General features: G+C 42.4%; 1 protein-coding gene across 1 annotated transcript; it reads left to right on the forward strand.

Moving 5' to 3' along the window:
* Positions 1-17681: 17681 nt before the first annotated feature.
* Positions 17682-56801, forward strand: palm3 (paralemmin 3). Its single transcript, XM_079265103.1, has 8 exons — positions 17682-17813; positions 43258-43310; positions 45827-45907; positions 50166-50296; positions 51743-51806; positions 52750-52780; positions 53163-53213; positions 55317-56801. Exons 2-8 carry the CDS (start codon positions 43266-43268, stop codon positions 56189-56191), a joined length of 1278 nt encoding a protein of 425 aa, XP_079121229.1. The 5' UTR covers positions 17682-17813; positions 43258-43265; the 3' UTR covers positions 56192-56801.
* Positions 56802-72089: the final 15288 nt, after the last annotated feature.

The raw sequence follows: 72089 nt of genomic DNA on the forward strand, positions 1-72089 counted from the left end.
GAATGAATGAATGTCACATTCACTGAAGATTATACATTCCTAATGAAATGAAATGAAAATGAAATGAAAATGAATGAAATGAAAAATACCAAAGGGAAATTCAATCATTTCCATTTAACAGCTTGATGTTTCAGATTTGTAACAAATTACTTCTGGGTTTGTTTTTTTTTCATCCATTTTAGTTATTTATTCGTTTGAATTTGACATTTATTTATGTACTTATTTTCATATAATTCATTCATTGTTTATCTTTATGTAATAATTGTGGTCATCTAATATTTAAATGTAGTTTATTTTTCTCTCGCTTTATTTCCTGTATTTATATTATTTTTGTTTAATTGTAAATAAAACAGCTGCTTCTGCTTGCTTCAACATATGGCCCACAATCACATTTTAGAGAAAAGGACTGTTTCATTTAGACACCAAAAGGGGTTTTCATGCTTTGCTTGGTCACTCGACATAAATCAGAACAGGGTTACATGGAAAACCTGCAGGATTGTGGTCCTCGAGGACCGGAGCTGGACAAACCCGATGTAAGTATTTTCCTCCTCATGTTCTACATGACTCCTCTGGGATCCTATCTGGCAACATGCCACCCAAATATTTCCACCTGTATGGACCAGGCTGCTGGACTAGTCTGCATTCAGAGAACTAACATACCGTAGAGGAAAGATAGATGGTTGCTCATGTCACTGCGATGTTGATCCAGAGAGAATTGTGTTATTAAGTAACCCATGTTTTAATTCCACTGACAGATGTTGTTATGAAAATGTTTTATTGAAATAAATCAAGTTTTTTTTTTTTAAGTTTACTTTGTTTGCATATAGTCGGGTGGGTGGGGAGTGGAACCCTTTTTAAAATAAAATTTTATTAGAAAAAACTTTCTCTTTTTTTTTTTTTTTTTTTTTTTTAACCATAATAGATCATTTTCATAGGTTTTTCTGATTTATTAAGAACTAAATCTAAAGCCAAACGTACCACTTTTCATATCCAGTTTGTGACGTTTTGCTCACTTTATGGCAGATGACAGAGCTGCACATCAGTTCTGTAAAAATGAAAGGCTGGAAAACTGTTGGAGTCTTCAGGAGGATAAATGGACTTTATGCTGTCCTGCAGGTTTTCCGTGTATATCCCTGCTCCAACACATCTGACTTCCATTAAATGGATCCAACACTAATAAAGTTTTGCATAATGACTAGTTTGAGTCAGGTGTGTTGGAGCAGGGTTACATGGAAAACCTGCAGGATTGTGGTCCTCGAGGACCGGAGCTGGACAAACCCGATGTAAGTATTTTCCTCCTAATGTTCTACATGACTCCTCTGGGATCCTATCCGGCAACATGTCATCCAAACATTTTCACCTGTACGGACCAGGCTGCTGGACTAGTCTGCACTCAGAGAACTAACATACCGCAGAGGAAAGATGGAGCAGCATGGATGGTTGTTTTAATGCAAGACTTGAAGTAAAGAATTGACTTTATCCTTTTACATAAGACTGCATTTTCACTGCAGACCGACTACACGGAAGCTCAGGTAGTATGCACAAGAGGAAGTACGTGTTCATAAAGCCCAGTCAGAAAACATGAACTCCATTTACTTTGCCAGATACTTCACAGAACCCACTTTAGAAAATGTCTTTTCCTTTCAATGCATCGGCACAGCTGTAGAACCAAGCTTCTCAGCTAACGCTGCAAAAAGTGAGTCAGTCCATTTCTGCAGAATGTAGAGCTGTTCCTTTGTCACACACTGAAAGTTAAGATTACCTCTTCTAATATCGCTTCCTATTATATGTGAAAGATAACCCTCAGTTTGCACAGTCCTGTGTGTGTGTGCGTGTGTGTGTGTGTGTGTGTGTGTGGAGAATGCTTTTAAAAGAAAATCTAAAGTGAAAGCTTTAGATAATGGCATCGCTTTTGGAAAGACAAATTTCTAAACCCATCACTGTTGCAAGCTGAAGACAAACAGGATCCGAACGTGTAAGGAAACAGAATTATAAAAGCCGCCCACCCTTCGTCTGCACTCAGACAAATCACTTACAGCTGGAGTGGGACCACAGACCACTCACAGCAAAGTGGCTTTTTTTCCCCCACCATGTATGATGGATAAAATCTCGTGGTGTCACAGATGACATGGTTTCCATGGTAACCTGCTGCATTCATACAGTGGGGATATCAAGCGAGGAGATGTACACACGCAGAAATTTACCCAGGCATTTAAAAAAAAAAGCACACAGACAATGCAGATGATCTGAGAGCCACTTCCAGTAAAAGTGTCCCCCGCTCTCTCGCTTCATGTGCCTGAATGATGACACACAACAACACACAGGCACACAAAAGCTCCATCAAAACAGCTTCATCTACGTAGCAGCACAGTTAGATGCTGAATGAAGTCGCCAGAAGTGTGCAGAAGTTGATAACAAATCAAAATCAGCTCAAATAGCTGAATTATTTATAAACCTCACAATAATAATTAGTTAATGAGTCAATCATTCTTCTAAAAGAAAGCTGGATATTTCACAGATTTTCATCTAAAAGCAGTACGTAGCGTCTACAAGGGCATGAAAACATCTGCAGTGTGTTCCACTGGACACATTAATATCTGTCTCTTCCTGCTTCCCACAGGACGTTTGCTTTATCTGCCCCATCGCTGGAAGTCACTCTGCAGCTGTGCCCTTTTTATTTTTCACCACTTATTTTCATTTGTTATCTGCAGCATCTCGTCCATGGCAGCTAATGACTTTCGATATGGCTGCATGGTGATGGAGAGATTCATGTCTGATAAAATAACTGAGGTTGTGACAAATATTAGAAAAACTTCAAAAGTTACAGAAGTTATCAAAGTCATGAGCAAAGAAACATAACAGGAGAGGTCATCCATTGTAGGACTCTGTAAATAGAGCAAGTGGGCTGGTGTAACCTTCAAACACTGACACATACACACACACAAGTGGAGCAGGCATGCACATCCACACACACACACACACACGTACGCTCCTTATGCTCTTTTTTCCACACAGTCCTCACAGCAGATACAACATGGATCCTGTCTGATGCAAATGCAGTAAAGATGTTAATGTAAAAAATGTCATTACAGATGAAGACATGATATATTTTACATAGTTGTCAAATGCAGCTCAAGTCCAACCCATGATTAGTGGTCTGCAGAACCATCTTCAGCAGCAGTAACATCATCTTTTTCTGAGTGACTCTTATCAGCTTCCTACATTAATTTGGAGGAATTTTGTGCACACAGTGCTGTGTATCACGGCAAAACTGCACCTCAGTCTCATCATCTCAATGGACATTGATTCAGAAATCTTGCAGATTGTTAAGATGCAACTTTGCAAATTTAAACTGTGGTGTCATGCTTTTAAAAAAAACATTTCAACTCTTTCAAACAAGCCATACCATACTTGTTTTTGAATGGCAGTATACAGCATACTGATGCAGGTGCAGTGCGAGATGCAGCTCTTCTGGTTTTCCTGCAGTTACTTTGAGTTTTGCACCGTCTGATTTTCAGGTGAACTTGCAGGGAGGAGGATTCCTGTGAAGATCGATGAGTGTTTTCCACTTGGGAATAATCTTTCTCTCTGTGTAAGTCTCAGAAGCTGTCACCATCGCCAGGTGACTGCGTCACATTATGGTCGATGAGTCTGATGATGCCTTCTGGTCGTGGCTGAATGTTTGGGAGAAATTATTTGTTTTATTCAATCTTTTATTCCCTCAATTATCAGGCTGCTGAATTCTGATGAAGTTTTTTTAACCAAGGGATGTTTTAACCTGGAATTTATACATTTTTCTTGTTTGTATTAGTATTTGAGTTGAGTTTTTTTGTAAGTTATTGTTCCTCAAGTTAAAGGAACATTGAGTAAGAATTACTTCCATCCAATGTTCTGATTGTGTATCACATTCAAGTAAATAATTCTAGTGTCCCACCTTTTTAACAGCTACTGCAACAACAGTAGCCGCCGTGTATCAAAAAGCCTTGACAAGCCTGAAGAAACCATGTCATCCCATGCGTTCGATCAGGTGAAGAGGTTTGAATGTTAGCATTCAGCCACAGTAAAGCCTGGCTATAACTGGTGGGAAGGCTTTAAACTGCATTTACTGTGACAAAAACTTAAATTTTTCTAAAGAAAAACACGTAAAAACATCCACTTCTGTACCAACGAGGCTGGTGTATAATGCAGGATCTACTGTTATGCTACATGCTAAACAGTTAGCTTCAGGCTAATTTAGGCAGGACAGTTCACTGACTTGTGCAGGAGAAAACTGCACCTTCAGCGTCCCTTTAGAAATCGATCTTCCTCTTGACCTGGGGCAGGCTTGCACCATGCCGATCCACCTTTTGGATGATCTGGTCACGCTTCTTTTCTTTCTCGGCATGGAGAAAACAGCCCCTGTGCTGCTGCTGCATACGCATGTTCCTGCACTTTAGTAAATGACAGTTGAACACATTTTCCAACTTGCCTGCTTGGAAGCCTCTCGCTGATCTTCTCCTTAGATGTTTCAATCACTGTGGGCTGATTTGCAGGGAAAACACCACCTTATTCCACCCTGGAACAATTTGTCCCTTAAAGAAACATTACATAACTTTCTGACCTCAAAACTTCACGTTCCGGACTTGTTCTATCACACAGTGACATCTATCATGTGCATTTCTGGAGTCGCTGCTACCCAGTAGCATCCCGAGGTTGACTAACCGACGCTATACAACTTTTACATCTGGAACAATGCGTGACGTCACAGCAGAGTTTCGCTTCACACTATAAAACACACTGGCTGTTTTGAACATGCAACATCGCTGATTCAGCAAAGAAATGCGACAAGATTAAAAGAGAGAAAGAGACAAGATCGTAAGATCGTCTTTTGTTGGCTGGAGATTGCTAACAGGTCATGTAGGATGCAAGATGAATGCTAAATTAGCCGTCGATAAGGGGCACGTGACGGGAAAATGGTGAAAGGGCTATATTGTGTCTTCGACGGCAGTTGTAGTTTCAAGTTGGCAGAGTGTCATGGCGCTTCCCTACCTGTCACAAGTACAAACAACAGGAACGTGTCAGACTATTAATAGAGGTCAAACACCACTTATATCACATAAAAATGCAGACATCCATTTTGGTTAGTAAACAGCAGAAAACTTTACACAATGTCCCGTCTTATGATCTGCGGATGTTGACGTAGACCTCCTTTCTTGTTCTGATGAATGATTTTGAATATGTGAGGTGGATGTGGATGAGCTGCCCTTTGGGTATCAATTCAATAAACTTTCTTGAATCTCAAACCTTGAATGATGGACTCCACATATGAACTGTTACCAGGTAGATGGAGAGGATCTTGGCCGAAGCCTAGAGAATGAGAATGAATGAATGAATGAGTCCAATGGGCATGGTTGGACGTCCAATCCTGCCCAATATCGAGCCCCACCCCATTCTCCAGGCTGCAGCCGGGAGTAATTGAGTAGATGAGCAGCAATGGTTGCCCCCATAGACCATATATGGAAGATGGACGGAGCCTTTGGTGGTTAAAAGTGAAGCCGATGCGGAAGTGCATAAAACTACAGTTCCCCCTTCATCCACTAGGGGCTGCAAAACCGAGCAAATCCCCATAGACTCCCATGTTAAAAAGACCAACTTCACGGCAGAAATAAACATGTTTACAGCCTGGTTCAAAAATCCATTTTTGCTTTATAGGTCATACTTACTTTCATGACAACTGTGGGGGGAGGGAATTTTTTTCTAACTCGCTCGTTTAATAGTAATTTAATCTCAAAGTTCGGCATATTTAGGGGCGTGTCCTTTTGATTGACAGATACCAGACAGATGTATATATCTTATATATAAATATATATTATATTTTACATATATATATATATATATATATATATATATATATATATATATATATATATATATATATATATATATATATATATATATATATATTGTATATCACATCTTTAATGTGCATTGTATATAGTATTTTGCTCATTTTGCTTGTTCTTTAGATTTTTTTTTAACTCGTAGTGGATTTTAGTTATGTTCTTATTTTTATTATTATTATTTACTACCTATTTGCACTATCTACTTTGTTTGCACCTTTCATTACTATTTGCACCCTCCTTGTTGTTTTTTGAGAGCCTATGTAACAGTGAATTTCTCCACTGTGAGATAAATAAAGTCTTATCTTATCTTATCTTACCAATCTCCCGCTTCAAGTAAGAAGAATGTAAAACAACCGTGGTTTTTTGCCGGTTAACAGCATGACTTAGCTTTAGCCTGCTTACCTCCGTTAGCTGGTTAGCTCCTGTTATCTCCGGCTTTGCTTGGTTAGCTCTTAGCTACAGAAAGCTCAGAGTTCGCTCGATTTCCATCATCCACTATGATGCTCACCCCCCCCCCCCCCCCCCCCCCCCCCCCCTCAGCTCCACCTCTTTGCCCATATTTGTATTTTCCGGGTGAGACGACGCACATGCCTCTCCCAAGATGGCGAGGGTAGGAACCTCCCACTGAGCTTCAATTCAGCTCTTCAGAAACCTACGGGTGACGTCATGGAGGTCTATTTCTACATACAGTCTATGGTTGCTCCTCCAAGAAGAAAATGTCGCCGTCTTGTTTACGTCTTTGGTCCTTGACATTGTGTGAGAATACATATTTTGTTTAATCACATTAATTGGACACGATGTGACTTTGAAAGAAACAGATATGACAAAGGACAAACATATATAAGGTTCGATGTGACCATATTATTGACGGAAAAAGAAGCCAGAAGGCAAAAAACAACAATAGTGACTGTCTTTCAAAAAACATTCAGAATCGAAGCCAGAGCAACATGGGTGTCCACAGCAAACCAGACCAGCCCACTCTCCACCGAGCACTCTAACCTCCATATACCACCCACTCCCACACCTAACCTGTGACGTTTGATTGTGTTGTCTGTGGCAGATTAACTCCAAACTAGTGTGATGCATTGAAAACATTGGTCAGTGAGCGGTGTTGTGTTGCAAAGGGCGGGCATCTAAGAAGACTGTCAGGATTTGGGTTTCTCCCTTTGCTTTGTTTTCAGGGTTCCTGTTTTATTTTGTAGTTTCCTGTTTAGTTCCCTCGGTTCTCGTTTAGCTTCATTGATTTCCTGTTATTGAATTCACCTGGTTTCATTTTGTTAATTACTTCACCTGTCATTGTGTTCTGTGTATTTATACCCCTCACTTTTTGTCTTGTGTTGCTGGTTCATTCGTTGGTTTTTGGCCTTCTCCTTCTTGGATTCAAAGGATATCTGATTTCTGCATACTGGCTTCCCGACTCCTGCATTTGGGTCCACCTCCCTCCAGCCACCGTGACATAATGAACCAGCCACCCAGGACCCAGCAGGAGAGGAGAAAAGGACACTCCAGGCGCCATAAGCAGAGACCACCAGAGACCATGACCTGTGACGAACTGGTGGGTATTTTGCTTGGGCTTGGACCAGCTCCTGAGCTGGTGGAGAGGGAGGTCCGGTCGCGGTTCTGGGGAACCAGACTGGCTATCAAGCCACCAGCTCTACGGTCCACGTCTCTGGCGCTGCAGGCTCCCACGCCAGCGCCCAGAACCCGTCCGGCGCTGCAGGCTCCCACGCCAGCGCCCAGAACCCGTCCGGCGCTGCAGGCTCCCACGCCAGCGCCCAGAACCCGTCCGGCGCTGCAGGCTCCCACGCCAGCGCCCAGAACCCGTCCGGCGCTGCAGGCTCCCACGCCAGCGCCCAGGTCCACGTCTCCGGCGCTGCAGGCTCCCACGCCAGCGCCCAGGTCCACGTCTCCGGCGCTGCAGGCTCCCACGCCAGCGCCCAGGTCCACGTCTCCGGCGCTGCAGGCTCCCACGCCAGCGCCCAGGTCCACGTCTCCGGCGCTGCAGGCTCCCACGCCAGCGCCCAGGTCCACGTCTCCGGCGCTGCAGGCTCCCACGCCAGCGCCCAGGTCCACGTCTCCGGCGCTGCAGGCTCCCACGCCAGCGCCCAGGTCCACGTCTCCGGCGCTGCAGGCTCCCACGCCAGCGCCCAGGTCCACGTCTCCGGCGCTGCAGGCTCCCACGCCAGCGCCCAGGTCCACGTCTCCGGCGCTGCAGGCTCCCACGCCAGCGCCCAGGTCCACGTCTCCGGCGCTGCAGGCTCCCACGCCAGCGCCCAGGTCCACGTCTCCGGCGCTGCAGGCTCCCACGCCAGCGCCCAGGTCCACGTCTCCGGCGCTGCAGGCTCCCACGCCAGCGCCCAGGTCCACGTCTCCGGCGCTGCAGGCTCCCACGCCAGCGCCCAGGTCCACGTCTCCGGCGCTGCAGGCTCCCACGCCAGCGCCCAGGTCCACGTCTCCGGCGCTGCAGGCTCCCACGCCAGCGCCCAGGTCCACGTCTCCGGCGCTGCAGGCTCCCACGCCAGCGCCCAGGTCCACGTCTCCGGCGCTGCAGGCTCCCACGCCAGCGCCCAGGTCCACGTCTCCGGCGCTGCAGGCTCCCACGCCAGCGCCCAGAGCTCGTCCACCTCCCTTGCTCCATGTTCCCGAGGGGGTCCCAGGACGGGACGCTCCTCCCTTGCTCCATGCTCCCGAGGGGGTCCCAGGACGGGACGCTCCTCCCTTGCTCCATGCTCCCGAGGGGGTCCCAGGACGGGACGCTCCTCCCTTGCTCCATGCTCCCGAGGGGGTCCCAGGACGGGACGCTCCTCCCTTGCTCCATGTTCCCGAGGGGGTCCCAGGACGGGACGCTCCTCCCTTGCTCCATGTTCCCGAGGGGGTCCCAGGACGGGACGCTCCTCCCTTGCTCCATGTTCCCGAGGGGGTCCCAGGACGGGACGCTCCTCCCTTGCTCCATGTTCCCGAGGGGGTCCCAGGACGGGACGCTCCTCCCTTGCTCCATGTTCCCGAGGGGGTCCCAGGACGGGACGCTCCTCCCTTGCTCCATGTTCCCGAGGGGGTCCCAGGACGGGACGCTCCTCCCTTGCTCCATGTTCCCGAGGGGGTCCCAGGACGGGACGCTCCTCCCTTGCTCCGAGTTCCCGAGGGGGTCCCAGGACGGGACGCTCCTCCTCTGTCCCGAGTTCCCGAGGGGGTCCCAGGACGGGACGCTCCTCCTCTGTCCCGAGTTCCCGAGGGGGTCCCAGGACGGGACGCTCCTCCTCTGTCCCGAGTTCCCGAGGGGGTCCCAGGACGGGACGCTCCTCCTCTGTCCCGAGTTCCCGAGGGGGTCCCAGGACGGGACGCTCCTCCTCTGTCCCGAGTTCCCGAGGGGGTCCCAGGACGGGACGCTCCTCCTCTGTCCCGAGTTCCCGAGGGGGTCCCAGGACGGGACGCTCCTCCTCTGTCCCGAGTTCCCGAGGGGGTCCCAGGACGGGACGCTCCTCCTCTGTCCCGAGTTCCCGAGGGGGTCCCAGGACGGGACGCTCCTCCTCTGTCCCGAGTTCCCGAGGGGGTCCCAGGTTGGGATTCTCCTCCACCGGCCCCAGCGCCAGCCCCTGTGTCCGAGGAGGAGGTCGCTCCTTCTCCCCCGCCTCCAGTGTCCAACGTGAGGGATCCAGAGCCGAGGCTGCCCCCGTCGTCTGGGCCTCCCGGCCGTCCTCCAGCGCCGAGGCTGCCCCCGTCGTCTGGGCCTCCCGGCCGTCCTCCAGCGCCGAGGCTGCCCCCGTCGTCTGGGCCTCCCGGCCGTCCTCCAGCGCCGAGGCTGCCCCCGTCGTCTGGGCCTCCCTGCCGTCCTCCAGAGCCGAGGCTGCCCCAGACTGTTTCCTGAGCGGGGCCGTTTGGACTCTTCCCCTGGACTTGTGCCCCTGGACTTTTTGGGCCGTCCGGTGGCCGGCCCTTGTGGGGAGGGTACTGTCAGGATTTGGGTTTCTCCCTTTGCTTTGTTTTCAGGGTATCTGTTTTATTTTGTAGTTTCCTGTTTAGTCCCCTCGGTTCTCGTTTAGCTTCATTGATTTCCTGTTATTGAATTCACCTGGTTTCATTTTGTTAATTACTTCACCTGTCATTGTGTTCCGTGTATTTATACCCCACTTTTTGTCTTGTGTTGCTGGTTCATTCGTTGGTTTTTGGCCTTCTCCTTCTTGGATTCAAAGGATATCTGATTTCTGCATACTGGCTTCCCGACTCCTGCATTTGGGTCCACCTCCCTCCAGCCACCGTGACAAAGACGCTCTGCTATGGCACCTTTCCCCCCCACAGGACCCTCACCAGGACCTTCCTGTTCCCTCCTTCCCATTTTATTTTTTTTTTTATCAATGTTTATGCTAAAATACATCTGAATGGTCCAGATCAGCAAGTTACCCAAACTTCTACTTTTATTGCAGTCAAGTGCATCTGCCAAGCAGCACCTGGCTGCCATTTGCCCTCCTGAGTCTAATAGAAACATTAAAACTACACTCTGATTCTGCATCTTGGACAAACAAATAGAAGTGTAATTACAGCAGAGGTGGTATTTATCTTCGTCTGGATGGCGGGGGCCCTGCACGGGGCCTCTAACCATTCTGATCTTCCAGTCGTTGCAGCCTTTAAGGTCTTGAGTGGGCTTGCTTCTGGTCTGAACGGATCCCCAAGATATTGTTTCCTCACAACAGTTAACAGAATATGAGAGAGATTGTGATCAGGTGTGTGTTGTTAAAATGAGTGCTTGTGTTTTCGCATGAAGTCCTTTTTGTACGAAAAGTGTTTCATTTCTTTGATTTGATTCATTTGAAGGCCTTATCAAGCTTTGATTTTTTTTTCTTAAGTTGCATTTATATGAATCATAAATCGAAACATTACCTGGGAAAGCATCATGTGGTTACGTACAAGTAAGGTGACTTATTCAGAGTGTCTTTGTGCCTTTTAGCGTTTTTATCTTTCTGTCTTTCATCTCACAGCTTCCATTGCCATCACAAATGTCAGCGTTGTTCTCATCTCCAGCAGCCAGCTGTTTTCAGGGACCAGTCGCTGCTGAACAGCAGCTCTGAATCAGCGAAATGCAATAAACCCCACTCATCTCTGTTTAGTTCCGATAAAACCATTTTATGGACATCTGTTCATACATGCTATACTTCAACTCAGCAACAACCCACTTAGCTTTTTTCCCCTCATTTCTTTATTAACTACTGTAACATTTTAAGCTATACCATTAAATCATGGCACTGAATGGATATAACATCTAACTCATTCTGACTCATATGGTTTTGTCGTTTAAAACCTACCACACTTAACACAGTGCTGTTTCCTTTCAAAGCCACTGATCCTGTTCCCTCCTCCTATGTGTACAGTATTTGCACAAACACGCAAACAGAGCTTTTTTTTACTGCACATTGCGCATGCACATACATGCAAACAAAGAATGGCGTTCAGAAGGTGCTGGTACTTGTACGCATGAATGCAAAGGAACAAAAGGCCACGCACAGGGTATTGTAAAGGAAAGGTTGCTATACTACCAAATACCTCCCTCTATACACACACACAATAGAGAAAGCATATTTTTAGGCGAACCATGTGTGCCTGTGTGTGCGCCTACAGTCTGACTGCTGGTGTGAAGACTCTCTCTTGTCTTGGGGAATCAGAAGTAGGACGAGTAAGACGTTGTGCTCATTTCAGATACTATCGCTGTGGATCACAGCCAAGGACATTTCTTGTTTCAAACTGCCATGCTGGGGACTTTCAGACATGAAGAATTAATCAGATTCTCAGCAAAATGGGGATTATAAAGCAGAGACTGCACAGGTCAGCTAAGCTGTCATTTGTGGGACTAAAATATTGACCATCTCTAAAGAAGTTGTTGCACTGGCTCCTCTGGGGTTCAGAACCTACATTTAGGCAAATTAGAGAGAGGAAAAAGGGAATGGTGGAAAAATTAGGCTGAAGTGTATTGTGTTATGGATTAAATATGAATGAAATGTGATAAAAGAAACATAAAACTAACTTGGCCTAGTTTTATTTTAACAGAGATATTGGGAAGCTGAAAGTGCCTTTGATCCACTCCTTGGTGTTGGTCTAGAGCAGCATCTGCAGCACACTTCTGCACTGTGTGTTTACTCTACTTTCCTTTATTTCTAAAGGAAAACAGAGTCAAATTCTGCAGATATATCATTTTTGTTCTTTGACTACTTTATTCGGGCCAAGAAATGCAGCATGGAAAGACATTTCTAGAACAAACACGCAGCATTTTGTTTAAAAGCACTAAGCTGGAGATGAGTGACCTTTAAACTCCCCAAAGACAGCTGCAGGTATTCTGGCAGCTGACGACATGGTGCGACACAGAAGGCCTTTCAAAAATGGAGAATCTATAAAACAGTCATTCATGTAAGCAGAAGAGCATCGATACTTGGACTTTAACAAATGAGATAGTTTTGAAAACTTAGAGATAAGTTTTGTCCGGACAGAGACTGTCCAGGACAGGACCATTAAATGCTGGCAAACGTTACAGCCAAACAACCTGATTCAGCTCCAGCAGACTTACAGTCGCCTGGAAGGAGTCAAGCCATGAAGACAACATGAAGCATATAAAGCTGCTGTGTGGATATATACAAACATGTATGTCTCCTGTCTCAGCAGGTCTCCCTGACCGGGAGTAGCAGTTCCTGTTGTCTGTTGTCTTTCTGTCCTCTTCCCCCCACACAGCAGAGGCAGATGGCTGCCTGTCCTGAGCCGGGTTCTGCCGGAGGTTTCCTTCCTGTTAAAAGTGAGTTTTTTCCGTCCCACTGTCGCCAGTGTGCTTGCTCAGGATGGGAGATTGAGTTGGACTCAACTCAATCTGTTGGTTTCCTTATATAGGATGTTATGAATTGGTTTTCATTATGTTTTCCCCTCTGTCTGTAAAGCGTCTTGAGATGGCATTGCCGTGATTTGACGCTATATAAATAAAGTTGAATTGAATTGAATTGAATTGAAACGCTGATGTTGCAGGTTGTCGTTTTCTTTTGTCCATCCAACCATCCATCCATCCATCCATCCCTCCAACCATCCATCCATCCGTCCATCCATCCATCCCTCCAACCATCCATCCATCCGTCCATCCATCCATCCCTCCGTCTGTCTGTCCATCCAACCATCCATCCGTCCATCCATCCCTCCAACGATCCATCCATCCGTCCATCCATCCATCCCTCCAACCATCCCTCCAACCATCCATCCATCCATCCCTCCAACCATCCATCCATCTGTCCATCCATCCATCCCTCCGTCTGTCTGTCCATCCATCCATCCATCCATCCATCCATCCATGCATCCATCCCTCAATCCATCCATCCATCCATCCATCCATCTGTCCATCCATCCATCCCTCCATCCGTCCATCTATCCATCCATCCATCCATCCCTCCAACCATCCATCCTTCCGTCCATCCATCCATCCCTCCAACCATCCATCCATCTGTCCATCCATCCATCCCTCCGTCTGTCTGTCCATCCATCCATCCATCCATCCATGCATCCATCCATCCATCCATCCATCCATCCATCTGTCCATCCATCCATCCCTCCATCCGTCCATCTGTCCATCCATCTATCCATCCATCCATCCATCCATCAATCCCTCCATCCGTCCATCTGTCTGTCCATCTATCTGTCTATTCGTCCATCCATCCATCCATCCATCCATCCATGCATCCATCCCTCAATCCATCCCTCCGTCTGTTTGTCAATCCATCCCTCCATCCGTCTGTCTGTCTGCCTGTCTGTCCACCCATCCATCTGTCATCCATCCATCCATCCCTCCGTTCATCTGTCTGTCCTCCTGTCTGTCCATCCATCCATCTGTCATCCATCCATCCATCCCTCCGTTCATCTGTCTGTCCATCCATCCGTCCATCCGTCCATCCATCCATCCCTCCATCCCTCCATCCATCCCTCCATCCGTCTGTCTGTCTGCCTATCCATCCATCTATCCATCCATCCATCCATTAGTCCGTCTGTCCATCCATCCATCCATTTTATGCCACTTATCTGTGGTCAAGTCGTGGGGGCAGCAGCCTAAGCAGGAAACCCAGACTTCCCTCTCCCCAGCCACATCTGGCTGCTCTTCAGGGGAGATCCTGAGGCGTTCCCAGGCTAGCCGAGAGATATAATCCCTCCAGTTTGTCCTGGGTTTTCCAAGGGGTGTTTATTGTATTTATTGTAAATTACTTTAGGTTAGGTTAGGTTAGGTTGTTAGGTTAGGTTAGGTGAGTGGTTGTTTGTCTCTCTGTGTTGGCCCTGTGATGGACTGGTAACCTGTCCAGGATGTACCTGCCTCTCGCCCAATGATTGCTGGGATAAGCTCCAGCTTCCTGCGACACTGAGTTGGACAAAGCTGTTAAGAAAATGGTTGGTTGGTTTCACTTCAAACAGACTGCCAGTGCAGACAGTCTGAGTAAAGATCACAGTCTACCTTTAACAAAGAATAAAATCCACTGAGAAGATGAAGGTTTTTCATATTAAAAGAAAAAAACAAAGGATTCAGGCATATTTGTTCCCACCTGAAACACTTAAACATGCTGAACTTGCAGGAGTGGTCAGCTTGCATTCACAGCATTCACAATGGAAACCCACCATGGCTGTGTTCTGTGGTGGGGAAAAAAAGAGAGAGAGAATAAAGTAGTTTTCCTGAATGCACATAGTTCACCATTCTGCAAGCAGATGGTCAAAGTTCAAAAACAGGAAACTAAAATAGTATGAAATGCTAAAGAACGTTGGCATTTCATCATCTGGGGTGATGAACAGATTGAACAGATTCGGATAAATCTTTTCATGTAAGAGGCGAGGCTGACAAATCAATGAACGGCTGTGATCTCCAGGCCCTGAGGCAGAGCTGCACTTAAAAAAAAACTGGTGTGAAAATAACTACGTAGGTCTTTGAACATTTCTGAAAACCACTTTAAATAAACACAATTCACTGAAGCATCCTCAAATGCAAATTATAGTTCTCGTATGTCAGAAAAGAAATCATGTGTAATGAAGCTCCATAAGACAGCTGTCCTCTCTGGACCCAGAGCTCATGAAAGATGGACTGAAGCAAAGCGAAGAACTATTCTGTGGTATGTTAACCCCTTCAGTTCCTTCAATTTTCACCTAAAATGGACTTTTATAAATAAAAGACTTGTCGTAGTCCAACTGTTTTACTGGACTACGTTCACTGGACCTTAGCTGGTTTTTGATGCAGTATCATCTGCAGATAAACTACATTTCTGACTGGTCTGAAACAAGTGTTGACTAAATCTGTGATCATGACTGTATATATGTATACTGCACATATAATATACATATAATATGTACAGTGGTGTAATTCAAAGTATATACAGGTATACTGAGTATACACACTTATTTTCTTTAGTTAGCATTGAGTAAACCCCCTTCTTAAGTCCCTGTGATGCTGCTTTTACAGTTACAAACGTCGCTGTAAATACGTCAACCAGCAGCTCAGCTAATGTTTCTGATGGTGCAGTTAGCCAGCAGCTCTGTTAACTTTAGCCTGAACACAGACATCATAAAGATGTCTAGCAGCCTGACGCCTTTTGAAAAAGGCCAAAAAATTAAGAGTATACCCACTTCTGGAGGGACCATCTACACTGTACACTGTGTTTCTCCCCATAATGCTGGGTTCCTCAGCAGCTGGCTATATACTCTACTAGCCAATGTTTGGACACATTTGTCCAATGTGGACTCATTTTTTTTACTGGTTAGAGGGGGAAGATATTTAGCTTTACAAAAACCCGGCTGGTCTAATAGCCCTTTTCCATTAGTGTATTAAAGTGTTTATTAAATTAAATGAAATTAAATCAAAGTTTGGTTAAAGATTAAACCATTTATTGTATTGCAATGAACCGAAAGAGACAAACTGCATCCTGCATGCATTACAAGAACATGCCTCTAAACCTTTCTTATATTTTGTCCATTTAATTGTTCTGTTTTCAGAAATAGTATTGTTTTAATTCTTTACAAATTACAGCTTTCGGTTTATATTAACTGCACACAGTTTAAAGTTTTATTTTATTCATTCATTAGACGGTAAGACAAGTTATTTATTGCAGAATTCAACAACATGGTGATTTAACGTGCTTTTCGGAAACATTAAAACAATTAAAAAAAATAAGAAGAATAATTTATAATTAAAACAACAAAGTAAGGAAAAGCAAATAACATCAGATAGATCATTGAAATCATGATCAATTCCAGCTTAAAGAAACATGCAGATTTACACTTAAAGTCAAAATAGCTTAATAAAAAAAAGTAGTGAACTGCAGGTGAGACCAGGAGGCTCTGCAACCTGGATGTTCCAGCTGATCTGAGGCTTTCTGGGAGTTTCTTCCAGACATGTGGAGCATAGAAGCTAATGGCCATGTCTGGTCCTGACTCTGGGAACAGATTAAAAGACCAGATCCAGATGACTTGAGGGGTCTGATAGGCTCATACTGAGACAGGAGGTCCCAGGAGAATTGGACTGACGTGGTTTCTTGGTTTTAGTGAGGACTCGAGCAGAGGGAATGAGCTGCTGTTGTCTAACCGCCTGGATCTACGTCTGGAGGTTTTCCAGATCCTGCTGTGACATCAGATCTTTACATACTTAATAATCTTCAGCTAACTTTGTTACTCCTTTGATGCCTTTTTCAAAATGTATTCATTTATTTATTCAATAAACTTTCAGTTTCCAGCTAGCGAGATGCTTCACATGGTTCCATCACAAACACACATTTAGATCATGTGCTTCATAAACTCCTCTAAAATTAGTCACCTGGTAAATATACAGTATTCTTCCTTTCCTTCCTCATAAACCACACAGACAGTAAATGTAGTGTGATGACACCATTTTATCAGTTTGACTGTGAAATTTAGTCACACTCAGCACACAGATCTCACTGTGTGCAGTTTCAGTTTCTGTTGCAGCTGAACTGTGTCATTATGAGCTCCCATGGAAATTGAGCCATGATAATGAAATAAAGGTGTTAAATTTAATTACTGTTGGTTATTATGACTGAAAACACAAAGTCCCGCATAATTTCAGGGAGCTGCTCAACAATCATATCACATTTCAAGTCAAAATGCAGAATGTGAAACAGAAAGTCTGAGCTGGAAGGCGTTTTTCCTTAAAACAAATGCAGAAGGATCAACAATGGGAGCAAATTCCTCTTTTCATACAAGCCTGTTTAAATGCCTTGATGAGAGACATCAGAGTTTCATTTCCTGTTTAATTATGATCATTTTATGAGGGCTTTGATGACATGAAGATGGTAACCAGTAGCTACAACAACAATGGCGTAAGTTAACGAAGCTTTCAGGAAAACTCAAAGTGACCCAGTGATCCTCCTGGAACCCACAACTTCCAGTATCCGGATGGAGAAGCGCGAGCGGCTGTTTGTTGTGTCAACAGGAGCATCTCAGCCTGCCGCTGTTGAGGAAAGCTGACTGCTTTGCGGCCATTCTGAGCGACAATAACAGGAAGCGCGAGGCGGCCGCTGATGCGGAGGGGTTGGCTTGCCGCAGGTAACCGCCGCGCGCCGCGCGCGCGCGCGCGCACACACCACAGCGACCCTGCTCCTCCTCGCGGACACGGCTTCACCTTTCCCTCCCGCTTCTGCGACTCTTCTGCCTCCAGCAAACTTTGCGGGACTGAAGCGAAGTTGGATACGTGCGGCGACGTGTCGTCCTGCTGCGTCCATGTGACGTTTCGTCGTCCTGTTGGAGCGGCAGAGCGCGAGGGCTTCTCAGGTGTTCAACGCACGTTCGTGTCCTATTTTACAGTTAATTGAGCCCGTAGAAGAAACGCTTATTTTGTTGCTTGTTTCTTTTTTTCTTTAAAAAAAAACCCCAAAGTTTTTAGTTGAGTTTTTTTATTGGACGTCACGTCAAGTGGGGAAGTCCTGACAGGTAAGCGCTGCTTTGCAACACATTGGGGGAACTTTTCTGTGTTTCTTTATTTTCCTCGCATGAAGTGAAAAGCAGGCTTGGTGTAGACCTTGTGAGCCGAGCCAGGCGGTGGAAACGAGCCAAGCCAGACCTGGACTGCCCCAGCAGCTGTTGACTTGTCTGACCTCAACTAAACAACGAACCAGTTGCACTTTTATTCAACACTTCCCAACACATCCTGGCTTTTTCTCAAGTCACTTTGCCTCCATGTGTCTGCTTTCTGTCAGACGGAATAATAAGGGAACCTTTCAGTCTGATATAAAGGTCGTCTGTTGTTGACATTTAGGAGTTATTAAGGAGGAAAACATAAAGTATTTGCAGCTGTTTTATGATCCAGTATTTTGGGATAGTGTTTCTCTTTTTGACATTTTTATGAGCTACGATCTTTGTCTCCCCCCCCCCCCCCCCCCACCCCCCAATGCAGATCAAGATTCAGGTTGCAGTTAGATTAGCCACACATTTTCTGACTCTTGAGCATGACTCACCCAGTTTCTGTAAAGCACACAGCTGTCTTTGCATGCAGCTGTGCAAACTGATTTTTTTTTTTTTTTTTGTGAGATCCCAACAGGAGCTCTTCGGGCTCTTCTTTCTGTCAAACAGAACTGAAAGGACGTGTGTGTGTGTGTGTGTGTCTCCGTGTATCTGCTTTAATTTAGCTTTCAGGGAAAATTTATCCTCTTCTAGGTTTGTTAGCCAGCATGCTTCTCAGCTTTCAAAGGAAGGCTGCACTTAAATGCACTTCAAGAGGTTCCAAAAGTCCTGATTTAGACTTTTATTGTCTGGAAAAGTTATGATTTTAACCTGAAGTTGTTGTCACCCTCTGCCCAAGCCTCCTGATCGCCACTAATCACCACCAGTCTGGATCTTTTTACAGGAAATCTCTCCCTTGGAGGCCTATTTGCTGCTCTCTAGCTGAAAAGTTCAGTCTTTTATACATAAATCAGATGATCTTGAAGCTAATCTCTGTACTCTGTAGTTTAGTTTGACTCTCAATCAGCTGGAGTTTTTTCCCCAAAATGTACAAAAAGACGCAGAGAGAGGGGTCGAGTGGGCGGTATAGCTGTTAGCAGCTGATAAAAGGCCAGGAGAAACTGTGTGGTCGTCAGCACCACCAATCAGTAAGAGCTTTATCTTTTCAGATCGTGTTGAAAGGAGCAGCAGAGAGTCCGACTCTGACAAGACAGAGAGATTAAAATACAGAAAGATAAAGGAGGGGAGACAAAGAGTAGCTGCAAGTGATGAAATCCACTTCTTCGCTGGGCAAACTTGGTGATGGATGAGTTTACAGCAGGAGGAAAATTCCTCACTGTCCTATCCCCTCCAGCATATTCCTCCACGTGTTTGTCCTCTGTTTAAGAGGAATAAGATTTGCACATATGTGTGCCGTGATGAGGCCTTGTAAGCAGAAAGCAGCTTATTTGACTCCTTGGCTTGTTTGAAACATGTTTATCCAGGCGTTTTCTCCATTTAAGTGGAAGCTGCAGAAGCTGGTCTGCTAAATGATGTCCTCCAGATAATTTGTTGTAATGTCAGAGTCCTTCTGGCTCTTTCTGTCTTTATATGATTGTTGGGGCTTTGTTTATGTGTGTGTGTGTGTGTGTGTGTGTGTGTGTGTGTGTGTGTGTGTGTGCAGGAAGCACAAATGCACCTTCCTTCAGGTTATTATTATTTTGACCAAACAGAAAATTGGACTCAGATTGCAGAGTTTGAGAAAAGATGGTTTGCCTGGATATGAAAACAAAGAAGAACTAAACAAACACACACAAAGGGGGGGGGGGGGCGGTGCAGCTCATAAATAGAAGAACCCCCCCCTGAAGCCCGTTGGGTCACGACATGGACATCCCAACACATCCTCTCACAAAGCAGAAGTGGAGCAGAGTGCAAGCAAAAACAAGCTATGTGCAGAAATCCGTCTTCCTGCAATTCCAAAAAAAGATCCCAAGTGGTATTCCCTTCCTTCGTGTGTTCCTTTGAACATGCTTCTGCATCCCGCCCTGCGTAGACGAAGACAGAAGTCCCACATCTGCTTCGTGGTGGAGCGTTAATACGTCTACGTTCTTGTGTCGGTTTTGGCACTTTGTGATTAAATCTGTTCGCACCTTCCGGCTCAAACTCATTTCCAACCAGTTAGCATTCGTCTTCTGTGTAGCATCATTTACGTTCGCTTTTCATAGTACTACGTTCAAATCCATCCATTTAGATTAAATGCACAGAATCCTTCTGTCTCACACGGATACACAGTTCGGTGTACGGCTGTGACGATATGCTTTTGTTTCCATTCGATTCTGATTTTTTGGGGCCGATTCAGTTTAAATTGCTATTCTCACAATTCTTTGATTTTGCTGTTTTTTTGTAGATTAAAAACAAAAAGAAATGTAAAAGAAACTTATTTTTGCTCGTCATTTTTCTTGATTTCTATTAGGAAAAAACAACACAGTAACCAGACCATCATTCTGCTGCTATAATGCCCAAGAAGACAAGTTAAAAGATCAATAAAAAGAATAAAAAGTTTTTAATTTTTTAAATTTTTTTATTTGAAAAAAAAAAAGGATTTTTTTTTTTTTTTGACAAAAAAAAAATCGATTTTAAAATTGTGAAGCAAAAAAAAAAAAAAAAAAAAAAATCCAGATTTTTCGATTGGATTTTCCCACCCCTAGTTCGATGAAGCTTTAATTACTCCTCAGGTTTTTTCATTTGACCAAGTTTGGATTGAAAACACCTTGTTGGACGCAGTAGAAGCTTTCATTTTGAGCTGAACTCAGAGGAATGAATTTCAGTAGCAAAGAAATAACTGGCTGTTATTTCCTGGTGGTGTAGCAGTGATGGAGGAAGTCATTCAGGTAGGCTCCAACAGGGCTGCACAGTGACTCCTAAATGCTAATCCTAAAGTAAAGTAGTCTAAACGGATGCATACTTGGTGGTTTGGGGATTAAGTAAAATAGAAATGAGAGATTGAATGGTGGCTGACAAACCTAGTGGTCAATGCCAAACTGTGCGTACATATATATTATAAATCATAAGAACTTGATGAGATAAAACATCTTTCGTTCGTATCGTCTGCAGTGACATAAAGGTGGAGCTTAACTGCCTCCCGTTTGGGATTTTCTAAGTAACGATGATGACAAGCCGTTGTCGTTTTATGGCAGCGGAGAGGTGTGAAATAGCTTCTCGGTGAGCTCGCCTGACCCACAACACGTTTCTGCATGATGTCACGCTGTCAGTCCAAACATACCTGAGATACCAGCCATGCCCCATCATTGATGTAAATGTCTTCCCTTTCTTCCTCCTCTGTATGCTTCGTCTCATTTAGGAATAGTGAGTCGTTTTCAGATGGTGCTCTTTAGATCCATCTGTGCGGTTTCCCTTTTATTTGCAGTCAGCTACTGAAGTCGGCTAACAGCTGGTAAGGACAAGATGGCAAGGAGAAAATATTTTAGTGCAGTCTGTGTGTGATCCACATGGTGCACATGCTCATTTTTCCAACATAACGATGCGGCTGCCGTGTATCATGGTTCTGAAGGGACGGATCTGCAGAGACACAACAAGAAAGACCTTCATCGATTTGTCTTTTTTGAAGATTGGAGCCTCCGCCCCTCCCCCAAACCTTTGGCTTTTATTCTATTCTATTCTGTTCTATTCTATTCTACAGTCATTCAGCATTATTTTTTTTCAAAGCGACTTGCATAAGAGAGTAAGAACAACACAAGCACAATATCAAACAGCAGAGGACGTCATCAGCTGGACTGCTGGAGTCCACTCTGCTTAATGTTTAGATTAGGGATGGGCATTTTCAGTTTTTTCAATATTCGAGTACTCTCATTACCTTATGAACAAGCACTCGATTACTCGCATGTAGCCTAGTTTTTAAGCGTAGGAATAAAAAAAAAGAACGACGTGGACCTCCCACATCGGGCACGGACCTCCCTGGCAGTTTGACTGTCGGAGAACATCACTATCGAATAGTGTTCGCTAGGGGTGGGAAAATCTAATCGAAAATCGGGATTTTATTTGCTTCACAATTTTAAAATTAATTTTTTGTTAAAGAATCTTTTTTTTGTAGACTGGAACCTACATGTTCAAAAAACTATCTAATTATGATTGTAGTTATTTTATTAGTTAATTTATTTAGAAAAAATTGAAAATCTTACTTACTCCACCTTTAAATGAGTGAAATTATTACAGCCAGTCGTCTTATTACAGCTGATCTGTAAGAAGCCCAGCTGCTGCTGATGGATCTGCAACCCACGCTGAAGGAAACAGGTTGTTAGGTTTTGCTGGATGAAATGGAAACACCTTTACGACAGTTTTTCTTACTTGTTGCATTGTTTAACGTTGTAGGCCTTTCAGTCGGAGCTTTCCCATCTACTGTTCTCAAGTACTTTTCTGCAATTATGTGTAAGTGCAGTCTGGACCATGTTTGTAAAACCCTTCTGATTTTCTTTCCTTTTAATCAATCGTGATAATGGTGTCTCAGTCTTTCAAAAAGCTACTTTTTCTTTGTTTGTTTCATAAATTATGATGATTTGACCCTCAGTTGACGGCATTACTGACCTCCTTCAGTCAGGAGAATATGTAAATGAAATGTCAGAAAAAGGGAATATATTGGCGTGAAGGAGGTTCCTCTGAACTCATCTGTTGACACTGGTTTGACTACTGTTGACTCTTGGAGTGAAAGTCCAGTTTAACTCTCACAAATGAAGCGGTTCATGTGAAAGTTAAAATTCAGCCAGATTTCCAAAGAACATGCAGTTAAATTTTAACAGCTTGACAGAAATAAGACACAAAGCTGTACGTGTGAATGTTATTCCTTTAAATAGATGAAGTGTAGAGGGTAAAACAGGTTTTAAACAAAACTTCTGTCAGCTGGCAGAATCTTAAGATTTTATTCATTTATAAAAACAAAACAGAGCTGCTTTCATTGCCACCTCCTGCAGATATCCCACCTCACCCTTTTAATGACAGTCTAGTGAAAACGTATGATCTTAAAGACACATTACAGAACTTTTGCCATTTTCGACGGCTAATTCAGCCTCCAGTTTACATCCTGCCCGACCTGTTAGCTCTCTCCAGCCAGCAGAAGACGATCTTACGATCTCTCGCTCTTAATCTTGTTGCGTTTCTTTGCTGAATCAGTGACGTTGCTTGTTCAAAACATCCAGTCTGTTTTTTCTAGCGTGAAGTGAAACTCTGCTGCGACGTCATGTAAAGGTTGTGTAGTGTCGGTTTTTCAGCCTCGGGATGCTTCTAGGCAGCAGCGGCTCTAGAAATACACATGATAGACGTCACTGTGTCATCGAACAAGTCCGCAACACAGAGTCTTAAGATCAGAAAGTCACATAAAGCGTCTTTAAGTTTCCAAAACAGTACTTCTGTCAAGTTGTGTTACGTTGGTTGCAAACCAGCAAATCCTCAGATCAGATGGACGTAAAGGCTGTTTGTTCAAACCAAAATCACAACTGTGACCTTTGACGTAAAGTATCAAACCGGCAAGTAGCGAAAAATCGATAATCTGGATTATATTATAAAATTTTCTTTCTAAATGTAGCATTATAAAAATTTTTTTGCCATTTTTATTGTTTTTATTGATCTTTTAACTTGTCTTTTTGAGCGTTATGTCAGCAGAATGATGGTCTGGCTACTGTATTGTTTTTTTCCTCTTTGAAATTAAGAAAAATGACGAGCAAAAAAAAAAAAAAAAAAAGTTTTATACATTTATTGTTTTTAAACTACAAAAATCAGCAATATCAAAGAATTGTGAGAATCGCAATTTAAATCGAATCGGGACAAAAGCATATCGTCACAGCCCTAGAAAATGTGACCCCTACAATGTCAGTCTCAAGTCTTCCCATTTACAAGATGCAGACTGCTCATTGGTTGCTATGGGGATGGCATGTGAAGACCGACATGCAAACAGCTATTTCAACACAGCTGTTACTTTCCAGGATGCCTATTTTCAAGCAGGATTTAATGAGCATGTTGTGTCTGCCTGCATGAGGATTCTGCTGCCGGGATCGCGTTGCTTTATTCTGTAGTCGTATCATCCTGATGGTCCGGCAGCTACAGAAGCTTCACAAATATCACAGCGAGTCCAGTTCTTCTTACATGGCCTCTTGTTTCTGATCAGATCTTCTGCCTCAGAGTGTTGGCCGCTGTGGGTTGAACGTGTCTGGTGTCTTTAATGAGTGGCTGGAATTCTGTTTGTTGTGGTGATAATTGAGAAGGAAGAAAGTTAATCATTAAATTGTTTGGCAACACATTTACAAGCTGCTTGGCCATCCATTGCTGGGAAAACAAAAACATTGCAGTTTTATATCCTTAAAGTTTGGTAGAAATGTAGCTGCTGGTTGTATTTGTAAAGAATTGGGGATCCTACATCTATGGGCCGTTGGAGTGTGTGTGTGTGTGTGTGTGTGTGTGTGTGTGTGTGTGTGTGTGTGTTACGTTGGGAATATGTGTGTCTTTGTGACTGAGCTATGAGGCCCAACAGGCCTACAGGCTTTTGACTCGATGACAATAGCGAAAATGAACCGAGACCGGATTACACCAGTCCTGCATTCCTTTCCAAACCTGTTTCACACATACACACACAGACACAAATATATATATACACACACACACACACACACACACACACACGGTAATCCAGCTCACACAGGCAGAATAATCACCTGAGCAAGCCAACACATGTCTTCCAGACTCATGCTGGAAGTGCAGGAGAAAGGTTTCCCAACAGGACAGTTAATGTGGACGGTCCGAAACGTCTGAAAGAGGCCAAACTGGAGATTATCACCTGACGGCGTTCACTGCCTTCCATTGTGTGCTAACAGGAAGAACAAGTCCAAAGATAATCTGCATGATATGTCCGCCAGATGGATGAATGCAACTGATCTGAAATCAGATTTCTTCTGCTCCTCGCTGCATTGTGGAAATGCCAACAGTGAAAACATGCCTATCATTAACATTTTTTAGTCTTCTTAATGTACAAGGTGGTGAGTGATCTTTAAACCGCAGATGAATGACCTGCAGCCCGCTGTCTTAGCGCAGATCCACGCTGACAGCTGAGCGGAAGAGACAGAGATGCTTCTGGAAAAGAAAATCTCATTTCAGGTTTTAAAGTGCTGCAAAAGAAAACGTTCCATTTCATGATAATTTGCAGCCGACTCTGCATTTAACTGTGAATTAAGGTCGTTTTTAAGCCTATTTTTCCCTGCAGCGAACTGCAAAACGTTTAAAAAAAAAACAAGAAAAAAGAAAATCCTTTTAAACTGGTTAATAAAATGAAGACTCGCTCGTCAAAGTACAGAAGCACGACGGCGTCGGTCAGAGTTACAGAGCACATGCATTTCTGACTTTGTTGTACGGCATTAAGCATATTAAACGGGTAAAGTATCAGATGTTCAGCAACTAATGTCAGAATAAGAAAATCCCTTTTTGCTTTTGAGGAGGAATTGCAGCTGTGAAGTTCGAAGTGTAGACGCATGATTGTTCTCACGGTTGCCGTCACACTTCAGCTCCTTTGAAAAGTTGGTAAGTCTGTTTAATAAAAGACTGATAAAACGGAGATGAGCTCGTGTTAAGGTGTGTCTGTGGGAACGGGGTGCATGCACATAGAGATTTTTACAGCGTGTTGCAGCCTCTGGGTCTTGTTCAGACTTGTCGGAGCTGAGGCGTCAACCTCTGATCCCCCCCTCCTCTTCTCATGGTTCCATAAAGTTTCTGTTCTCTCACTTTCTGGTTGCCTGCAGCTTTTTCCATCTACATTCTATCTGTGTGTTATTATCTGCTCATTCAATGTCTTCATTCTACCTTTTACATTGTCATTTTTAAAGCTTTTCTTCTTGCACGTCATGGTTCTTCATCCGTGAGGCAGATGAGGCGGGTTATAAAGACTGGTGTCTTGTACATAAACACCTCCAGAGACATAATAATTACTGTCTTGCGCCGGAGCTGTGCCATGAACTAATGCACTGTGAAAGACACTAATAACATTCTGTTAGTCGCTGTGAACTTTACATTGAGTTTGCTAGCAATGCAACGCAGTGTACGACATCGCTCCTGGGGAATGAAAACCAGCCTTTCTATGTTATCTTGGACAATTTTATGACCCTCAACTGTCTGCACAGTTTTCTTTTTTAGATAAAGCTGTAGATTAAATGAATTTTTGAACACCAAAACACTGAAAGAACAGTGATTAACTGTCTTGCAACGTAAGAGTGACAGTCGATAAGCATTGTCTCCCGTTCTGCACAAGGTCAAGTCTGCGCTGACATGTAAACACAAGATTAAGCAGGTAAGCAACAATTAGACGGTGCTTTCATGTTGGCGTGTTTAGCACTGTACAAGCAGTTTCCATGACATTTCAAAGGGTTCAACCCAGGACATAATGACTGAAATCTTTCATTATATTTATAAGGATATTTTACCAGAGGCGTTGAGGGTTTTTCCATCGAACTGCCTCAAACCAAGGTCAAACTTAGAACCACTACCTTTCATCTAGAATGGCAAAGCTCTGACTTGAGCACCAAAATAAAGCAAACACACAGAAGTGCTATGCTGGAACCAGTACTTTACTGGGACGGAGCAAAAACTGCTTACGTTGGAGGCTGGGGATGTGATTATGAAGTTCAAAATAAACATCAAGACTACCATGTTTTTAAAAAAAAAAAGTTTAAAAAAAAAAAGAAAGCCAGTGTTTTAATCTGCTTAATTCATGGTAGAACAATAAAAACTGAGTCTCGGCATGGATGTCAAGTCCAAGCAAAAGAACACGAGCTCCGTGTTCTTCTCATTTTACCACTATTTAATGTTTTATATCCCCAGGCGTGTCTGTGAATGCTGCCCGAAGCGCCGGATAGAGCTTCATTCACAATCACCGTTTACAGCTGCAGTTTTTAAACGGCGTGCTTGCAGCTGCGTTGTTGGGTGTTTTTAATAGTCAGCTGGCATTTATGTAGTCATGTCTGAAAGAAGGTAAAGTTTTTATTTATTTAGTTTTTTATGCAACCTTTATTTTGCCAACAACTTCTAATTTACGGTGGCAAGAGGGCCCAGCAGTTAAACTTGCAGGTAAAAGAAAACAATATAGACAAATAAAGACTTGCAACCAAAATTGATTATCAAGTTAAAACCACTTAAATAACTACTAAAATATATGGTGGGAAAGGAGAGGGGGAAGGTCAACAATAACAACAGATTGCTATAAAGTGTTTTAATTACAGTTTAAACGTGGCAAATGATGGGAGAACTGAAAGCTTGAAGGAATGATGCATGGAGTTCCAATCCTTTGCTGCAGCAAAGCGAAAGGAAATCTGACCTAAACCAGTAGGGACCTCCGGATCAGTCGCTGGACCTCAGTGGATAGTTAGGTTGGGAATGCTACAGAGGTATCAAGGTGTGTTTCCTTAAAAGTTAATATTTGTTTCACAGTTCATTTATTGAATTGAATTAAATTTTATTGTCCCACAAGGGGAAATTTGTCATGGGCACATTGTCCAAGTTCAGCTGCAGACTAACGTATAGGGGTGGAAAAATTGAATAAAAAAATTGAATATTGGGATTTTTTGCTTCATAATTTTAAGTTTCACTCTGTACACAGTCACAAAGTCGTCCTTCAGGTTTATTCACTCAAAGCTTGTAGTTTTCTTTCTGTGTGTCTGATTTATATTTAAATTTCTGTGGCTTCTGACAGTTGATAGCCTAGGCCCCCCGCACGGGGAATATGAATCTTAAGGTTGGCTTGTATATATGTGTGTGTGTGTTTATATGAACATGTGTTCTTCCTGTCTCTCTTCTGTCCTCTCCGGTCCAGTTCGGTCCAGCAGTGCAAACAAATACAAACAATAATGCAAAATAAATAGAGGAATAAAACAAGAATTCAGAAAGTCAAGGGGATCATTATATTTATAAAAGTAAAAGTACATTTTCTCAGCAGAACACAGCATCCAGACCATTATTCTGCTTGCTTAAATGCTAGACAAGAAAAACAAATAATTAAAAAAAAAAAAAAAAAAAAAATAGAAATAATTCATTATAAATTTTTTGTCATTTTTATTGATCTTTTTACTTGTCTTCTTGGGCATCATAGCAGCAGATTGATGGTCTGGTTACTGTGTTGTTTTTTCCTCATTGAAATCAAGTAATGTGCACATAACCGAGAAGAAAGCCACGCCCATCTTCACTGCTCAGGATAACGACTCCGAGCAGTTGACCAATCAGACACAGCATGCAGGACAGAGGGCGGAGCTTTCTCTGTTCGCTTGTTTCTGGCAGAGGCTGATCTGAGAGGATCAATACAAAATGAATGAAGGGATTTGTGATAAATGCTTAATTATTTCTTGCCCTTCTGTACTTGCATATTAAAATAAATTAGACTGAAATGTGCATCATAGAGACACTTTAATGATCTCTAACAATCTACTTGGTTTTATGGATTTGAGGATTAGTTAAAACACAACTGATTATATTTGCAAATAAAAGACTAAAAATAAAAACTCATCCTAAAATGTGGTATTATACATTAGTACAGTAGAAAATAGCATTACAGTTAAACAGTCGAGGCACTTTCATTCCACTTGAAGACCCTTCAATCCTTTGGAAACAGCTTTTTAAACCTTGAATATTCAACTGTTTACATATTCTTATTATACATATATTTGGTTTTTATATTATGAGATTAATTCAAACATTGAGTATAACATTTCCTATCAATGTTTATGATTATCCCAACGCAGCAACCTGACTTCCTCCCATTAGAATTAAACAGATAATCCTGCATATTTATTCATATTCACGATGACTCATTCCGGCTTCACAGCACATTACTCTTCATCTTCACCGTTAATTTGTATTTGGGGATGACCGTGTTAATCTGCAGCCTCTCTGCTGGTTTGACGAGTCGATGACAAGATTTTTTATTTTTTTTTCCATGCTGTCATTTGTTATCTGTTGCAAAGATTGATGGCAGCGAAACTGATTTTCTTACATCCAACATTTTCCAGATCTAATATTTCAGATGTGTTTGGCAGATGGTGGTTTGGACGTGATCAGAAGCTTCACCAAATGGAGCTACTTAGAGTGCAGCCTCATCGACTGCACAACCATGTCGAGTATTTAGACAAATTTTAGCCATCTGTGAGTCTGGCAGAAGACATAATGCAATGGCTCTAAAAACTATGGTTTATTATATTGCCAACTTGGTAACTAACAACAGTATATCCTGCTTATGTGCTTCCAGTTCAGGAACTGATGCTGAATTATAGTGTGTGAACGAAGATGCAGCATGACCTACTGTCCGTCATCAGAGCTTAATTTCAGTTTATGGCTCCATGTGGTCTTAATGCAGGCTGACAGACCACAAAACTGACTAATGAATGGGTGATCTGGCATCTCTTGGTTTGTTTGGGAGTACAGTGTTTCCAGGAGGTTCATATAACCATCATTGTGGACGTGATTCTCTTTTCCTCACATATTTTGTTGATATTATAATCACATGATTGATTGCGCGTACGTCTAATTTCAAATGCAGCTTACCAAATCAATTGAAGCCCAAAGGACTCGCCCACAAATCTTTATATCCCATTTTCACTTTACATTCTGATAGGAAGGACTTGTTTGCACATGCAAAGGTGGAACTTTTTGATTTTCCATCCAATAAAAACAGCCCAGTAATTGGTATTGAGCACTGCATAGGAGTATTGTCTGTACTCTGAAGCAAACCATTCATCTATCTGATGGTTGTTTGCCGCACTGGTAGATGCAGTCATGTGAAAAAGGATGCACACTCTGTTTTCACACACATTTTAAGGGTCTAATCATCAGGTCATAAAAAAAGAAGGTAAAAATAATCTGATCCTCAATACGTCTTGAATGAATGTGACCTCAAATAAACAACAACATATGACACAGAATGCTGAAGCAGTGCTGTAAATACTCATGACACTTTTAGTTTAAATAGTATGCAGCACAATCCTTATCCAGTCATTTTCTATGTTTTGCTTTCAGTCGTAAAGGAAATTTTCAAGTCCTAGCTATGTCCACAAAATATGAAAAAAGCCAGGAAATGAATAATAATCAACATACATGCATATAAGGGTATACATACATACACATATATAATTTGTATACAGACTATACATACATATAAGGATAAAAACAAAAAACTGCTTAAATTCTGTGGGTGGAGCAGGTCATTGACAACAGCCTGTCATGGTAGCAGCTCCTTTGTCTAGATATGATGCTGTGCAATGGATGCAGTGGACTGTACATGATTGACAGGAGCCTGCTCTGCGCCCATCACTCTGCCGCAGTTGTCAGGATGTCCAGCTCAACATACAGAATATAAAACCTGCCTTCCTCATCAGTTTCTGCATACATGATGCTGCTCCCTCAGCACATCACTGCTCACCACAACAGTCTGATGGAACTTCAGCAGCAGCAGCTTTTCCACATGTTGAGAGGCACCAACCTTCTGAAGGGGGATCAGTTCTGTTCTCTCCTGCTCAGAGTGTCAGGGTTGGAAATCCAGTCCAGTTTGTCATTCAGCTGAACTCCCAGGTGTTTGTCCCAGCGCTACACAGTCACTGCTGGTAGTCACTGACTGAGTCAGTCTAAGTCCACCACCATCTCTTCTGTATTGGCAATAATTGAGGTGCAGGTGGTTAGTTGTTCTTTGCATCAAAGTTGTGGATCAGTTTCTGGATCTCCCGGTACGGTATAGCCTGCAGTAGCAGTGTCATCAGCAAAATAAAAAAGCATCTTCCTTAAACCTCCATAGTCTTGTGGAGTTGGTTAAAAAATGTGGCATGAATAGTCCAGGGTTTTCAGAATCATCTGTGCTTGTTATGGAGGAATCGAGCATCAACCTAGAAGTGCAACAACTTGCAGTTCAGCCTTCATCCACTAGGGGCTCCAAAAGGGAATCAGTCCCCATTGTTTTCCATGTTAAAAAGTCCAACTTCACAGCAAAAGTAAACATGTTTACCAGGGCTGTGACAATATGCTTTTGTTTCGATTCAATTCCGATTTTTCTGGGTGGTGATTCGATTTAAATTGTGATTCTGACAATTCTTTAATATTGCTGATTTTTGTAGACTGAAAACAAAATAAATGTATAAAACTTACTTTTTTGCTTGTCATTTTTCTTGATTTCAATTAGAAAAACCAACACAGCAGCCAGACCATCATTCTGCTGCTATAATGCCCAAAAAGACAAGTAAAAAGATCAATAAAAACAATTAAAATGACAAAAAAATGTATAATGGATTATTTTTATTTGTTTGGGAAAAAAAAAAAAAAAAAAAAGATTCTTTAACAAAAAATCAATTTTAAAATTGTGAAGCAAAAAAAATCCCGATTTTCGATTAGATTTTCCCACCCCTAGCGAACACTATTAGATAGTGATGTTCTCCGACAGTCAAACTGCCAGGGAGTTCCGTGCCCGATGTGGGAGGTCCACGTCGTTCTTTTTAAAAAAATTTTTTTTTCGTACGCTTAAAAACTAGGCTACATGCGAGTAATCGAGTGCTTGTTCATAAGGTAATGAGAGTACTCGAATATTTATTCAAATATACATTTGTTATATGCATCTGTATTGTATTAATATTCAGTTTTAACCTTTGCCACATAGATGTTAGGGCCCAGACAACTTGATTCCTCTGAAGTGGCAACATTAAAAAATGACTGAGTGATTCTGTGAAGTAGCTTGTTGATTTTATTAATCCCTAACCAGCTTCAAAGTCAACTTTACTGTTAACACTCTGGCATAGGAGCCACACACACATCTCACATTGACCGTCCATGCTTTCTTAAGCACACACACACACTGTGGAATGCAGTGTTTTCATACCCCGGTTTGGACCAGATGAATAAATGATGCGTACACAGACTTTTCTTCCACAGAACAGGATTTATTAAGAAAAAATGTGCTGTGAGACGATGTTGGCCTTGCATGTTTTTCAGACTGTTCTGGCACACTTTTTGAACAATTAGAGCCAGATAGTGAATTGGAAAATGGAAAACTAATCTCTTATTAATATATGAATTGTTTTGAATTTCTGATAAGGGCCAATAGTTTATTTATGCGCCGCTTTAGGTTTTATATGGTTGTTTTAAGAAAATATCTAACAATGTGGGTTTACTTGGGGCTTCTTTTGGATTTCCATGCGAGGCTGTGCAGCTCATATACAGGATATGCATTAACTCATCCCAGCTCCTCCTGTCAGCTCAGAACTGTTGCGTCTTCTTTCTCTTTTCGGGTGTTTTTGTTGAGTCAAACAAAACAAACTCACTGTCCTGTGTTTCAGTTTCACACTTGGTAAAACTCTTTAGTTAGTTTTCACATCAGCCTTTTTGATTCGAATCGGTCCATTTGCTCGGAAAGTTCTCTTTGTTTGGGAAAACGTGAATGCACCAAACAAATTCTGATTTGGATCAAAGAAGCCGACTTGGTCCACATACAAGCGCAGGTCTCGGCCCGTTTCAAGTGGACCAAATACAGGAACCGGACTACAAAGAAAGTCACTTATTTGCCTCCATAGCGATGGTGTTAAGGGTCCTCTGCCTCGTCTGTTCATACTTCGTCCATTGTTGCAGTGTATTCTGCCGTATACTTGCATAAGACAAAAGAAAAGACCCAAAACAACAAGTTTCGTCTTCACGCAGGTCTTGTCCTCTCCTTTGCTTAATACTAGTGCAGCGCCACCTTTGGTGAGAATGGGGATATGTTATTCTAATGGTTTGGCTCCTTTGACCAAAGTGCAGCGTAAACGCAATCTCGGCCCACATGGATACACCGCCCTACAACTGATCAAGTCCTCAATCAGACTGAGTCTAACAGACTATCCTGATGTGAATGAACCCTTAGTTTACTTTTTTCATTATGATACCCTTTTAGTTGAAGCACAGACACAGTGTACTTTTATGCAAATGAACAAACATGAAAGTGTATGCATCTATGCATGGCTAAAAACAGGAGTGGATCGTGCATACGTGTATCACATCACACTGACTGAGATTTAGAAAAGAAAACAGGCCTTATAAATCTGGGAAATGAAGATGATGTTTGCACATTTCTACCTCTGTTCACTTAGTTTTACTCACGCAACTGCACACAGTTTTATGCATCTGGCCCCGGAACTGTCAGTCAGAGGAACTTGGCCATGTGCTGTTTCAGCAGAACCGTCCAAGCTCCACAAATTCCTCCCATACCACCCACACGTGTTCAGTACGCATGCAAGCACATGAACACATAACCTCCTGCTGTACGTGAGATTTATTTCTCACTGGATGCACAAGATATCCATCTCCAATGATACAATATCTGCTGCAGAGTCTGTAAAGCAACACAAGATCAATAGTTGATGAAAAAGCACTTTCCAACAATTCCCTCTGTCCATTCCTCAAGCTAGAGAGTGATTGCCTCTTTGATTGCCCTGCCTGCTTCTGAAGTTCAATCTAGGAATTTGTTTTATAGTTGGCTTTCTGGTTGTTTTGAGTCGGGCTCTTCCTGAGCAACGGACAGTGACGACAGCAGTGGATGCTCAGGTTCAGAGATCAGTGTCGACTTTGCTTCCTATCGCTAATCGTCTGGAGGACAATGTTTGTGCTCTTCCTGTTCCCAAATCTGCCGGCTGGAAGGATATTTTCAACTTGTAATGTCCTTGGAATGCTTTGTTTGATGGACCAGGAATGTAAACTTATTCAGAACTTCAGTCCCAGTATAGATAGCATGGCTTTGTTTTCAGTCCTCATCTCACATGTTGTTTGCAAATTAATATGCCATTTATAAACAGCATTACTAATAATTCTAAATCAAATAAAAATCCCTACATTGAAATGAAGATTTAACATCACTAACGCAGGTATTGTAAAGACTCGTACTCAGATGTGCATTATTCTTCTGATTCAACAAAACAACCTGCTTTCTGCCCTCTTCAGCCGCTGGATATTCAGTGATTCATCGGGGAGGTTTAGTCAATCATTCACCCGAGTCCAGTGATGCTTGGACAGAAAGGTGCCCCATACCACGGTCTTGTTAGTCTCATGACCAAAAGTTCAGCTTTCATGCTCCATTTTAGCTTGTTGTTCATTCCTGTCGACCAAAGGTCAAGGCCCCCTGGTCTTTCAGGTAAAATATACTGTTATAATTACATTTTAGTCAAGAAACACATACTGCTCATAATAATGTATATTTATATTATATATATACATTTCTAAGGTACTTCATGGACTACACATTGAATCCATTATTCATACTTGATGACAATAAGCAACATATGTAGCTACAGCTGCCGTTGGGAAGACTGACGGAAACTAGACCGCCAATGTGCGCCAGTGGCCTGTTTGACCACCAGAACTGTCCTACTGGAAGGACACAACAACAGATTGGAGCAGCTGTAGGAAGAGCAGTCGTCTTTCAACTGGAAAGTTGGGAGGTCGATTCCAGGCTTCCCCTGACTACATGCCGAAGTGTCCTGAGGCAAGACACTGAAGCTGCCCCTCGATGCGCCTATTGATGGGCCTATCGGGGGGGGGCAGCACATCTACGTGTGAATGGGTGAATGCGACAAGTAGTGGTAAAGCGCTTTGAGTGGTCGGCATTTCTGGAAAGCGGTATATAAGTACTAGTCCAGTTACCATTGACTTTGGGAGCAGGATTCAAACTGCCGACCTTCTGGTCATCGGATGACCTGCGCTACTTCTGATGTTCTGTATATCAGCAAATTAGGCATGGAAACAGGTTTTAGTTGAACAAAACATGGAATTTTGTACCCCTCACCTGCCGTAAATCAGCTCCCGCCGCCAAATGGAAACACTGTTCTAGTTTTATTGTTGACTTTTTTTTTTTATTGTTTAAAACATTAACAAATCTATTGATGCCAGTAACTTATCTAACTCAACAATAAGTGTAATTAGTTTCTAAGTGCTGCCTGTCAGCTAACGGTGAATGTGCTAATTGTCTTTTCTTTTAAAACCCTCAAAATGAAATGCTAATACTTTGGCTTTTGTGATGTGTCTCAACGAGACAATAGAAAGTTCAGCACAGCAATTTAAACTTTGTTAAACACCAGAGTGCCTTTTTTTTTTTCATTTTTATATATAAAAAGAAAAGGATTAAAACTAAGAAAAGAATAAGGTTTTACATTTTCTACACTTGTATTTAATTGTGCGCTGCCTGTGTGTAAGGAAAAGCCACAAACTGCGAGCTGTGATACCAAGTGATTGTTATAATTTTCATTCCAGACCCCCTACTGTTCTACCATCTGTTCCCACCGAGCTAATGTCACTAAACTAGCACTCTGCCTATAGACCTCACGACACCCCACTAGGCAAATATACATTGTTATATAAATATGGCATGCACACATATAGTTAAGGCAAATATACATTACATTCCTCTGCAGCGAGGCAAGAAGGATGTTTGAAGAAACCCTGCTGACAGTTTGCAGTGAGGCTGGGAAGAAGCTGGGCTTCCAGCAGACAGCATTAACCAGCATCATTTTTGCATATAAATAATTTTTATTCATCTGACTGAGACAAAAAATCTGGTATTTAACTACGAGATATTTTTTAAACATATAATTTAATTTTAAGCACATACAGAACTTGCAAGTCTTTTGTGTTTTTTTTTTTTTTTTGCTTCATATAAACTTCATGAAGTTCTCTTTGTGTTTAGAAATCCTCAACAGACAGTGTCACATTTTTAAGCCCAGCTAAGTATAATTACTGAGCTTAAATGGTGGCATTATTCTCTAATATAATTTACTATTTAGTCCATGAAATGTCTAAAATAACCCATGCAAAATAATGTCCAGACAAATGCCAGAAAGAATTCAACAACATCCTCCTACTTGTTGTATTGTGTTTTGTATATTTAGAAGGCAAAAGATTTATTGTCGTGCACTTTACTGAACAGTGATGTAAAGATGACACTTTGGACATTCATTCAGTCATGATGGCTGACTTCTGTTTTGCTGCTTCGGCGTTTTTGCATGGTGAAAGCTGGTTCGCTGTCACACTCGTGTGGCGCTGCTTTGTCAATCTTTTAAGTGTAATATCCATTAACAAAACCTGGTTTTAAATGAAAGGGTTACTGGTAATAAAGCCACTTTGGGACTGGTTTATCTTTACAACTTCATCGGCACTGGTTTGCTGTCTCATCTTCTCACCTTCGATAAATGTTATTTAATTTTTTTTTTTTATCATCCCTCCATTTACAGAACATTTCTGTAAAGTATCACATTGCATGGAGGCTGGTCTGGACTGGAATATACTTGCTTTTTAGTATGTATACACAAGGCTACCACAAGTATCCTACATTTAGAAGCTCTGTTGTGGATGTCTTCAGAAATTAGCCCTGTGTATGCATAGCCAAGATGCAATGGAAGTGACAAGTAAAGGCAGCGCAGTGGAAAATGTGACTGGGCATCCAGCGTGCTGGATCTAGGAGCCTTAAATATCCTCTTTGTTACTGCAGCTTTAGTGTTTGTCTGCTGTGACTGCATACTAACTCATTTCTATTATCACCGTGATTATCGGTTACATCCTGCAAGCCCTGAAGTTCGCTGGAGAGGAATCCTCCTGAAACAGCTGTAGTGCACCTGCAAGCATGTGAACAGTTGACTGACAACCGGATTAGCTGTAAATGTTTAGACAAACTGTGAAGGAAATTATAGCCCTGGGCTTAATCCCCACAGATCATTGTTTGTGTCCTTTTCCCTGCAAACAGGCATCTTAATGTTGCTGGTTTGCATTTATAAACGCCAACATAAATGATCTTCTTGTTGCAAATGCTAACCAGCAACAGAGAACATTTCTAGAAGCTATTTCCAGCAGGAACTTTAAACTTTAGCTTGTGATATTAAAACAGCCAATAATATTTATTTACAAAATTGCAAACATTGTTTATAAATTCAGCAGATTGCAACACTCTATATATATGTGTGACGGGCTGGACACCACAAAAATGGACAACCTGTATGAAACATTAAGTTTGAAGAACACAGAACAGTAAACTCCTCCATTACTGCTTCAGTTTGACATTTTGTTCGTGTTGAACCTCTGGTTTTTATTTCTTTCCTCTCTTCTTCCCTATGAATTAAGAAAACTTGGCACCATATTAGCTCTGGATTGTTCATGAACTCCATAACCCTGCCCCCAGCCTCTGATATATGTGACTCTGGCACCAGTTTTCTTGGACCAGATCCAGGACTTTGGTGGTTGAAACTGACAAAACTGGATCTCATGGGGTTTTGGCTTAAACCAGCACTTGAACTGTTCTGTTGGATAAAAGTCTGAGATGAACCGTTGCTAAAACTATTTAAAAAAATGAGTTATTTTCTTTCTTCTTCTTTTTTCTCTTTCTTAACTGTAACTGTGCAAAATGTCCATTGGATTATTTAAAATAACTTATCTTTACTGCACTAATTCTAATGTCTTCTTACATCCACCATTCGTCCGGCTGCTGCCTCTCTTTTGTCTTTGACCATTGTGTTTTTTGGTCCAGTGCGTGACTAAGTGTGAATGGGAAATGGGGAGGGTGAGGGAGTGTGGGAGATGTGCTGTTGGGGGAGGTTGTCATAGCACTGAGGTCAGGCAGCCTATAACATACTAACACTGCAGGTTTTTGTGTAGGACACAAATTGCTGCCTGGAAAACCAAACCTTTTATGGTGGAAATAATGTGGGCTTCCATGTAACAGGTGCTTCACGCTCAAGTGAAACACTAGTAGCAAAGCTGTGTTCATGGCCAGATGCCATATTGTATTGTTTTTACTTTTTTTTTTTCTGCCTTAGAAATAAATATGATTTAGTGTGATTTAGCAGAGGTGAGAGTTCATTGCAGTTTTTGTCCAATCTCACTCCACATTTGTGCATGACTGAGCTTTCTTACCACAACATGAGTGTGGGAGTTGGTGTGAAGATTCACACTTTAGATACAAAGATCTACGGCTAAAATCAGGGAATTCATGTTAATAAGAATGATTCTTATTTTTATATCAGACAGTATTATTTTTTAGTTTATTATACTCACAATACATGTACCTTAATTTTGAATGCTCTTATTTTACTGTTTAATTTGTTCAGGATTAGGGCTGCAACTAATGATTATTTTAGTAGTCGACTGATTTGTAAATACTTTTTTTCGATTAATTGCGATTATTTCTGTCCCGCCCACCATCTGTGCTTCCAGGTCTTTTTACAGGCTCCAGTATGTTTTACCCCGCTCTCTTCATTTGCGTCATATGAACGTCATCCTTATTCCCCGTCAGTCACAACATAATGTCCTTTAGTAAGTTAAAAGAACGACTCCTGAACCAGTTGAATATTAAATTTAAGCTTAACAGCTTACTACTAGTTTATTTTGAAACATTCAAACTTAGCTAAAGTGTCATATCCAAGCTGTACAGAATTTGCCTCAAAAGGAAAACAAAATAAATAAAATATTTTAACATCTTAATTTTTGTAGAATTGCATTGAAATGATTATTTACATCTTTAAAAAGACTGTTTTGTAGGTAAACAAGCGCCTAAATCCTTTAAAACATTCCTGAATCCAAACGGTGATCTGGATCACCACCAACGTTAAATCACTTCTTCCTTTTCACATTTCCAACAACTCCTGAAAATCTCATGAAAATCTCTCCATAACTTTTTGAGTTATCTTGAACACAAACAGATAAACGGCGGTAAAAACAGAAGCTTTTTGGCAGAGGTAACAACAGCACATCGCTACTCGCTAATGCTAACTTTGCCATCAGGAATGCTGGAAACCATGACTCTGGGGTGCTTTCCTTCCAGATGCTCATGCATGACTGTCGTCCTGCCGTGGTACGCCAAGTCTGCGTGGCAGATGACACATTTCACCTGTTTGACACTTTGTTTAGCGTGAAATATCCCCAAACTTTGGAAATAGGTTGCACCGCCGTCTTTTTCTTCTTCGTTGTTTAAGCAAAGATGCTGCACAAAATGATAAAACTGCCCCCAGCTCTTCCTGTGGTGCTTTGCGTCGTTTGCTTGGTGTTTAGTGTTCTTATACGGTCTGAAAAGCCGTGGTTGGTAAATGGCGTTAAGTTGGCTGGCGCAGCGTTTTATTAGCAAAGCCGTTATGGGCATTTATAACGCAAAGCGTCGACAATGAAATTTCGCGTCGACGAATTTTCATTCTCAACGTTGTCTACTTAGTTGACAAATTGTTTCAACCTTATTCAGTATGCATGACATGAACATCCTTCTTCTAACTTCAAATAAATAAACAAATAAATAAATAAAATATTGAAAGTATGTTTCTGTTATCAAACATGATCTATGAATGTGCTTCATGCAGCTCTTCCTTTGCTAAGTGTTAGGCTGTATTGACAACCTTTTTTGATCCGTTTCTGCTTCTGTTAGGTGCTCTGCAGCTCTGTCGCTGTGTTCATCATTTGTTAGCCTGCTGTCGCAATTCAGTGTTTTTTTTGTTTTTTTTTTTAATAAAAAGGTATTTGGGGGTGTTTGTGGCTTTTGTTTTTGAGTGGCTTATCGGTAAGCGGGCAGAGAGAAAGAGAGAGAGAGAGAGAGAGAGAGAGTGGGGATTACATGCAACGATGGGCTGCATGACAGGACTTGAACCTGGCCAGCAGCATTGCAGAACATAGTGTTTCCACATGGGTTGCCTGCTCAGCCAGAAGGGCTACTCGTGTGTCATGTTTAGATGTTTTAGGCCAATTATAAAGATGGTTTGCATTCAGTTGTTGATCCACATCAAAATCAACGTCCAAAACACAGCATTCTCTTTGGGCTTCCATTTTTTACAACTGGTTACTCCATCCTGAAATGCATTTACAGTGTTCTTTATCATTCGATACATACGGTGGGAAATAAAACGTTGTTGCTTTATAAGTGGAAGCAAAAACTGAGTGTAAAAATGTTGATGCGAGTGGTTTTATATAAAAGATTTAGTTTCTGTCCACCTCTAGAGCTTCTCAGAGGCTGTGTTGAGTGTTTTATGGATGAATCCATATAAAAGATGGATTATTTGATGAAGCTTCACTCGAGCCTTTGTCATAGCTCAGTCCGCTTTGCTGGTAAATCTCACCATCAAGTTGTTTGTGATTCTACTTGAGAATTACTAAAACACCAATCCTGGTCTTCGAAGGCCAGTGTCCTGAAGGGTTTCCAGGTGTCCCTGCTGCAGCACACCTGATTCAAATCAGTATTTAGCAGACATGTGCAGAGCTTGTCAGAGCCTGAGTCAGGTGTGTTCCTGCAGGGATACCTGGAAAAGCTGTCTGAGCCTGAACTAAATCCTTACCATGCCCTCTTACCCTGACTAGCAAAATTACACGTAGGGGGGGGTTGGATGGTCCAGTTGAAGGCCGAAGCCACACATACTGAAACGGTTTGGTGCTTAATTTGCTTGACAATCATAAATAAATAATTAATGAATGCATGCTAAGAAATGTGGTTTATAACATTGGAAAGGTTCAGGTTATGTTGACGTGTCCTCCTGTCCAAACCATAGACCGTATATGAAAGATGGGCGGAGCCTCCGGCGGTTAAAAGTGAAGCCTATGCGGAAGTGCCAAAAACTGCAGTTCCCCCTTCATCCACTAGGGGCTGCAAAACAGCAAATCCCCATAGACTCCCATGTTAAAAAGACCAACTTCACGGCAGGAATAAACATGTTTACAGCCTGGTTCAAAAATCCATTTTAGGTTTAATAGGTCAGGTTTACCTTCATGACAACTGCGGGGGGAATTCATTTTTCTCAAATTCGCCCGTTTAAAAGTAATTTAATCTCTAAATTCTCTAAAACATATTTAGGGGCGTTTCCTTTTGATTGACAGGTACCCGATCTCCCGCTTCAAGTAAGAAGAACGTAGAACAACCGTGGTTTTTAGCCGGTTAACAACGTGACTTAGCTTTAGCCCGCTTACCTCCGTTAGCTGGTTAGCTCCCGTTATCTCCGGGTTAGCTCTTAGCTACAGTTCGATGTCAATCATCCACCATGACGCTCACAGTCCCCCCATGAGCTCCACCTCTTTGCCCATATTTGTATTTTCTGAAAGAGACGACACGCATGCCCCTGCCAAGGTGGCGATGGTAGGAACCGCCCACCAAGCTTCAATTCAGCTCTTCAGAAACCTACGGGTGACGTCACGGAGGCTACGTTAATCTTTCTATATATTCTAAGGTCCAAATCTGTGACAGTGCTGGAAGCAAACTTATCTGAGTTTGCTTGCTCTCATAGGAAACAGCAGAACTCGCTGTGTCCTCTCTGATTTCCTGACTTGTCTTGTCATGTCCAGAGTTTGTACATATTTTGGTGTCACAGCTCATCCCTGACGTGTTGACACTGTGGTGATCTGATCCAATGCCGACTTGATGCCACCTTACCCCCCCCTCCCATCTTTCTTTTCCCTGCTGCATCAGTCCAACCACAATCAACTTTCCCTGTTTCTTAACTTTTTGACTGTGTCAGCCCTCCCTTCTTCACCCTCCTGTATCACACTTAATTATTGAAGTCAGTGTGCGTCTACAGGGAGCTCCTCAATAGCTCCTCATCAAAGCCTCGGTTTGTGTTTGCTTGTTTAACTCACGCTGCTATTCTAGGCGTTCTCCTGGAGCTCTGATGAGACACAAGCCTCTACTCTCCACAGAGGCTTATACAGTAAGCTGTCACTGCACCTTCAGTCACTCAGAAACCTTCCACAAAAAGATTCTTGTCTCTCTCTGGCTCTGTTGTTCTTTTACAGTGCATTGTCTGTTCACCTCGTCTTTTTATATAACCTATATATACATTCACTCGCACGTTCCTGCGCATCTCTCCTCTCACATCTTTGCTTTGTAGATGAGTAAAATGAAAGGCATGTTGGAGATTGATTCCCCATTAAAATTCTTCCTCGTCTCTCTTCTTCTTTCATCCTTTCTTTTCATTTAAAGCATGTGATCCTGTTTATATAATTCTATGTGGTGTCTTTTCCCCCGTGACCTCCCACTGCCCACTCCACACCTTGACGATGCCAGATCCAATCTTTCTGGCGTCAAAGATGAAGTTTCGTACGATGATAACTAACACCCCCTCAGGCCTTGAAATATCTGCCGTTCTGGAGATGCAACAATAACTTGAGCTGCTTGAGTTTGCTCTGGGGAGGAATGAGAGCTCTCGTTTTCTAAAGTTTGTATAATAAAAAGGTGAGGTGACAAAGCGCTGATGTGTTAAAGCTTGTCCATTCATTTTATTTCCGTTTATTCATTTTTAAATGTTTGTAATTTGTTAAAAAGTCCTGTTTTTTTTGTACTGGTGTCCTCAGAAATGCGGTTTTACAGGGAATGTATGTGGAAAGTTTTGCGTGTGTCTGGCGTGTCTTTATAAGCTGCTTGATGGGGTTTGGTGGAAGTAGTTGTGACAGCGTGGCATTTAGTAAAAGAAGGCGGTTACGCTGTCATAGCTTGATGTTGCTGGGGGTTTTTTTTTGCATGTGTGTGTGTGAGACTGGGTTTGCATTTAAGGCACGGCTCTTTAAATGCAACACAGGACTGTCGGTAACCAGACTGCTGCTGTCATAACCTCCAAATGCCAGTAGCACAGTTTCCACAGTAATGATTTTACTTGTTCTTTTTTTTATGGAACATGCCGAGCGACAAATTACACGTGTGCCAAAAATAAGTGTTTTTCTCGAGAGGGGCTTAAGAAGGAAGACTTTGTAGTAAAAGCAGAGTTACGGTCTTTGTTGCCAGGAACTCGCTAATGACCGTGTTGCTATGTGCTTGCCTCTATGTATGGCTGCACTCAACAGTCATGCAGCTCCAAGTTTTGAGGAACTCAAATATTGTCCTATTTACCATCAGCTGCAGGGAAAACAAATATTGTTTCTGCTCACTTTCTTGGAGATGCCTCAGGCTGTATCATGACACACACACACACTAACAAAAAGCTTAATGGTGGCTGGGGGAAGCATCTTTTAGTGAGAAGTGTGGTTCAGAGAAGCTCGGGGTACGTCCTGCCGTTCACAGAACAAGTTAAAAGCTTTGACTCTGATCTTGTCGCTGCTCATCTGCTGCTTCCGTGTCCTCTGTTGCAGGACTGGCTCTCCACAGGCCTCATATGTTAAGTTATGTGTAGTTTTACAACTAAATCTCTGCTCACAAACACATGACGGAAATGCATCTAAAGCTAATGTGTGATATGGTCTTCTTCACTTTGGAACTATTTCATTCCCCTCCTTTATTTACAAGGACAAAATAAAACAAAAAAAGATAAAACTGACATATCACTGAAAGGAAATGGGGTTTATTTCTAAATTTTCATCTGGTTTACTGTAAACAGGTGACCACAGGAAACTATGAGTAAATGGATTCAGTTTACTTTTGTCATTTCTGTTTAACCTCAGAGCTCTTAACACTCGACGCTGTCTGGTTGTGTGATAGGTGCTGCGATGGATGAGGCAGAGAAGTACAAACAACGACTGGAAGCCATTGCTGTGAGTACAGAAACACACACACACATGCACACAGCAGACACATTATAAGAGGAGGTGAAGAGTCTAAGTTGCGCTCATGAAGCGGTCCGCATCTCATAAATACTTTATTGAGTGAGCAGTGTGATGAGCAAGGTGTCCCCCTTCCTGAGAAAACAACACCAGATTGCCATGATGACTGCAGGATTGTGGGGAATGGAGTTTTGCTTTACGTTCCCACAACATCATCTTGGAAAAGTACTAACAGTCTTCGTCATCTTACAACCTGTAATTAAATGTTTTGAGATGTTATGTCATGTTCCCACATAAAATGATCCAATTAAAAACCCTCAGAAACATTTAAGAGTTGCTGAAAAGAAAAAAAGATGTGCATATGTGTGTACCTAGATAACCAAACAGACAGATAAATAGATGCATTTATAAAATCTGGAATCTGTACCCCTTTCTTTTAGTAATCAAATGAAGCAAACATGCATGAACCAGTAGCGCCTTCCACGTTTCCTCCGAACCACAGTCACAAACCTCGTTGCATTAAAACACGGGAACTTCTCAGGCAGGCGTGTCCAAAGTCGTCCCTTATGAGCGGCTGTCCTGCAGGTTTTTTATGTCTTCCTGCTTCAACACACCTGAACCAAATTCATCTAACTGTCTACTAACGTCCTTACAACAACTCATTAATTGAGTCGGGTGTGTTTGAGCAGGGATACATGGAAAACCTGCGGGCTTGTCGCCTCTGAGGACCGGAGCTGGACCCCCCTCTTCTTAGGGTTTTACTGACGAAGGTAAAAGTCAAAAATAAATTATGTGGTGTTTTTTTTTCTTCCCTTTTTTCTTTTTCTATGGCATTTGTAACAACAACAACAACAAAAGAAAACACACTTAGTAGCTGAGTGTCACAAAGCATCAGTTAATGTTAATTCAGACCAGCACATAGTTGCTCAAATTTTCCAAAAGTGGTCTGACATTTAAGTGGATGGACAGAGCAGATGGCAGACATGGACGACTGCGTTGTGGGGGTACTCAGGTGACTGCATCACTGTTGCTAAAACCTTGAGGTTGATGTTGCAGGGAACTTTAAACTCCCACATAACCAAATTAATTGTGTTTACAACTGGATAATTCAGATTTTATACACAACACAGTAAATGTAGTGAGAAATGTTTGTGGGGTTTGTGCGAAGAGGGACTGCTCTGTAATTTGACACTAACAACTGAGAGAAATTAGCTCTTGTATTTTAATAAATGCATTAGGCAGGTTTACCTTGCACATTGTCACACCAAGTTTTCTATGCATGAAACCTGCTTTATATAACCTACACGCTAACAGTTCATACACATGGCCAGTTACCTTCAGATGTCAGTATTAGAGCTGAATGTTGGTTGTGAAAGACTTAGTCTGCAACATATCAGATAATCAGTTAAGCAAAGGCCTAGCAGCTCATCAGCCAGGTCTGTGGAAGTACTGCTGAAGATTGCATGAAAGAACAAGATTATTTGAAAACTATGTTGCTTGCATGACTATTAAATCCATGTTTATTAAATAATATGGCAACAGTAAATATTCTCCATGAAAGGGCAGAACATAAAAAGCTAGGGGCCACACAGGGACAGCAGGAATCCAAGAGGATACAAAGCAGTCAAAGGTAACCCTGATGGAGCTGCAGATCTCTGCAGCAGAGATTGGAGACTTACACCATTAGACCATCGTGAGCAGTACCCTTTAAAAAAAAAAAAAAGGCCTTTGCAAACTCATTTATGTGGAAAGATGTAGTCAGGTATGATGAGACTGAAATCAAATGTTTTGGTCTGAATTTGCTGCAAATCCACCAAATATGTTAAACTGGAAAACATCCTTCCCACTAGGAAGCACGGCGGTGGCAGCATCATGCTCCAAAAGAGTCACTGATGGTGCTGAAAACAGGCCAGTTCTTCATAGTATATTATAGTTTATTACTTAAGCAGCACACAAGCTATGAAGAGACACATTTACATGTCTTATAACCAAACCTGAAATATCAATGTGAGTCTGTGCTGTGCCTCCTAGGTTAATTTAAAACTGGAAGGGGTTGTTTTTAATGGAAAGGACAAAAGCAAATGTGCAGGATTTATGGACTTAGACTTGAGAGTTGCAGCAGAAATGGCTTCAGAAGGACGTCTACTTCATAGTTTGTGTCTCACTTCATTTTCATTTCGTTATTTTCAAAGCTGAAGTCATGTTTTGCTGATCAAATAATTCAACCCCTCCTGAAATCCATTTTCAAGGTTGTAAGTCACAAAATAAGAAAACTGCAAGGGGCGGGTAGTTATTTTTCAAGGCAGCTCCATGTCCTCGTTTCCGTTTTCCAGTGACGTCGTACAACTTGCTTGTTTTGTTTTTATCCATTTACAAAGCGTCAGCTCTCTTATGATGGTCTGTTAATCAGAGTTCATCACCTTTTTTTTCTCTATTAAAAAAAAAAAAAGCACTAATCATCCTCTCTGCTCCACTTCCTTTCATTCCTCTTTTTCTTCTTCTGTCAGGAGAAGCGTCGGCTGCAGGAAGAGCAGGAGAAAGCCAGAAGAGAAATGGAAGATGAGAAGCTGAGACTACAGCAGCTCAAGGTCTCAAACACACTCCAGATGATCCCACCTTACTCAGCCTACACAGACAGACTCATCAACACATCCACACTTTATTTCACTCATCTGAAATCCTCTACAACCTCACTGTAGCTTGCAAGCATGCGGATTTGTTCCTTTAAACGTAGAACATGATGCACACAGAACCTGGAGGTCCAACCTGACACATTTCTGGGTTCTGCTACTCTCTTGGAAGCCTAAAGGCAAGCCTTCCTTTGCTGAAAGCAATTTTAATGCGAGTGTTTACACTCTGAAAGTCACAGCTCCATTGTTTTCCCATCACTTCCAGACTGGCGTTCCCACTTCCTACTCCACGGGGTTTTGCCGCCCTGAGGCACATTCCTCAAACTGTGTGAAATATAACCAGGAAAAGTGCTTTTTTTTTCTTTTCTCCCTGTTTTAAAGCATGCAGGTATACATGTATGTTTTCCACATCATCTTTGTTTGTGGATGAGTCCACAATGATCTGAATATGAAACACAATTTCAAAATGAGAAGTTGCTACAGGCTCTAGATTAAATGATAATTCAGGCTCTTGCTCTCATGGGAAGTCTTATCGCCACAGCTTTAGTGAATTCATTATCTTTGACATTGAGTATTACTGCAGAGTAGATGCAGATATGCGATCGGGGGGTGGGAGCAACTTGCATGCGGCTGCTGACCTGCAGGGAGGTGCAGAGAGGGCTGGGTCCTGTTAGCGAAAGGCCCAGCAAAGGGAACAGAGCCAGTCTTGTTCTGAGCTGCATGAGCAGACAGAGATGGTATTGTGACGCTTATAGTTACAGTAAGTAGGTAGTTACTGACTAATGGTTGCCAAATTTTAGAAGAGTGGGGCCATAGGCTTGAGGGGAGCAGCTCATGCAAAGCTTGGGTTTACACAGTGGGAGCAAACTTCACTATTCTGAGTGATTTGTGTTCAACTTTCATTCACATTGACGGATAAATATGGTGTTTTGCTTTTTATTCTCCAACTGCACTTTATTTATATTGCACTTTAAAAAGCAACATTATATTTATTCTAGATTTGATCAACCAAAAAGACTAATTAAGTTAGTATTTTGCATGCCAGTGAGCTATGTGACATCTTTTGTAGAGTTACGTGTTTGACTCAAAGGCACTTTAAAGGCACAGATGCTCGCTGAAACAAGCACTTCAGCCAAGGTCAGCTCGTTGCACCGCGGCTGTCACGTCTTCTACGTCATCCTGCAGCCACTGTTTTCCTCTCCTCACATTAAAAAGAGAACCACTGCATCATTAAATGTTCTCATAAAATGTATTTTCCATAGTTTCTGTCATTGTATTCAAATCAAACTTTATTTCTATAGCACCTTTCCTGCTTTAAAAAAACAATATTGATACAGTTCTCTTGTATTTTGTTGTTTACGACAACAACAGACAACACAACCGGCTTTTTTTCTCCTTTATTCCGTGCTGTGAAGATTAACAAAAAATAACATTTGTTGGGACTGGTATGTTTGGGGGGTTGTGTGATGACAAGATGTCCACTTAGTCTTCAGTGTTCTCACATATGATCCAAAAAGGTGTTAAGGCAAGTGACTGCTGTCTAAAGGAAAGGAAATTTATTCAAACAATATTACAACAAAAAATGTCAAGAATCAAAATTCTCTTCTTGATTAAGAAAAACCTGTTTTGGGACAAAATAAACAAACAACAAAAAACACTTTTGGAGAGATGAAAAAGAAAAATTGTTAAACAATTACTCCAGACACAGCCACTTCTGTCACTTGACAATAGAAAGGTTAGATTAAATGTTGCGAGAAAATAAATCTAAAAATCTGCCAGTTTGTGAAGCAAGTTGATGTAAACCGTGATCAGCTTTTGCCTCGTTAACAGAACAGTGGGTACGGTTTCATGATGTTTTTTAATTTGGAATTAATATATCGAAATTAAATCATTCAGAATTAACGTATGTAGCTGTATCCACTATCATTATAATTGTTCTCAGGGTCAAATCTAGTCACTAAAGAATGTAAAAGTATTGAGACAAAAGGAAAAACTGTAGAAAGGGGCTAATTATTTGTGCTTGCCTCCTTTTTTTTTTTTTTACCTCTTTTTTTACCCATTTTCTTTACATTTTTAACAATTGTGTGGTCCTAAGAGTACTCGCTGCTGTAATTGTCTAATTATTTAGTTTTTTAACCAACTCATTGGGTTTTGTCCACCTTAAAGTAAAACATTGCTATTTTTTAACCAGGCCCTGCATGCTGACCCTCACAAGGTCATGTTTTGTATTCTGTAAAACCTACACAAGAAAATTACATTTCTGTTCATTTACACTCAACAAAAGGTCAAATTCCAAGATTAAATTAAATTTTCTACAAATGATTTAATAATTTTTAATGCTGCATATTTGTGATAAAATGAAAATAAAACAGAATTCATTTAAAAATAACTGGTTTATCTTATTAAACTGGGTCAGAATGAGCAAGATATAGGATTTTGGCACAAACTTGGCCTGCTGATTAGCATACCATAATGTATGTGAGCATCCTTGGATTTGTAAGTTAAATGAAGACAAGGTTCCCAGATTTAGTACCAAACCAGTTTGCTGTGTGGAGGTAGGAAAGTGATCCAGCGTTGGATCCGTCTTTTGTTTATCTTGCAGAATGATTCAATTTCTGCTGATATGTTCCAGTTTCCATCGTTATCAAATATTACATTATCAATATGTTTAACCGTTGGTCTGTTTCGAGGGGAAAAAAAGTCCTAAAAATATTAAATAAGTTAAAAAATTGTTACATAACATGGTTCATGTGTGTTCTTTGTGTCTAGTGACACCTAAGCCTCAGATGATATATTCCCAGTGTCTGTTACGATGCCTGAATAAACCAAAATGAAACAGGGAAGGCATGTAGTTATCCTCACCTGTTTGTCTTGTTACCATGGTAACAGTGATACCGTTGCTCACTTTCTGTACTAACATGATTTAACATGCAATGTTTTAGACTGCATCGCACATTTGGTCATTTTTTGTTGTTGTTGTGGTTTTTTTGGGGGGGGTATGACGCAATGCTTTGATCAACAATTGAAAATAACATCATTGCTCTGGTTTATTATAATAGATACTCGTGTCATTTCTTTTGGCATATTATAAGGGCCAGCTGGGTTAGTTTGGCAAACATTTTCACCAAACAAAAGCAGAACTATCCAGACAATACCTTTGGAGAGTGGTGTTCCCACTAATCCCACTGTTCCCACGGTGATTGACTGCACTGTCTCGTGTTTTTTTTTTTAATGGAGTTTCTGTTTACTTGGTAAATTATGGCCTAATTTTGAGAAAAATGGAAAATAAAACATTTTACGGTGCCATTTTGTAGTGAGACTTGTTCTCCATTGTTTTCCTGGGCGGTTATTTTCAGTTGGCCACCCTGTTGCTAGTAGCAACCAGCTGTTAGCAGCTACAGTTAACTGTTGGCTAAGTCTAGTTTGCTAATCTACAGAAAAGATTAACGTCAGGCTGCATTTATCTTTGCTGAATCTTTCCTACAGTAGGTACTCTGCTTATTGGAGTCATTTTTCATCTGTTTTTGTAAAAATGTCATAAACTGAAAGTTAATCTTAATTGTTACAGTTGTGCTCATATGTATTCATCCCCTTCCATTAAAGAAAAGGCTGAATTTACAATAACTGGAGACTTTAAAAAGGCAATATATTTGCAAAAATATAATTTAGTAATATATGAGACTGTTTTTTCATTTAATTGAGATTAAATCAAGAAATTTTCTTCAGAATTAAGAAAGAAAAATTAGAGCACTTGTCTGTTGAACAGTGGGACAAAATACCTGTCAACAGGTGCAGAAGTCTGACTGAGAGGAACAGAAAACACCTGACTGGAGCGGAAACATTAAAGGATTGTTCAACTAAATATTAGTTCATGAGTGATGTAATATGTAATAAATTATCTTATTTGTTTGCTTTTTAAAAAAATATTTCTATTGAACCAAAATTAGAAAATAATAGAATGATTTTCATAAAATTTTTATTTATTATTACTTTAGTCAATTTCAGCTTATTTTACAGGCAGCTGTTTTTTTCCTTTTTTAATGAAAGGGTATGAATAAATATGAGCACAACTGTATATTTTGAGTACATATGAGATGATGTGAAGAATACCACAAACTGGTAAACAGGTTATTGATCAAAAGGCAGGAGTAATATTATGATATTACAGTTGCACAATGTTAATGTGAAGGCTGACTAACACTCCTTTCGTCTCCAGCGAAAATCTTTGAGAGATAAGTGGCTGATGGAAGGACCACCATTGTCCCCGACCTCCTCAAACTCCCTGGGCTCCAATTCCCCTTCATGGAGCACCCACGAACAGGATATGGAAAAGCACACTGACGACAAGTACATCCACTCTGTTTTATTCTGTGTGTGTGTGTGTGTGTGTGTTATATGTGTATTTGCATGTTTTAGCTGTATTTCCATTTTTTTTATTAATATAATATTAGCTGTTGTTATACATCATGTATTCCACTTATCAATGCTTTTTAGTTCTTCAGCTACAGAGCTTCCAGAGCGAGATTCAGCCTGTATTATTGCTGTGAAATGTATTGAATTTCAATTTGGCTCCAAAACATGACAAAAACAGTGACATTGGCAGAAAAAGTTTGTTGTTAAAATGGTATTACAAATTACATGTGCATTCCTGCCGCTTACAGAGGCTCTTCTGGGCAAAGACTCCAGTAGAATCCACCACTGCTCTACACTGTTAACTACTCGGTTTCTATATTTAGCAAGTATTCAGACCCCTCCAGCAAATCTAGTGACTTTTTATGGGGGTTCTCGGAGACTGACATGAAAGCGCGTATCGTTCTTACTCTTCTCAACGAGTAGCAGTGCTGCTGTAGGTCTTTTCCTCATCCCAAAGCACTCACAGTAGGTTTGATGTGTAGAAATAAGCACCACTGTCTTAAAAAATTCTGTTTTTTTTACATTATGTGTGCTTAACACAACACACCGGCCCTCCTCAGACTGGGGACGTTAACATCTGTGTTGATTGAGCATACAAAAAAGTAGAAAGTAAGAAATCTTCAATTTTTACTATAAGTTGTTAATTTTTTATAAGATATTGATTAAATACCAGACCAGACTTTGTCAGGACTGAAGGACCACATAGAGGCATTAATCATAGCAGCACAGAAGCAAGTAGAAGAGCAATAGAGGCCCCAGATCTACCACACCAGACAGGATCCCAGGTGAAGGCCGTGCTAAGGGACCGCTGAGACAATCCAGCACCGAACAGCAGGGTGTAAGATCCCGTCACAATGAGAGAGCTAAGATCCTGGGGGATTTACAGATACAGACTGCCAAAATGGAAATGAGCATTCAGCTGAACATTGTGATCAGGGATAAGCAGCAGATAAAGCCACTCTGATAGATTTAGCCATTTTGAATGTTGGCCATATGAGGAGGAATACCAGCGGAAGAGTGAAAAGTGTTGAGTAAATAAACAAAAACCCCAAAGGAGAGGCGATGCTGGGTGTATGGTCTGCCTCGGTGCAGTCAGTCATCATTATTTCACAACAGAACAAACATAATCGTTCTACATATTTCCATAATGGAGCGGCCTCAGTTTGCACAGTTGCTAAGCAGCAGTCAAAGTTTTCCCTGTGATTTTATTTCAAAGAGTCTATAATTAGAAGTAAGCACTCAATGAAATGATTAATAATTATTATGAAAAATGAAATAATGCGCTCAATATTATAAATGTAGAATTCACCGTTAGGCTGGATTTGATGTGTTTCTTTGTTCTATGTCCATGTTTGCCGTGCGATGCTGTGCCTTCCTCAGGCTGCCGTCGGAGAGCGAGCTGATGGCAGAGGAGCAAGAAAAGCCGAAGGAAGATGACCAACAGGTGCACAACTTGCACACAAGCGCACACACACACACACACACACACTCAGACTCGCTTACCGTGTGGACACAGAGGGGGCTGGAAGATGTGTTGAACAAGCTCGCTACATCATCTTCCATTAGGCAGAAAATTTGGCCCATCTTTCCTCCACGGCTCCCAGACATGCATAATGCATTTCCTCTCTCACAACACCTTTGATGTTGCAGCTCCTGTTGAGAAGCAGGAACTTTATGAATGCAAGCAGTCCTGTTACATAAACAGTGCCGCGCTTGATCCGCTCCTGAATCATGGTTTCACCTCCAAATGTTTTCCCTCCCATGACCCCACATAGTGCAGAGTAGTTGTCTGCCCTGCTCTCCGGTGTCTTCCCGGGCCGCTTGGTTCCTTATCGTTAGGTCTTATCCTGAGATTCCATTTTTCATAGCTGTAAGTGTGATAGCTGATTACATTTGGTAGCTGTGATAAAGAACAATTTTCCCCCATTTTTCCTTTGCATAATTCATTTTAAAGTTCGAATGAATATTCAAAAACTCAACATCACACCCTCTTTCATCACTTTAAATCTAATGTGATGAAGAACATTATCCGGATCTGCTTTTTCTAAGCAGCAGCAGAGAAAAACCTCACTTTTTGTATTTACACAAGTTGTGTTATTTATAGATTGTTTCAGCTCAATCACTCCCCCTTGTGACCAAGCACAAGTTTGGATTCTTTCATCCTTCTGACCCATCGAACTGACCAAAGAGGAAACGGTCTTTGGTCTGTGCTTGTCTGATCTGGTTACGAATTTAGACATAGATATTTGAATACCATGAGAGAAATATGTTTTATAGAATTAAATGTTTTCTAGATTGTTCTTCTAGATCCTGTTCTTTAAACTAAGCCTCATTAACCATCTTTTACCGTTTGTGTTGATTTCTCCCCTCTTCCTTTTACCCAACAGGAGGCGGTGAAAGTGGCTGAGCCTGAAGCAGGTAAGCTGGATCAGATCAGACTAAACCTGAAATTACATCAGACATGCAAATATCTAGATATATTTTTTAGAAAAATCAGAAAAGATCAAAATGCGACAATGCAATTATCCATAAAATAAAAGAAGTGCTGAGTGAAGCCCGTCATCCATCTTTCTTCTGTCTGATGCAGACACACTTTTCTGACTGCTCATCAGCAGCTATGCTTCTAATGCTGGCTTTATCTGCATTGGTTTCATTTAATCCCATCATTTCTGCCTTTTCTTTTACCTCCTAACATGCTGTAAAATTAAAACAGATATCATAACTTCAGAACTGTGGCGTTTTTAATAATCCAGTTGTCACTGCAATGCAAGCTGTTGACCGTTTTACATGTTGTCCTCAGGAATCACACAAGATGGTTTGCAGAATGGAGAAAACGCTGAAACAAGATCAGGTGGGTGTAGAGTATCTGCCTAAAACATATTGTATGATAGAAACATACTGAAGAGTATTTATTAGATCTGACAATGAAAAGTCTTCCATCTCCATTCCTCATGGTGTTAAATCTGATCGTATCCACTCATCATCTGGTGCCAAGCTGTAAAAACCGCGACACGTGTCATGTCTACTTGCAAATATAGTTTGTTTCTACTCTTCATAAGACATTTCCATGATAAAGACGAGCGTGCCTTTTATATAGAGTTGACAAAAGCGGGACGTACTTTGATGGATTTAAATTCATGTAAAGAGGGACTGAAGTGCGTGTCTTGCAGTTTTAGATTTTGGCGTGCAGCTGCTGCATCGACGCGTCAGTCAGAATACTCGTCACACACACCGAGGAAAAAACAGAGTTCACGGGTTGATTTCTCTTTAATCTACCTATTTATTTATAAACCAGCCAAATTGTAGCTTTTATTTTTTTTAAACTGGATGATTACAGTTTGCATTTAGTGGCACGCTGTAGTTTCTCCACTCCGCAGGTGGAGAAATTACAGTTTGTATTTTCCTTCCTGAAAACTGGCCAGACAGACGTTCTAGTCCTCCTCCGTTTCATTCAGCTTCCTGTCCAGTTAATCTGCTGCCCCCCCCCCCCCCCCCCCCCCCCCCCCCAACAACTCCGTTCAGACTGCAGCTGGCAATGGTGGTCCTTGTTCAGCAGCTCAACACGCCGTCAGACGAGTCGGCGCTCCAGCTGCTGGAAGCTGGAGTTAAAGTGGCCTTTAAGCCCCTTAAGCCTGATCTGCTGTCCAGCACGGCGTAGTCTGGGTCAGTCCATGAAGGACCGCCGCAGCAGTGAGTCGGCCAGCTTGCAGGCAGGAAAACCGCGAGACATGATGGACAGGAGCTGTGGTGACTGAACATAGTCACATATTTTTACTTTTCAAACCTTTATCCTACAAAGTTGTTGCCATACAGTTTATCTGGAGCCAAAACAGCCTCATTATCAGCTGGTTATCTGGTAGAGATCAAATATTAACCTTCATGTGCAATAACATATTCAGCTGCGGTGCAACGGAGACTCCACATCATCAGGACTTTGGAGAACCAACTGTCTACTTCTATCAGTACGCTTTGTTAAAAACACGCAGTTCTGAGTTAAACTCCCAGGAGAAGCTGAGTCATTATGATGCCAAAACCCGCATGGATCAGGTCAGGTGTGTGTAAGCAGGGAGACGTTGGGACTAACCCTGACCTCACCTGTTAACTCAACATCCTGTTCATCATCCGACACTGTAAATGCAGAAATCTTTACTTCTACACTCACAAAGCCTAAATGGTCCTTTTTTATCTACTCCATGGTCGGCCAGAACCACGTGGTCTGGCAGAAGTCCACTGATCTCAGAAGTCCTGAAAACCTGAGCACTTATCACCGAGCTGCTGCTGCTGCAACCAAGTACGCAACTTCAGGAAAGATTAACTTCTAGGGCCGTAACAATATGCTTCTGTCCCGATTTGATTCCAATTTTTTGGGTGCCGATTCGATTTTAATATTGCTGATTTTTGTAGATTAAAAACAAAAACAATGTGTCAAACTTTTTTTTGCTCGTCATTTTTCTTGATTTGAATCAGGAAAAAACAACCCAGTAGCCAGACCATCATTCTGCTGCTATAATGCCCAAGAAGACGAGTAAAAGATCAATAAAAACAATAAAAATGACAAATACTTTATAATGGATTTTATTTATTTATTTGAAAAAAAAAATCAAGGTTTTAACAAAAAATCGATTTTAAAATTTTGAAGCAAAACAAATCCCGATTTTCGATTTTTCCATTCGATTTTCCCACCGCTATTAACTTCTCTTCAGATATTCCAAATAAGAGAAAGATGCCGAGACGACGACCTCCGTTCAGATCCTGGGAACAGAATGTGGGTTCTCCTAAATCCGTCCCACGGTTCTGTGTGGCGACGTTGATTCCTGTTCTTCACACATGAAGCTGCTTGAAGTTGTGACATATTTGCAGCAAATTTCCCTGAAAATGAAGTGTTGATTGCATGGAATATTCATGATTAGGAATTGTTTGTTCACTTTGTTATTCAATTATTTATTTTCTGTAGAAACACACGACAGTGAAGGGAAAGTAAACCAGAATCCACCTGCTGTTAAAACGACTGTCGTCCTGACCAACGGCAATCACAGCACAAACGGACCAATCACAGCGACCGAGGTCAGCGGGACGTCAGAGTCGGATGTTACCGAGGACGAGTCGGGTCGGGTTCCCAGTGATGCGATTCATGACGAGGAAGAGGAGGGGACTCTGGTGATGAGAGCAGAATGTGTGATCGTCACAGACGAAGGAGACGATGCAGCCGAGGAGTTTTCATCCCAGCAGGACCAGCAGGAGTCACTGCAGTCGGACAAAACCCTTCTGCCACATCCAGAGACGGGCAAAGAGACGGAAGATGCCGTGGAGGAGGAAGCTCAAGCCGAAGCTGCTCCAGAAACTTTAACAGAAATGGGAAAGAGTGCAGCAGCTGAAGAAGGTGACACAAAGTCCAGCAGCGCTGCAGCTGACGGCCGAGATGGAAACTCAGAAGATCCAAACTCCGTTCAGTCGCCTGCAGAGGGCGCCGCCGTCGCTGTGGTGCAGGTTTACACCGAGGCGCCGCCTTCCTCTGGAAGTCCTCCGGTAGAGGCTGAAGCTACAGCATCATCAGAGGGAGCGGAGGCGGAGTTAAAAGTAGAGGAACCGACCCGCCTGCCCGAGCAGTTCCAGGAGGTCCCTCTGACCGATCCACAAGACCAGCAGACCACGGCGGAAGGACCAGGCGAGCAGGAGCCGCTTCTACAGAAAGCCGCCGCCTCCAACACAAAGGCAGAGTCAGCAAACAGCCCAGCAAGCACAAAGGCACAAAACCCTTCCAGACCTGGTCCAGGAGGGGATTCAGAGTCACCCAAACACAAAAGCTGCCAGTGCTGCTCTGTCATGTAAACTTCCCGTCTGTCCATCCGTTTCCTCGCAGCCTCTCCTGTCTGCACATGTCATCACCTCTTTTACATTTTAGTTTCAAGTCAGCAAGATGATTCCCTTTCCTACACCATCCTCATCCTCATCCTCATCCTCAGCTAACAATCCTGGTACTCCTGAGACGTCCTCATCCCCAGGAAGCAAACTGTCCAACTCCAAAGGGTTCTTATTGGCTGAACTCTGGATTTATGCGCCTCACGGATCTCATCACAACAAAGCACAGCAGAATAAAATGTCTTCCTACAAGATGGACTGAGTCTCGTTTGGCACCATTTTCTGATGAGTCAGCAAGTCCACGTAAAGCCAGCCGTTCAGAAGCAGAAACCATTAAAGTTGAACTTGTGCTGATTGAAGATAACCTGTTGACTTTTGTTACATTTAGCCTGAGAGGTGTGCAGCTCTGGCCAGGTTTGTGGACAACATTCATTTATTTTCATGACTTTAAAGCAGGATTATTTTCATGGTTTTTAACATTTTTACCAGAAATTCTGTTTAACCAGAAAGTAGATCCTGAACGTTTTACCCCTGTTTTAAAGTAGAAATCATTTTTAATGAGCTGAAGTATGAACTTTTACCACACGTGCTTTAGAGGAGGTCCAGACTTTTGTGTATGGATGTAAATACTGTAAACAACATTTTTAGCTTTAACATGGTTGCTGAACGATGATTAAACTGACTTTGTGGTAAAACCAGTCGACCCACACGGTGTTTGTCTCCAACGCTGAACTGTGCTCCTGAACCCCGGCGTGATGATGGAATGAACTGCGGGACTCATCGGGACCGTTTCGCTCCGGCAACTCAGATCTAAATTCAGAATTCACCTTTTTTATGGGATATTTGGGAAAGCAACGCTGACGCTGCTCCACGTTAATCTGGGGAAGACGGCGATGAGCTGCCACATCCAGCCCTGGTCCAACCTGCTTTGTTGTTGTTTAAAGTGGGTTTTAAGACTAAATTTTCTCAAAGTTCAGAACATTTTAGATGTTTTTATCAGAAGTTTCAGTAAACTGATTTACTGAAACGTACAAGCAGAAATGGAAATCCAGCATATTTCAGTTTGTATATTTCACATGTTTCCATGTTTGGTGTGACGACCTTCATTCTTCAACAGTCCGAACCATCTTTTATTCTATTCTATTCTATTCTATTCTATTCTACAGTCATTTAGCAGACGCTTTTATCCAAAGCGACTTACATATGAGTGAGAACAACACAAGCGTGAAATCAAACAGTAGAGGACATGGTAGGAAGGTGCTAGTGGACTGTCCACTTGGACGCAGGTCCTTCCATGAAGTGCTACAGGCTTTTTTTGTTTGTTTGTTTGTTTTGTTTTTGTTTACGCTTACTCCCTTCCCACCATATAATGTCACCTATGTTACAATACGAAGAATTAATACCATAAGGTTTGTTGCAAAGAACTGGGCTAAGTTCTCCAACTTTCCAATAAATACAGCTATAGTAAGTGTTGAAGTGCTGCTTGAAGAGCTGAGTCTTCAGCTTGCTCTTAAAAGTAGACAGGGACTCTGCAGAGCGGACAGAGTTTGGGAGATCATTCCACCATCGTGGCACAACAGAGGAAAAGAGTCTGGCTGGTGATTTAGTCCCACGTTGTGGTGGTAACACGAGGCGTCTTTTACTGGTGGAACGTAGCTGTGGAGAGGGAGTGTCGGTCTGGATTAGGGAGTGAAGGTAGACAGGAGCCGTTTCAGTTATTGTTTTGTAAACCAGAAGCAAAGCTTTGAATTTGATGCGAGCTGCGACCTGAAGCCAGTGAAGAGCGTTTAGACAAGTTTTCTTGTTGTTTATTTTAGTTTTCAGGAACTCAGGAAGTTCTTGAAGCTCTTTAAACTTAGTGTCATTTCATTGTGTCCAGATGATCCCACACTGCTGTAGCAAAATCCTGGGGGGGGGGGGTTGTCCCTCCTGAGACCTGCTGTCAGTTTTATTCTGTTCCTTCTGGTATCATTTCACATCCCTCAACCTTTTTTTTTTTTCTTTTAAAGACTGGCTTCTCTAAATCCATGCTTCCATAGAGACCATTTCCACTGAATAATTGTCCGATCAGCTTAAGATCTACTTGCATCTCTTCCTTTCCTGTGTCAGACTTCTAAAAAAAAATAAAAATCCAGCTCGGATCCTGTTTATCTTCCAGAGATTTGAAGGCTTGTTGCACCAGTTTTCTCTCATTTCTTTGAGGACACAGCATGCTGCGATTTGCCAAATCTGAAGCCTTTGGGAATCATCTCTGCAAAAATAGTGATTTATTTCTGTCAAACGTATCTTTTTAATAAATGCTAATAAAGAAATGAAGGCAATAGGTGTCTTTGCAAAAGGCTGTTAGGAACAAAATGCCTAAAAATACTATTTGAACTTGATTCTTGTTGCTGCTCTGGTTCATTGTTTATCGTCAGCAGCCGTTTCCAGTTTTGAATAAATCATAAATCACTTTGTCTTAAACGCATTTCTTTGGAAACTGATCTGAAACATAAAAGATAGAAATGAAACCAAATTTAAAAGAAAAATGTTGAGAGATGTTCTGAGTCCATATTATTGCATAATATTTTCATGCAAATATTAAGAGTGTCGGTGTCTCTACCAGCTCCTATGGTAGCTCCATGGCCGACACCGGGGGTCCGTGGGGGGAAAGGGAAGCAGTTGCGTGTCCTGTACTATAAAATCAGTCCCACTGAGCTGAGATTTCGGTGTGTCCCACTCAACATCAAAGCGGTTTCAAAGAATGGTTTCTGCCTCGTACGACTAAACAGGAGGTGGCTGCTGGTCTTCACATGATCAAAAGGATGAGATGCATGCCTCCTGCATCCACCTCACGGTTTGTTTGCTTTGGCCTTCAAACGCAAATCTGTGTCCTCAATTTGTGCAGAGACCCACAAAATATGAGAAGAGATGCTCTCACTTTGTTTTCTATGTGGCAGAAGGTGTTTCTACGTCAAAACAAACAAAGCAGCTTCAGTTTCTGGTGTTTTGGGGGTCTGAGTGCAAGGCAGCAGGTGGGGGTGGGTCCAGCAGCGCATCATATCTGGTACCAGTCTTTATACGCAGTACAGCTGTTCATGCTTTTATTAGAAAACACTGACATTGAGTGAAACTGATGAGTTTAGTTCCAAAGCAGCCCACCACCCCCTGCTGACCATGTGATTAATCATGTGATACATGAAATATGTCGTTCTGTGGTGTGTGTGTAAGGCTGGAAAACTGTCAGAATCTTCATAAATAAAGAGGATAAAGTGGTTTCTAGAGGATTCGGCTCACCACTGTAACAAAACGCTAATTTCATGAGATAAAAGAAAATTCACATTTCTAAAAGGACATTTCTTTCTAAATTTTTTGGGTTACATTAAGAAGCTAAGTTCACAGATTTAGTTCTGCATTAATGGTTTTATTTTGAAAGCTCTGATAAAAATCCCAAATAATTTTTTTGAAGTAAGCAGCCGAAGCCCAGTTTGACAACCTGCTCTGTTTCACAATGCGGTCGTGTACCTTTGGGTTTGGACTTGTTATCTCTGAAATAACCAGAGTTACATAACATTAAAATGCTACAAATAGAGACTTATGAGGTCCTCTTTACCAGACACAGAGAAAAAGATCCGTGCAGCAATCCAGCACCGATCCGGAGACATGTTTGCTGTGTTTGTCCCTGTTCTCTGTCTCATGTCTGTGGGACATTCAGCTCCAGTGGACTGTGAAAAGCTGATCCGGCCCTTTGACAAGCCTGACACCCAGCATTTGTTGGGCAGGTGGGTGTTAGTCGCAGGCAGTGTGAAAGATCCTGCTTCTGCAGAAGATTTTAAAAGAAGTGACAGAGTAACGATTGATCTGAGCAACTCTTCATACACCCAAAGCATGCGTTACGGAGACGAGTGCCAGTATCATCGCCGCAACGTCTCACTTGGAAGCCCCATCCTGAAGATGATGCTGGGCAACTTCAACTTCACCAGCTCTTTCTTTAACTCCCCCTGTCCAGACTGTCTGCTGTTGGCGGTGGATATAGAAGCCCCGGGTTACAAAACACGCGATGTCCACCTGCTCAGCAGGAGGAAACAGCTGGAAAAGTCTGAGATCGAGATGTTTGCTGCTCAGCTGGAGTGTCTGAACATGCCCCCACTAATTCTGCTAGATCCAACCAAAGATCTGTGTCCAGAGGAGTCCAGCTAAACGGAGCAGAAAAGGCTGGTTAAAGGGAAGGGAGGGGGGTGGGGCTCTTCCAGTCGCATGCCAGCAGACGTGGATAAACATCTGTATGGAAGATAATACACTAAATGATTCCACTTATGATTCTAAAGTAGTTTAAAGATGCAAATTGTTAAGAGTTTGTTTTGAACTTGCTCACTGTGACGCTGTCTCTCATCTCTGGTGGATTTTTGACCTGTTACATCTGTAAAAGCTTCGTGTGTATCTTCACAGAAACCAAAGATTTAGAAATGATTTTTAGAATATGCTTTTGCAAATAATAATGTTTTTCATATAAATCTTTTTTTCTGATTCTGATTTTGTTGCATGTGATCGAGACACATGCAGCCCTCCCGTGGGCTCACCATCTGCGGGAGGAGCCGTAGGGGTCGGGTGCAATGTGAGCTGGGCGGCAGCAAGGGGCGGGGACCCTGGCGGTCCGATCCCCGGCTGCAGAAGCTGGCTCTAGGGACGTGGAACGTCACCTCTCTGGTGGGGAAGGAGCCTGAGCTTGTGCGCGAGGTTGAGCGGTTCCGACTAGATATAGTTGGACTCACCTCGACGCATGGCTTGGGCTCTGGAACCAGTACCCTCGAGAGGGGCTGGACCTTCTTCCACTCTGGAGTTGCTCATGGTGAGAGGCGCCGAGCAGGTGTGGGCATTCTCATCAGCCCCCAGCTTGGTGCCTGCACGTTGGGGTTTACCCCGGTGGATGAAAGGGTAGTTTCCCTCCGCCTCCGGGTGGGGGGACGGGTCCTGACTGTTGTCTGTGCTTATGCACCGAACAGCAGTTCAGAGTACCCACCCTTTCTGGGGTCCTTGGAAGGAGTGCTGGAGGGTGCTCCTTCTGGGGACTCCATTGTTCTGCTGGGGGACTTCAATGCTCACGTGGGCAATGACAGTGAGACCTGGAGGGGAGTGATTGGGAGGCATGGTCCCCCCCCTCTGAACCCAAATGGTGTTTTGTTATTGGACTTCTGTGCTCGTCATGGATTGTCTATAACGAACACCATGTTCCAGCATAAGAGTGTCCATATGTACACCTGGCATCAGGATTCCCTGGGCCGCAGTTCAATGATCGACTTTGTAGTCGTATCGTCGGACCTGCGGCCACATGCCTTGGACACTCGGGTGAAGAGGGGGGCGGAGCTGTCAACTGATCACCACCTGGTGGTGAGTTGGCTCAGATGGTGGGGGAGGAAGCCGGTCAGAGCTGGCAGGCCCAAATGTGTTGTGAGGGTCTGCTGGGAACGTCTGGCTGAGTCCCCTGTCAGAGCGAGCTTCAACTCCCCCCTTCAGCAGAGCTTCGAACATGTCCCGAGTGAGGCGGGGGACATTGAGTCCGAATGGGCTGTGTTCCGTGCCTCTATTGCTGAGGCGGCCAGCCGGAGCTGTGGCTGCAAGGTCGTTGGTGCCTGTCGTGGCGGTAATCCCAGGACTCGTTGGTGGACACCAGCAGTGAGGGATGCCGTCAAGCTGAAGAAGGAGTCCTATCGGGCCTTCTTGGCCTGTGGGACTCTGGAGGCAGCTGATGGGTACCGACGGGCTAAGCGTCATGCGGCTTCGGCTGTTGCCGAGGCAAAAACTCGGGCATGGGAGGAGTTCGGCAAGGCCATGGAGAAAGACTTCCGGACGGCTTCGAGGAGATTCTGGTCCACCATCCGGCGGCTCAGGAGGGGGAAACAGTGCTCCATCAATACTGTGTACAGTGGAGGTGGGGAGCTGCTGACCTCAACTCGGGACGTTGTGGGTCGGTGGAGGGAATACTTCGAAGACCTCCTCAATCCTACCAACACGTCTTCCCATGAGGGAGCAGAGCTGGTGGACTCAGGGGTGGACTCTCCTATCTCTGGGGCTGAAGTCGCTGAGGTGGTCAAAAAGCTCCTTGGCGGCAAGGCCCCGGGGGTGGATGAGATCCGCCCGGAGTTCCTTAAGGCTCTGGATGCTATGGGGCTGTCCTGGCTGACACGCCTCTGCAGCATCGCGTGGACATCGGGGGCAGTACCGCTGGATTGGCAGACTGGGGTGGTGGTCCCCCTTTTTAAGAAGGGGGACCGGAGGGTGTGTTCCAATTACAGGGGAATCACACTCCTCAGCCTCCCTGGTAAGGTCTATTCAGGGGTCCTGGAGAGGAGGGTCCGCCGGATAGTCGAATCCCGGATTGAGACATGGATGGACTAAATGGTGAAAAGACAAGATTTAGTTGATTATTAGGTTATTTCTAAACACAATCTCATCTTCAAGGTCAGACATGACACTTGTTATCCTAAATAAACTTTACTTTATAATGCATCTTTGTTGTTGTTTTCTTTTTAAACTCCTTTAAAAATGATTTGTTGGCTCGTTTCAACAGAATGAATTCTGTTTATGACTTTCTATCAGACAGGCTGCAGGATACATAACCTTCCCAGAGCGAATTCCGTGTTTTCATGAATGCTTCACAGGGTGGCTTCACAGCATATTGGTGAAATAGACAATTATGCAGGCTCAGGACATTTGGTTTGGAAATAGACACGATAAACAGCCAAAATAAATTTTAGGGTTAGAACTCATAACTTACAAACTGTTTTATATAACATTATAGCAGCTCTACAGACACTAATATTGTTACTTTATGTAACCTGCCTGAAAATAGGTTAAATCGGAATCTGTATTTGTGTCTGTTTTTTATTTCTTTCCGTTTTACAATTATATATATACTGTTGGTTTTATTCTGAAAAATCTGAACTTTATTTTGGTGAAACCAGAAGTAGTATACTGAAATAATTCCAGATGCTTAACCTCAAGGTTTCTCCTTGTGTCGCAAAAAAGAAAAGGTCGGATGACAAACTTTATTTGTGCACTGATATTGGGAAATGTTGTTTTTATTGATTAAAATTCTGTTTTTTGGGTGTATGAAGAAACTAAAATAGTTTTCTATCATTATTAAAAGGCTGAAATAAAATGGACTGAAATCTGTCATTTCACAATCAGAGCATTCAGAGTGTGCAGGTACATGCCTGTTGATTGGCTACTGACAGGTTTCTCCTCTCTGATAGGCTACTGACAGGTTTCTCCTCTCTGATTGGCTACTGACAGGTTTCTCCTCTCTGATAGGCTACTGACAGGTTTCTCCTCTCTGATTGGCTACTGACAGGTTAGTCCTCTCTGATAGGCTACTGACAGGTTTCTCCTCTATGATAGACTACTGACAGGTTAATGCCCTCTGATTGGCTACTGACAGGTTTTTCCTCTCTGATTGGCTACTGACAGGTTTCTCCTCTCTGATAGGCTGCTGACAGGTTTATGCCTTCTGATTGGCTCCTGACTAGTTTCTCCTCTCTGATAGGCCACTGACAGGTTTCACCTCTCTGATAGGCTACTGATAGGTTAGTCCTCTCTGATAGGCTACTGACAGTTTTCTCCTCTCTGATTGGCTACTGACAGGTTTCTCCTCTCTGATAGGCTACTGACAGGTTTCTCCTCTCTGATTGGCTACTGACAGGTTTCACCTCTCTGATAGGCTACTGACAGGTTAGTCCTCTCTGATAGGCTACTGACAGGTTTCTCCTCTCTGATTGGCTACTGACAGGTTAGTCCTCTCTGATTGGCTACTGACAGGTTTATGCCCTCTGATAGGCTACTGACTAGTTTCTCCTCTCTGATAGGCTACTGACTAGTTTCTCCTCTCTGATAGGCTACTGACTAGTTTCTCCTCTCTGATTGGCTACTGACAGGTTTCACCTCTCTGATAGGCTACTGACAGGTTAGTCCTCTCTGATAGGCTACTGACAGGTTTCTCCTCTCTGATTGGCTACTGACAGGTTAGTCCTCTCTGATTGGCTACTGACAGGTTTATGCCCTCTGATAGGCTACTGACTAGTTTCTCCTCTCTGATAGGCTACTGACTAGTTTCTCCTCTCTGATAGGCTACTGACAGGTTTCTCCTCTCTGATAGGCTACTGACAGGTTTCTCCTCTCTGATTGGCTACTGACTAGTTTTTCCTCTCTGATAGGCTACTGACAGGTTTATGCCCTCTGATTGGCTACTGACAGGTTTCTCCTCTCTGACAGGCTACTGACAGGTTTATGCCCTCTGATAGGCTACTGACAGATTTCTCCTCTGATAGGCCACTGACAGGTTTCTCCTCTGATAGGCTACTGACAGGTTTCTCCTCTCTGATTGGCTACTGACAGGTTAGTCCTCTCTGATTGGCTACTGACAGGTTTATGCCCTCTGATAGGCTACTGACTAGTTTCTCCTCTCTGATAGGCTACTGACTAGTTTCTCCTCTCTGATAGGCTACTGACAGGTTTCTCCTCTCTGATAGGCTACTGACTAGTTTCTCCTCTCTGATAGGCTACTGACAGGTTTCTCCTCTCTGATAGGCTACTGACTAGTTTCTCCTCTCTGATAGGCTACTGACTAGTTTCTCCTCTCTGATAGGCTACTGACTAGTTTCTCCTCTCTGATAGGCTACTGACAGGTTTCTCCTCTCTGATAGGCTACTGACAGGTTTCTCATCTCTGATAGGCTACTGACTAGTTTCTCCTCTCTGATAGGCTACTGACTAGTTTCTCCTCTCTGATAGGCTACTGACAGGTTTCTCCTCTCTGATAGGCTACTGACAGGTTTCTCCTCTCTGATAGGCTACTGAGTAGTTTCTCCTCTCTGATAGGCTACTGACTAGTTTCTCCTCTCTGATAGGCTACTGACAGGTTTCTCCTCTCTGATAGGCTACTGACTAGTTTCTCCTCTCTGATAGGCTACTGACAGGTTTCTCCTCTGATAGGCTACTGACAGGTTTCTCCTCTGATAGGCTACTGACAGATTTCTCCTCTGATAGGCCACTGACAGGTTTCTCCTCTGATAGGCTACTGACAGGTTTCTCCTCTGATAGGCTATTGACAGGTTTCTACTCTGATAGGCTACTGACAGGTTTCTCCTCTCTGATAGGCTACTGACAGGTTTCTCCTCTGATTGGCTACTGACAGGTTTCTCCTCTCTGATAGGCTACTGACAACTTTACTGGGGATTTTTAGTTCTGCAGAATAAACAAATATCGCCCCATCTACCTGTACAAGTACATTATTGTCTGTAATTTACATTTTTTAACGACTAATTGATCCTAATCCCTCAGTCTGAGTGGATCAGGTTTCTTTCGCAACCTCACCAGAGGTAAGACAAGGTCAACAAGTCACACTATGATCAATCAATACTTACTCGCTGTCCCTAAAAAATCATTTCACAATCATGGAATCCACAGATAGAAATGTCCAAAGTTTTGAAATAAAATGTTTTGAAATCTTCTGTGAAAGAAGTAAAATGTATCCATCCGCCGGACTATTTAAAGCCTCAGCGCGACAGTGAGAAAGCACACCATGATTGCTGCTGCTTGTGCCATCGCTCTCGCCTGTGTGGCATCTGTGAGCTACTCAGCTCCTCTGGCCTGTGAGGATTTGGTCCGGCCTTTGGATCGACTAGATCCTCGCCGTTTGGAGGGAAAGTGGGCTCTAGTTGCAGGCAGCCTGAGCAACCTGCCATTCCTGGAGAAATTCAGACAGAGAGACAGTGCATCTGTGAACTTCCTCAGCAACACCAGCGACACCAGAGTTTCCTACAGTAGCAGCATCCGCCTAGACAACAGGTGCCTGTACAGTTCCTACAACATCACCCTGGAAGGCAGCAGCTTCACCTACGAAGGGACGGACAAAAGCAACCTGACTGCACGTTTTGTCCACACGTCGTGCCACGACTGCATTCTGATGCATATGAATGTGGAGTCGGGCAGGAGGCACCATTTTTACCTGTTCAGCAGGAGGAGACAGCTGGAGCAGAGGGAGATGGAGGAGTTCAGTACTCAGGTGGAGTGTCTGAACTATCCTCCACCTGCCGTAATGGATCCAACAAAAGATCTTTGTTCGGAGGATCCGGATCCAGAAACTGAAAATGGCACAAAGGCACAGAAGGATTAAATCCTCAGATGTCTCGTTGATTCGGAGCTGAAATCAGCACGAAACATCACCGTGAAAGACATTCAGGCTTATTTAATATGACATGCTAAAGTTGAAGCTGTTCTTTCTGTCATTAAAAGCTGTGAACTGTTGGGTAACTGGAAATAAATCTGAGCTTTTACATGGACTTTTTCTGTTTAATTTAAAAATAATCTGATGCATTACAATAATCATTTCTTGCTCAACTGATGAGCACAGAGGCACATGTAACACTGCATCTTCATTTATGGAGCTAATGTGCAACTGAAAATCTTTTTACAAAGACTTGGATCCTAAGGTTTGAACCTGCTTTGCTTTATATACTGAGAACTAACAGAAAATTGATGTTGATCATCATTTCAGTGCTACGTGTGCAGAAGACTGCAACAAATTTCAAGGATAAAGTTGCTTATTAAAGCAAAAAGTGGGACAAATCTCAGAGCAGGTCATGCAAAGTAGCTGATTTGACTTCACTTGATACAGAAAAGAATTTAGAAAGTTGTCAGAGGTGCTGCAATGCTGTTTATAAACTAGCAAAACTGAAAATATAATTACTACAAACAACTTAAACCCACATTTAATTAAAAATAGCACAAAGGCAACACATCACATGCTGTAACTCAGAAAGATACTTTTTGATGGCTCATTTGAAATTTGAGGGAAGCAGCGTGTCTAAAAGAAAAATTAGTTGTCCAGTTGCTCCCATCACTGAATTATTTATGGAATTCAAAGGAATCTCTGTAAGCCAGGATGAAGAGAGATGAGTCTGTAGTGGAAATCACTGCATGGCCTCAGCAACACTTGTGAAAACTATTGTTATGTAAAAATAAATAAAAGCTTTAAGCCCCCTTTAACCCTTTTATGCAACGTTTTCAACGGTGGACACCTATTAAATGGTGGTTTTTATATTATTTGCATGAGTTAGGATGATATTTCTGCAAATTTGCACCTTTAGTGGAAATTAGTGAGTCATCTAATACAGTGTTATTTACTGATGAATAAACAAATAAATAATAAAATGTAATTTATGCTAATACACTGTAATTACTAAGCTTGCTTCAATGATCTCTACAGAAAATAATACAGCTGTTTTAATAGAATAAATATATAAATATGACAGAATATTATTTTATGTATATTTTCATAGAAAAGTTTAAAAATGAATTAAATAAATAAAAAAAACCAAAACTGATGTGAAAATAAGGAAAAGAAAAGCACCACCTGCTTTCTCTTGCTGAACAGGCCTTGCTGCATGTAGAAGTGAAATATTATATGTAATAAATGGTTGATTTTCAATAATTCATGCATCCTATGATTAATATCACAGGGGGGCTTGTTCATACTGCCCCCTGTGGTGCCGTTATACAAAGTCCAAATTCAGGAATCTGCAAGCTGCATACAACGATGCTCTCCGGCTCCTGCTGAAGGTCCCTCATTGGACAAGTGCTAGTCTGCTGTTTGTGCAGAACAATGTGACTACATTAAATGCTGTCATAAGAAATTTTGTGTACAAGTTTTTAATGAGACTCATGGACTCACAAAGTGAGATTTATTTGTGCTCTTGTAAGACCTGAGCAGTGTAAGGTTCACCTCTGTGCTCTGGACGGAGTGCTTATATTGACTATAACTGCTTACTTACTGTTTTGTCTTTTTAATGTATTTTTATGGACTTTTTAAAAGTCTGAAATAAAGATTGATCGATTGAATGACTGAATATAGGTTTTTATATTTGTGTTATTTATTTATCAAACATCTCAATCTGGTTTGGAAATTATTCAAGTAAAGTGGTATAAATATGTCTCCTCAGGCATCCTCATTTCCACACATTTTCATTATTTGCAGGAATTAGATGGCTCACTTCTAACATACTTACAGTTTAAGATTATTTACAGGTGGGACAGAATTTCATGCATGTGAATGATATTTTTTACTGTATGATTATGAAGTTGAAATGGTTCAGGAATAACCAGATAACTTCCCCAGATGGATGGGCAGCACCAGTCACTTCTCTAAGATCTGATGTCCTCCTCCGAACGCAACTGTGTGTTTACAGAACAATATAATGCCATTTTATTTAGGTTAACTACAATGTAGTTCATGTAATGTTCTGATTTTCTTTCATCAAATCTTTCTTTTTATGATATTTAAACTGAAAATAAGCAGGTTTACCTTAAACAAAAAGTAATTTCAGCTACAAATAAGGACTTTTATTTCTTTTTTATGCTAAATTTTCTGGTTTTATTTGGTGTCTTTATTTATTACAGTGGGGGAAAAAAAGGTGCTTGTACAGTTAATGTAAATTATTAATGTCAAATACAAAACTGTTACGCAAAACATAAAGATTTTTATAATAAAGCTATATAAAGTATCAACATTTCTTGCCTTTTGTTTCAATAAACTTGATGATTTGGAGGTTTTTGCTGCAGGTTTGATGAATTAATCATTGTGATTGTGTCACTTTGACCTCTGACCTTTTGTTAAAAACTCCTATGAGTCATTTGCTTTTGTTTGTGAACACAGAACAAACAAACACTGCTTTTAGTCATGGGTGCAAAATCCTTTTTTTTTCTTCTTTTTTTTAAAATTATTTATTTCGAACTAAAAAAAAAAGGACTTTTAAAAGAACAAACATTGGTTACAACAAACAACAAATAAAATAAACAAAATTTCAGAGGTTTTAGAGAATTATGTGGATTAAATGTTGGCAGTAAAGCAGTTTGGGGGGAAATATTAATAAAAGAATAAATCAGGAGTTCATCCAAGTCCACATCTGACGGATGTAGAGGAGGCAGATGCTCACTGGGATTTACTTCTTTCCTCAATAAAATAAAGGATCTCGCTTTTATTTCTCTTCATTTTGTTCTTTTTAAAAGAAAATTTGTCATTTCATGTAGTAACTTTATGTTCAGAAAGCGATGGGTTGCTATGTGTAAACGGTGTTGTCACGGTAAAGGGAAAAGCAACCAGTGAAAGTCCAGTTTGACAGCTGATTAAGCAACTCTGCTTTCTGGTGTTTTCAGAATTGTGAAACATCAAACATCAGGTGTTCCAGAACGTATAAAACCAGAGAGGAAAGTAAATTAGTGTGTTTATTTTCCCTCCAGCAGCTCTTTAACCTGCAGACATGTCAGCTGGGTTCACCTTGGTCTTCCTCTTCCTCATGTCTCTCAGCCATTCTGCTCGTCCGGCCTGTGAAGACCTGGTCCGGCCTTTGACTGGACTCGATCTGCATCATTTGGAGGGCAGGCGGTCCATGGTTGCTGGCACTTTGAGCCACGTGCCGTTCATGGAACAGCTGAGGCTTAGAGACAGCGCCACCACCACGTTCTCCAACACCAGCAGCACCTCCTTCAGGCGCAGCATGCGTTTGGGGAACAGTTGCTACTATGCGTCCTACAACATCTCCCTGGAGGGCAGCAGCTTCACCTTTGATAACGGACGCGTCAGAACAACCTTCATCCACACATCTTGTCCTGACTGCGTACTGCTGAGTTTTGACGCCGACTCGGGGAAGCGGCAGCATCTCTACTTGTTCAGCAGAAGGAGGCAGCTGGATCAGGGGGAGATTGAGGAGTTCAGAGCTCAGACGGAGTGTTTCAACCTGCCCCCGCCTGTTGTGATGGACCCCACCAAGGAGCTGTGTCCTGAACAGAGCACCGGTGATCCATCAGCAGCTGGTACAGAACAATGAAATGGTTAACAACATATGCAGACAATTCCTCTCATTTCATCTGAACTGATCTCTTGCTTCAACCAGCCTGAAACTTCAAACTCTTCTCATCGTTTTTTTTTAATGAGTCGGGTCTTTAAGCGTTAACCTGATCATGTGACGCCTTCAGGGGTTTTCTTTCCTTTGGTTTATTCATTTACTTTTCCATCATTTGCTTTTTTTCTATCATCTTTAAAGCCTAATGAATTAGAAACTGCAGAAGCAGTCCTCCTCTCCACCGAGGGCTGTCCCTGTCTGGTGGGTCGGGATCCGGCGCTGCAGCCTTACAGTGTGGTGTGGGTCCTGTCTGCCCGGACCCGGGTGGCCCCCATGGTGATGGTCTGGGTGGTCGTGGTTGGGGGTAGGCCTTTGTGTAGATGCACCCTGAGAATATTGTTTCCTTATCTGGTGCACATCTGGTGCACATGTGGCCATTTGTTTTCTTTTAACTGTTATAGAGGCTAATAAGACACGGGTGGGGTGGTTGTGGGTGGGTGAAAGGGGACTATGGGTGTATATGTGTGTGTGTGTGTGTGTGTTTTATCTATTTTGATGTAAATTGTTTTATTATGTAAAGCACTTTGTATTGTTTTCAAGCACGAAAAGTGCTTTACGAATAAAGTTTGACTTGATTTGATAGCTGCTAAATCTGTTTTCAGCCACAAACACATCTCATCTCCATGGTTACGCATGGTGACATCAGCAGCCTGCAAGGTAAACTTTGCAATGCGGACTGGATGGATGAACATGCGACCTTGGTCACGTGACGCTAAGACAAGGAGCTAAGCAGAGGTGTCCAGCTCTGGTCCTCGAGGGACACAATCCTGCAGGTTTTCCATGTATCCCTGCTCCAACACGCCTGACTTAACTTAATCAGTCATTGTGCAGAACTGCCTTGACTGTTGGATCCATGTAATAGAAGCCATGTGTGTTGGAGCAGGGAAACATGGAAAACCTGCAGGACAGCGACCGACTTTTAGACACCTGTGGGCTAAAGTACGAATATCCTGCAGGATCGTTGGACTCGGAGCGAGAAGCAGCTCTTCTTGTGCAACCAGCAGCCTCGTTTCACAACCACAAAATCAACTGGGAGAAATGGACTCTGCACTGGAAGCGTTGTGAAACCACAGATCTTTAAATCAAGTATAAAAACAGCTGAGGCGACTTCAGCGCTCTGGTTTGCACTTCGCCACCGGACTGCTGCATCGTTCCTATTCCAAAGGCATGTTTGCTCTTTATGCCATCGCTCTGGTCTGCTGGGTGGCTGGAAGCCACTCGGCGCCGCTGTCGTGCGAACACTCACTCCGTCCTCAGGATCCGCTGGACTTTAGATACCTTGTGGGAAGATGGATCTTGGTGTTAGCCAGCGCCAGCGATCCAGCACAGCATGAAAAACTCAAGCTTCGAGACAGTGCCAGCGTTGTCTTTGGTAATCACAGCGGCACCTCAGAGATGACCTTCAGACGCATCTTCAGGTCAGGTGACACGTGTGAATACATGCAGTCCAACATCTCTCTGGAAGGCAGCGGCTTCGTCTTTCCAGCGTTCAACGTGACGACGACGGTCCTCCACTCGTCCTGTTCTGATTGTGCTGTGATGCGGTTCAGCGACAAGTCTGACAAACCGATCCGTTTGTACCTGTTCAGCAAGAGGAGGCAGGTGGAGCAAGCGGAGACGGAGGAGTTCAAGACCCAGGCGGAGTGCCTCAACCTGACGGAACCTGTTGTTATGGATCCGACCAAGGAGCTTTGTTCAGAGCAGCCATCCAGCTGAGGCGACAAACAAACATTATGACAAATAAACGCAAATAAATTCCCCAAAGGTGCTTTGAGCAGATGTTAAACTGAGCTGTTTGCTGCAGTTGAAAGGAAAGATGCTGTTCTTAAATCAGCTGTAAGACTCTGAAGAATAATCCGTCTAAAATATGTCATGTCTTCATGTTTTATTGACTCTGATTCATCATTTCCTGAACAAACCATGTAAAAATAAAAC

The sequence above is a fragment of the Telmatherina bonti genome, assembly GCF_933228915.1.
Source record: "Telmatherina bonti genome assembly, chromosome: 3".
Taxonomy (NCBI): domain Eukaryota; kingdom Metazoa; phylum Chordata; class Actinopteri; order Atheriniformes; family Telmatherinidae; genus Telmatherina; species Telmatherina bonti.

Excerpts from the sequence above, each read along its gene's own strand:
- palm3 (XM_079265103.1), top strand. The coding sequence starts at position 43,266 with ATGGATGAGGCAGAGAAGTACAAACAACGACTGGAAGCCATTGCT. Across the intron at positions 45,908-50,165 it reads TGAGACTACAGCAGCTCAAG|CGAAAATCTTTGAGAGATAA; the intron begins GTCTCAAACACA and ends TTTCGTCTCCAG. Across the intron at positions 50,297-51,742 it reads GAAAAGCACACTGACGACAA|GCTGCCGTCGGAGAGCGAGC; the intron begins GTACATCCACTC and ends TGCCTTCCTCAG.